Source organism: Nycticebus coucang, chromosome X (assembly GCF_027406575.1).
Source record: "Nycticebus coucang isolate mNycCou1 chromosome X, mNycCou1.pri, whole genome shotgun sequence".
NCBI classification, from domain to species: Eukaryota; Metazoa; Chordata; class Mammalia; order Primates; family Lorisidae; genus Nycticebus; species Nycticebus coucang.
In genome coordinates, this window is record NC_069804.1 from 182,220,190 (window position 1) to 182,292,278 (window position 72,089).

Sequence of the window (72,089 nt, forward strand, 5' to 3'; positions counted from 1 at the left end):
GCCCAACCATACCTCACTGTAACCTTGAACTCCTGGGCTCAAAGAAATCCTCCTGCCTCAACTCCCAAATACTGTTTCAATTACTCTTAACATTGTAGTATAGTTTGTTCTTTCCCAAGATTGATTTGGCTATTCAAGGTCTTTTGTAGTTTCATATGGATTTTAGGATTGTCTTTTCTATTTTTTGGAAAATTTAATTTTAATAGGGATTGCATTGACTCTTCAATGATATGAGCATTTTAACAATATTAATTCTTATAATTCAGGAAGACAGGATAGCTTTCCATTTATTTGTGTCTTCTTCATTTTATTTCATCATTGTCTTATAGTTTTCAGGATACAAATGTTTCTCCTCTTGGTTAAATTTCTCAGATGAGAAAAAGAAAACCCAGAGAGGGGAAGGGCCAAGGCCAAAGCTAGCAGGGAGTTTGTGACAGAGATGGGCCTAGGACCCAGGGAATCTGATTCCTGAGTCACTGATTTGATTCCCTTCCCCTTCCCCTCCCTCCCTTGCTTCCTCATTTCCTTCCTTCCCTTCCTCCCTTCCTTCCTTCTTTTCATTGCCTACTTACCAAGACTACATATTTTTCATCATAAAGTGTATATATACTAATTATGCAAAATTTGGACAGTAACATAAAAACAGAAGGAAGAAAAAGACTCAGAAATTCTCTGAATCTCTAACTCCTGTTATCCACGTTTCAGTCATTTTTCATAGTTTCAGGTCTACTGACATTTTCTCTTCTTGTTTCCAGCATGTAAGCCGTGTGTGTGTGTGTGTGTGTGTGCATGTGTGCGTGCGTGTGTGCATTTGGCCTTCTGTTCTCTTGTATCTGTGGACTGAGAGCAGGCAGTGTACACAGCTCACTATCTTTAAGCCAGAAGTTTGTCTTGTGTCCTTTCCCCGGCAGCCTCTGGGGCCAGATTTCAGCTCAGCTACCACAGACTTTGTTATCAAGGGCTTTGTGGCTCAACTTTAGCCCCAAGTGTAACTTTGAAGCACTGGGCATTTTAGCTTCATCGCTCAAGTCCTACTTAATTCTTAGACTTAATTCTGTGGATTTAAGCTCCAGAAACAAAAAACCTTCCAAGCACAGTTCTAAGTACATCTTTGGTGAAGGGAGAGCTCCCCAGTAGTTGCGCGTACTCAAATTCGATGGGCACCTTAGGTCTGGGAGGTACCCAGAACAGTCCCTGCTCATAGTAAAAACTCTAAGTGGTAAATAAAATATCTAAGTTGCTACATCAACAGATAGTACCACCCAAGGTGCCCAAGTTTTGAAACACCAAGTTTCATAAGAAATGAGCAAGGTTCTATTTATTTTCTTTCCATTAAGTCAAAATCCTGAACAATTGTTTCTCTTTGTGTACTAGGAAGCTGGTTGAAACAGTTGTACAGGATTCCTAGCAGCCCAAAGTGGTGTATTAGGGACAGGCTGTCTTCTCGTGAAGGCCTCACCCAGGAGATGAATAGCCCAGACTCAGTTCACGTCCCCATCTGCAGTTGCCTCTGTTGTGGAGAGGCGCTCACACAGCCCAGGCTGGGCATCTGCTCGGGAAGCGCACAGTGTTGGAAAAGTCACACCCAACAACTCTGTGCCACAGTATATGTCACTCACATGTTCCCTGCGAGTGGGCTGGCTTGTTTTATGAGACCAAAGACACCTTACCTGAATGGGAAAGATGCCAGACATAAATCTCAGCAAAAATAAGAGGCCCTCTTTGGGAAAAGAAGGAGGCTTAGAAGCTGGAACTATTGGCCCCAAGATTTCACAAAAGAAAAATGTCTTCAAAAGAAGTTGTCCACAGTAATTTTTTGAAAGGAGATGGCAGTTGAACTGCAGAGCATAAAGGACAAAACTGAAATGCTGGCTGGAAGACAACTGAGTCAGATTAGAGAGAGTGCACAGAGCCCTGCGCTGTGATTATTTAGCTGCACCGCCTGTCTGGGCCATTTCTTCCATCATTCCTGACTTTCCACGTTGTCCCCAGCACGGCCACATCCATTGCTTCCTCTTATCTTTATGGCAGCTAGGGAGGACAGTGGGCACAGTTCCGTGAACAGAGCCCCAGGTCCAGCGGTGGGGCACAGGGACCCATACCGTAAAACAGAGGAAGGGTCTAATCCGCATCTTCCTGGTGAAACAGAAGACGGGGCAGGAGATGAAGGCTATACTCAGGATGATTTCAAGAACAGGGAGATTCAGGGTAGAAAGAAAGGCTAAATGCAACAAGGCTTAGGTTCTGAAAAACATCTTTAAAATTTTTTTTTCTTTTAAAAACACCCTTTTTTTTTAATTAGGGGGAGAAAGAGAGAGAACCAATTGCAAATCCATGTGACTAGGTATTACACTGCTTCAGAACAAGATAAGCACTTGGGAAGAGAGATGTATAGAAAAAAATACCCTTTGAGTACAAAATTGAGATAGTTTCATGTGAAAATATTCACTGGGCCTTTCAGAGACTAATCACCCCTACTTCACAGAATGATTTGTCTTCCAGTATTGCACTTGATCCTCACAGCGGCCCTGGGAGGGATGGAGGGCAGTGGCGATTATCCTCATTAGGGAGATGAGCAAATTGCAGCTATTAACTGTACTCTAGCAAGGGAAGAGTGTGGCAGTGCTGGCCCCAGAACTCAGGTTTGGGCCTCCAGACTACTGGGCTTTTTACCTCACCCAGGAAATCTGCCTCTCAAGCCCCCAGAGCTTAGATCTGTGATGGCCGTGCTTCCAATAAGCAGCAGTAGCATGAAGGTGCTGGAGACTCACCATGGGTGGTGCTGGGGAAGACGTCACTTTGTCCCAGTACAAGCAGAACCCATTTATTGCACCCCCTACCCAAGGCTGACCCTGCACTAGCACAGGGTGATAAGCAGGAGTCTGTACCACTCTTCTTTATTTTATTGCTTGCAGTTCATTGAAGGTACAAAGAATTAGGCTACACTGTTTGCATTTGTTAGGTAAAGTCCTTCTTATAATTGTGTCCCACCCCGAAGAGGTGTGCCATGGACCATGACTCCCATCCCCCCTCCACCTCCCCTCTCCCCACTCCCTTGTTCCCTTGCCTCCCACCTTGAATTGATTTGAATTTTTCTGTTTTTTTAATTAAATCATAGCTGTGTACATGAATGCATTTATGGGGGGGTACAATGTGCTGATTTTATATACAATTTGAAATACTTTCATCAAACTGGTTAACATAGCCTTCACTGCACTTTCTTAATTATTGTGTTAAGACATTTAGGCTCTACACTTAGTAGATTTGACATGTACCCTTGTAAAATGCACCATAGGTGTGGTCCCACCGTTTACCCTCCCTCCACCCATTCTCCCCCCTCCCCTTCCCTCCCCTCTCCTTCCTCTTCCCCCTTCATCTTGGGCTGTAGTTTGGTTATAGCTTTCATATGGAAGTGTGGGTGATTATATATCTGAATTTTTCTTTTATGAGAGTATGTATTAGGTCGTCTACTGGCTTCACATTTGAATTGAGTACATTGGATTCTTGCTTCACCATTCTTTACTGAGAAGAATGTGTTCCAACTCCATCCTGGTTAATACAAAAGATGTATGTAAAGTCTCCATGTTTTCTAATGGCTGAATCTCCATACTTCTTTTCAAAAAGGTTATATTAGTTTGCAGTCCCACCAGCAGTGTAAAAGTGTTCCCCTCTCTCCACATCCACACCAGCATCTGCAGCTTTGAGACCGTGATGTGAGCTGTTCTCACTGGGGTTAGGTGATAGCTCAGGGTGGTTTTGGTTTGCATTTCTCTGGCGATCAGGGACAATGAGCATTTTTTCAAATGTTTGTTAGCCATTTGTCTGTTTTCATCAGAGAAAGTTCTGTTCATATCTCTTTCCTAGTGGTGGATGGGACTGTTAACTCTTTTATTGATTAATTTAAGTTCTCTATAGATTCCTAGTTACCAGTTCTTTGTCAGATCTATACCCAGCAACGATCTTTTCCCATTCTGAAGGTTGTCTTTTTGCTTTACTTGCTGTGTCCTTAGCTGTGCAGAAGCTTTTCAGCTTAATTAAGTCTCGTTTGTTAATTTTGTTGTTTTTGCGATGGCCACCATTCCCCAATCCAATATCATCAAAAGTTTTTCCCACACTTTCTTCTAAGATTTTTACCATTTCTTGTCTTAGATTTAAATCTTTTATCCATCTTGAGTCATAAGTGGTGAAAGGCGTGGGTCGAGTTTCAGTCTTTTACATGTGGAGATCCAGTTCTTCCAGCACCATTTGTGGAATAGGGGATTCTTATCCCCACTGTATCTTTTGTTTGGTTTATCAAAGATCAGATGGCAAGTAGAGGCTGGTTTCATCTCTTGGTTTTCTATTCTGTTCCATATGTCTATGTCTCTTTTCTTTTGTGCCAATACCATGCTGTTTTTATTACTGTGGACATGAAATATAGCCTGAAGCCTGGTAGGGTGATGCTCCCAGCTTTATTATTATTATTATTATTATTATTTTAGATACAGAGTCTCACTATGTCTCCCTGGGTAGAGTGCTGTGGCGTCTCACAACTCACAGCAATCTCCAACTCCTGGGCTTAGGCGATTCTTTTGCCTCAGCCTCCCAAGTAGCTGGGACTATAGGTGCCCACCACAACTCCCGGCTATTTTTTTGGTTGTAGTTTGGCTGGGGCCGGGTTTGAACCTGCCACCCTTGGTATATGGGGCCCGTGCCCTACCTGCTGAGCCACAAGCGCCACCCTCCAGCTTTGTTTTTATTACTAAGAATAGTCTTCGCTATATGGGTTTTTTTCTGGTTCCATACAAAATGAAGTACTGTTTTTTTCAATTCTTCAAAATATGATGTTAGTATTTTAATGGGGATTGCATTGAATCTGTAGATTGCTTTGGGTAGAATGGACATCTTGACAATGTTGGGTCTTCCCAGCCAAGAGCATGGTATCTTCTTCCATTTGTTAATGTCTTCTGCTATTTATTTTATCAGGGCTTTGTAGTTTTCTCTGTAAAGATCCTTCACCTCTTTTTTTTTTTTTTTTTTTTTAGGTATATTCTTAAGTATTTCATTTTCTTTGAAGCTACTGTGAAGGAAATTGTGTATGTCTTCTGTCAATTCCAGGAAGGTGGGCTCCATGATTCTGCTCATTGCACAGACAAGTATTCAGCAGCACAGACAGGTTTACAAAATATTTCCAAGATATTCTCTACACATTGGCCACCTCTTTGTAAAATATTGTAAATAAAAATATTCATTCCAAATTTTTACAAAATACTTACAAAACATTTTCTACATGTTAGCCACCTCTTTTTAAAGTTTTATAATGAATATTTTGTAAATAAATGTACATTTATCTATAATTTCCATTTCCCTGGGTATGGCAAATTTAGGGGTGACTTTTGGGATACTCTGTAATTACTCCCCGTTATATCTCTCAGGTTAGGCTCATTACTAAATATTTTATAATTTTATGTTATGATTGTGAATGAGTTTTTCTTTTCCATTATGTGTTAAAACTAATTATTGCCAAATTATAATATAATACCAACAAGCTTTGAATTTTTGCATATTTTGGTCTGTGCCCAGTTACATTATTGAACTCTGGCATGGGTGCCAGTAATTTTTTAATGGGATTTTTTGGTAGAATCATGAAAAATTTTAAGTAGATAGGAATAAATTAAACAAGAGATGTGTAAGAGCATTAAGGAAGGCCTAAATAAATTGAAAACTACACTGTGTTCATGGATTGGAAATTTCAGCAATGTTCTGTTCCAAATTGATCTGCAGATTCAATGCATTTCTAATCAAAATTCTAACACATTTTTCATAGTAATTGAATGATAGATTCAAAAGTTTATATGAGAGAACAAATGTCCAAGAAAAGCCAAGGCTTTTGTGAAGGATCGACCTTAACAGATATCAGCATCGTCTCTGTAGATCACTGGGGTGGAAGGGGGAATAGACTATTAGCAGATTGTGTTGATACAACTGATTAATACATTGAAAAAAATAAAACTGGATCCCTACCTCTCATTATGCACAAAACTAAATTCCATGTGAATTAAAGACTTAAATGTGGGTTTCCAGGTCTAGAGTAAATAGAGGAAATGCATGCTACCCCATTCCTCCACTAATTACAAAGGAAACCCCTGGACAAAGTACACAGACTCTGAAAGGTAGAGATAAGAAGGAGGACTGGTCAGGAACCTCAGGACTCAAGGGAAGGCCCAGCAGTGAGTTCTCTGGATGTGTTTTTGTTTTGTGTTGTCTCATAGTGTAAGTGCCTGAACAGCTCAGGATCCAGACACACTCATGGGTGCTGACAAAAGAAGTCCTAAAAAGAAGGTGATTCCCTCTAGCCAGTCCTCTCTAGGATTACCTACTCTGCTTCAGGTAAACAGCACAAAAGATACCATGCCTTTGCCCATCTGGTGTTGCAGGGCCTGGGAGATGGAGCTCTGCCAATTCTCCCCACCCTGCACTAGTGAGCTGGTGCCCCTCTCCCCACCTGGTCCCACTTTATTCAAATTTAACTTAGAGTGAGTCACAGGTCTAAATGCAAAATATAAAACCATAAAACATCTATAAAAAAATAGGAGAAAATATTCCTGCCCTAGGATTCTTAGACATGATACTAAAACCATTAAGAATTTGATAAACTTTATTTCCTCAAAATTAAAAGCATTTACCCTGCAAAAGACACTTTTAGGAAGAAGACAAGCCACAGACGAGGAGAAAATATTTGTAAGTTCTATATCTGACAAAGGACTTGTATCCAGAATAAAGAACTCTCAAAATTCAGTACAAAAGCAGACGATTTAATTGGGTGAAAAGATTTACATTGACATTTTACCAAAGAGGAAATTGGGGTGGCAAATAAGCACACGAAAGGTGCTCACTAGCATTAGTCATTAGGGAAACATAAGTCAGAACACAATGAGACACGGATGTACACTCAATATAATAGCTAAAATGAAAATAATAAATAAAAAGAAAATATTGTGATGATAATAAATGATGAGGATGCAGGAAACTAGATCACTCATACGTGGCTGGTGGGAATATTAAATGGTACTACCATTTTGGAAAACAGTTTGGCAGTTTCTTATAAAGTTGAACATACATTTATGTAGTATCATATGACCCAGCAATCCCACTCCTATATATTATCCTGGAGAGATGAACTGTATGTTCACACATGAAACTACTTATGAATGCTCATAGCAGCTTTATTTGTGATAGTCAAAAGCTTGAAACAACCAAATGTTGCTCAATGGGTACTATGGTTTGAATGTCCTCTTCACAACTCATGGTGAAAGTTAATCCCCCATGGGACAGTATTAAAAGATGAGGCCTTTAATAGGTGATTGCATCATAAGAACTCTGTCCTGATAAAAGGACTAATCCATTCATAGATTAATGGACTAATGTGTTATCATGGGAGATGGACTTGTGGCTTTATGCGGACAGTAAGAGAAGACTGAGCTAGCACATGCAGCCTCCTGTCCATGTGATGTCCTGGGCCACTTTGGAACTCTGTAGAGTCTCCACCCACCAGCAGGAAGGTTCTTACAAGATTCAGCCCCTTGACCTTGAACTTCTCAACCTCCATAACTATAAGAAATAAGTTCTTGTTCTTTACAAATTATCCACTTTCAAGTATTCTGTTAAACAACAGAAAACAGACTAAGACAATGGGTGAATGGTAAAGAAAATGTGGTTGGTCCATACAATGGACTACCACTCAGCACCAAAAGGAACAAACTGTTAATATACATGATAACCTGGGTTGATCTCAGGGACATTACACTGAGTGAAAAAATGCCAGTGTTAAGAGGTTACATACTGTATTATCCCATTTATACAACATTTGTCAAAATAATAGCATTATCAAAAACGTAAATGTCTTAGCACAATAACTAGGAAAATGCCAGGAAGGCTATGTTAACCAGTGTGATGAAAATGTGTCAAACAGTCTATGAAACTAGTGTATGGTGCCCCATGATCACATTAATGTACACAGCTATGATTTAATAATAATAAAAAAATGAAGATCGCTTCAATGGTTGCCAGGGGTTGGGGCAAAAGGAGAGTAGTACAAGGGAGTACACTGTGGTGTAGGTTAAACAAATCTATACATGAGTCATATTTCATAGGACTACACACCAAAATGTAAAAGTGTAAAGATATAGTATCATATCAATGTTACTTTCCCAGTTGTGATCATTATAATATGACTGGGTAAATATTATCATTCAGGAAAGCTGAGTAAAGAGTACAGAACTCTCTGGACTACTTTTTCCCAGTTTTCCTGAGTCTAAAATTACTTCAAAATATAAAGAGTAAACCACAAAGGTGTAAAGCAATGGTACACATTTTTTTATTTAATAATACAAGACCATATTTTTATAACTTGGAGTTAGGGCAAGATTTTGGAACAAGGTTTTAAAAAAAGCACAAAGCATAAGGAAAAAGTTAATAATGTACAGAATACTATTTAGCCATAAAAAGATGGAGACTTTACATCTTTTGTATTAACCAAAAAAAACAGAGTTAGAACACATTCCTCTTAGTAAAGTATCATTAAGACTGGAGAAGCAAGCTTTCAGCATATACTAATATGAAGCCAGTAGATGATCTAATATACACCCACACAAGAGAAAAACTCATTTCAATTCTAGATTGGAGAGGGGGTTGATGTGCTCCCACTTAATGGGCACAACGTGGGGTCATATGACATGCCTTCTGGGGGCAGGACACAACTACAAAAGGGACTCCACTTAACAAATGCAAATATTGTAGCCTAATTCTTTGTACCCTCAAATTAACCTGAAATTAAAAAAAAAATCTGTCATGGTGTATGGCACACCTCTTGGGGTGGGACACAAGTATAAGAGAGACTTTATTTGACAAATGTAATCAGTGTAAACTAATTCTTTGTACCCTCAATGAATCCCAAACAATAAAGAAATAAACAACAGCAAAAAAAGAACTGTTCATCAAAATAACCCCCTGTGTTGTCTTCCGGGACAGTAGATGAAATAGTGCCTTTTAAATAAAGTCAATAAAGCAAGCAAAACTGAAAAGTCTATAATTTAGATGTGCATCAATGTGTAAGAAAAATTTTAAAAGCAATTACATGATAAGCACAAAGCATAACATGGTGGTTAAAAATGGTTAAGAAGCAAACTATCTGAACTCAGCCGAATTCTGTTTTTTTTTACCATATGCTTGCATGGCCTTGGCAAGTAACTTAACCTCTCTGTTCTTCAGTGGTCTTGTGTATATCGCACAGCTAATTCACAGAGTTACAGTAAGGTTTAAATGAGTGAATACATCTACAGTGCAGAAAAGAGTGTTTGGTGCATGGTGATGGCCGTGGAATGTTGTCTACTTTATTATTTGGAGGAAGTGAATGCCAGAGGGATGGAAGCATTGACAAGGTCATAGGTGAATTTAAGTTTTTACTAATGCTTTAGTCTTGGGTTGACACGGGTTCACAAGTACTTACTATGCTATTAAATTTTTTAAATACCCAGGAACTATTTTAGCAGGGACCAGTAAAGAGGGTGTAAACTTAAGAGTGAAAAGACAGGCCACACACTGGGGAAGATATAGGCTGCAGTGCAGCCTTTACCAAACATTTAAAGTCTAGAATATGAAAAGAAAGATGATAGAAAAACTAATGAGGAAAAGGCAAACAATCCCACAATAAGGACAAGTGGGCAGATGGCACGATGAGGCAGTGGAAAGCCAGGGGAAAGCCCAGGTAGTCCATAAACATAAAAAGAGGCTGAAGGTCTAGGGCGGTGTCTGTGGCTCAAAGGAGTAGGGCCCCAGCCCAATATGCCAGAGGTGGCAGGTTCAAACCCAGCCCTGGCCAAAAACTGCAAAAAAAAAAAAAAAATTAAAGAGGCTCAAGGTCTATAGATGCAAATGAAAATTACAGCAAAATACTCACATTTTGTTAGTTTTGTAGGGCTGTCATAACGAAATACCACAGACTATGTGGCTTAAACAACAGAAATTTATTTTCTCACAATTCTTGAGGCAGGAAGTCCAAGATCAAGACGCTGACAGATTTGGGGTTTTTTGTGGCCTTCTTAGCTTGTAGGTGGTCAGACTCAGTCAGTGTGTCATCTGTGTCCTAATGTCCTATTTTTATAAGGATACCAATGACATTGGATTAAAGTTCTACCCTCTGACTCCCTTTTACCTTAATTAACTATTTAAAGGTCCTGTCTCCAAATGTCACATTCTCAGGTACTACAGGTTAAAATGTCAACATATGAATTCTGAAAGGACAGAATTCAGGTCCTAACTCACCAAAATGGCAATGTCTACCTCTAAGAGAAACTTGTGTGCACGGACCCCTGGACGCCTGCAGACACGCATATGTATGAGAACATTCATAACTACATGCCAGTTATAGCAAATGCCAGTCACTGGGAGAAGCATTTGTAAATGATGGTAGATGAGTCCACGGGATCCCATCTAGCAGAGACAGTAACTGAAACACAATTACACGCACAACAGAAATGAATCACGGAAGCATCGCTTGTGGCTCTCCCCCAAAGCAAGTCAATAATACATGTGGTACAATACAAAGTTCAAAGTCAAAGCAGACTAAGCAATATAATGTTTAAAAATACATACATATGTTAAACTTAAGGAAAACCAAGGGAATAAAGACATACACAGTCTAATAGTGATTATTCCTGAGAGACAGAAAAAAGGAGATACTTTTTAAAAGTAAATTCAGTGGTAGCATTGTGTTTGTTGAGTTATCACTCTTTGCATTTTACAATGCTTTATAAATATTTTCTATTCACTCACCATTTAATTGGTTAATTAATTAATTTTTATGGAGAGAGAGTCTCTCTCTGTCATCTGGGCTAAGGTGCTATGGTGTCAGCCTAGCTTGCAGCAATCTCAAACTTCTGGGTTCAAGCTATCCTCCAGCCTCAGTCTCCCCACTAGCTGGGACTACAGGTGCCTGTTGTAATGCCTGGCTAATTTTTTCCTATTTTTGGTAGACACAGGGTTCCGATTTTGCTCAGGCTGGTCCAGAACTCCTGAGTTCAAGAGATCACCCAGTCTCAGCCTCCCAGAATGCTGGGATTATAGGCATGAGCCACCATACCAACCTACTCACTATTTTATTGCAAAAGATCTTTACAAACTGAGAATTTGAGAACAGGAAAAAACGAGTTGGAATTGAACCTATAATAACAGTTCTTTATAAACAATGAAAAGATTTTATGTACTTTCTCAAACAATATATTTCTTCCTAGGCAGCCTCTAAAATACTTTCCAAAGATCCTCAACTCCTCGGATTCATGTTCTTGTTCAGCAACCCTTTCTTCTTGAGTGTGGGCTCAGCCTAGTGATTCATTTCTAATAAATAGAAGACAGCAAACATGATAAGATGCCACTTCTAAGAACAGGTTACAGAAAGAATGCTATTGTGAATTGTGCTATGATAAACATTAGGGCACGGGTATCTTTTATATAAAATGACTTATTTTCCTTTGGGTAGATACCCAATAGAGAGATTGCTGGATCAAATGGTGTTGCCCTGACCTCAGAGAAAGATGGTATAAGAAAAATAATCTTGAGAAACTAAAAAAAAAAAAAAAATCACTCATGAACATAATATAAAAATCCTAAGCAAAATGTTAGCAAATTGATCATGTAACATATAAATATAATATTATGAGGTCCGACAATTAAGTTCACAAAGTAATCCTAAAAAAAATGTTACAGACCTCATTGCTGACTATCACTATGGTCACCTTTGACGGACCCCCCTTTGGAAGCTGTGCACTGATGCCAGCACTTAGTCCACTCTTCAACCGAATTTTGAAACTCTTTTTCTGGAATGGCCAACAGAGCTGTCATCATATTACCCTTGATGTGCTGAATGTCATCAAAATATCTTCCTTTCAATATTTCCTTTATCTCTGAGTAAAGAAAAAGTCACTGAAGGGACAGATAAGGTGAATAGGGAGGTTCTTGAGTCCCCAAAAGGTCTTGGCAAATGTCAGCTCTGCTTTGGTGCATTGGCGAGCTCTGTGGGGACCATTTCACACATACCCTTTCCATGCCAAGATTTTCACTGAAGATTTTCGCTACTGTTTCTCTGTCGACGTTGACTTGGTCTGCTATGGCTCTCACAGCTATCTGAAGATTTTGACGCACAGTTTGATGAATTTCTGTGATGTTTTCGTCGGTTCTGCTTGTTAGTGGTTGCCCCTGTCACTGCATCAGTGACACTTTATCTCCCCTCAGAAAAATATTTAATCCCTTTGTACATGGCTGCTTTCTTCATGGCATTATCCTCAGAAACATGGACTGACCTTCCCTGATTTCACTTCCACTCTTGCCACATTTAAGATCAAATTTAATGTTTGTTTGTTACTCTAACTCAAGCTCTGACATTCTCACGACAGCATCCCAAAACACACAATGACAACAATGAATGCCCCTCAGCAAGACATTGCCATATGTCGACACAAACACAGCTGGGAGACACCGATACACCAAGGTCGTGAAACCTGGAGTTTGTACAGTGCTGCCGAAGAGCAGGGGAGCAAGTTTGTGAACTTAATTGTCAGGCCTTGTACATCATGAGCAAGTGATGCTTATATTATGAGAAGGCAAAGTTGGTCAAATATTCAAAAATAAATCAATGTAATACACCCTACTAACAGTCTAAAGAAGGACACCACATGTTCATAATCAAACTCTCAGCAAACTGGGGATAAAAGGGAAACTTTCTTTTCTTGAAAAAGGCCATCATCAACAACACAACTATCTTCCTAACAACATGTTTATAGTGAAAGACTGAATGCTTCCCCTCTAAGATTAGGAGCGAAACAAGGATGCCCACCCTAGACACTCCTATTCAACATCATGTTGAGGGTCTTAGTCAATGCCATAATCCAAGGGAAAGATGCCTTCAGATTGAAATGGGAAAAATAAAGCTATCTACATCCACAGACAACATGATTTTTTATGCAAAAAAAATCTACAAAGAAGCTACTGCAGGATGGCGCCTGTGGCTCAACAGAGTAGGTGCCAGCCCCATATGCCGGAGGTGGCGGGTTCAAGCCCAGCCCTGGCCAAAAAACTGCAAAAAAAGAAAAAAAACAAACAAACAAAAAAATAAGCTACTGACCAGGATACAAGGCCAATGTACAATATACAAAAAGTCAATTTTATTTCTGTATACCAGCAAAAATATTGCAAATTAAAATTTTTTAGAAGTACCATTTTTTAAAAAAGGAGACCAATGTCAGGGGACTCAGACTATCAAATTTCAAGCCTTACTATAAAGCTATAGTAAGCAAGACAACGTGGCATCGGGGAAAGGACAGGCGCATAAAGCAACTGAATGTGACAAAGTCCAGAAATAAACAAACATAGTCAACTAGTTTTTGACAAGATGCAAAGAGAATGTATAGTTTTTTAAACAGATGGTGCAAACTAATGAACTTGGACCAATAGCTTACACCATTTACAAAAATTACCTCAAAATTGTTCATATGCTTAAAAGTAAAACTTAAAACTAAAATTTCTGCAAGTAAGCAGAGGAGGAAATCTTGGTGACCTTGGCTTATGCAAAGATCATTTAGATAGGACATGTATAGTACAAATCATAGTAGAAAAAACTTGATAAAAATGTGTAAATCAGACTTTATCAAAATAAAAAAAAATAATTGTGCTCTTCAAGAGATACTGTTAAGAAAATGAAGAAGACAAGTCACAGATAAGGAGAAAATATTTGCAAAACACTCGTATGTCTGAAAAAGGACTGGTGACCAAAATCTATAAAGAAATATATTAATAGCTCATGAGGTAGACTGAATAATACCACCCAAAGTTATCTAGGTCCTAACCTCTGGAACCTCTGCATGTTACCTTATGTGCAAAAAATGGGTCTGATTAAATTAAGGGTATTGTGAAGGGGGGTTATCCAGGCAGGCCCTAAATATAATCCCCAGTATCCTAACAAGAGTGAGGCAGAAGGAGATTCGATCAGGGAGGAAGACAATGGGATGACGCAGTCCCCAGCCATGGGATACTAACAACCACCAGAGAGAGGCTGGAAGAGATCAGTAATGGATTCTACCCAGGAACCCCCAGAAGGAACTAGCCTCTGACATCTTGATGCCCCATAAGACTCAGTTCTGACTTCTGGCTTCCAGAAATGTGAGAGATTATGTTTCTGTTGTTTTAAGGCTCTAAACGTGTGATACTTTATTGCAGCATCCCTAGAAAACCAATATAGCTCAACAGTAAGCAAATGGTCTAATTAGAAAACAGGCAAAAAAAACAAAAAAACATGAACTGACCCTTCAAATAGGAGAGGACAATGACAAGCACCTGAGAGGATGCTCATCGTCTCCAGTCAGTAGGGGAAAGGAAGTAAAACTGCAGGGAGATGCCCCTACACACTTAGTAGAATGGCTAAAAGTTTTGAAATACATGACAATGTAGAGCCACTAGAATGTTCACATTTTGCTTATAGAAAAGCAAAACAGTACAGCCACATTGGACATCAGTTTGGCAATTTCTTGTAAAGTTCAACACATGTTTACCGTAGAGACTAGCAACCCTACCCCTGGATGTTTACCCAAGAGCAATAAAGACACGGCTATTTTAAACAACCCAAACCTACGTATGAACGAATGAATGTTTATAATAGCTTTATTCATGATCGCTAAAAACTGGAAGCAATTGTGTGCCTCAAGTGGTGAACGGATAAACAAGCAGGAGTATATCCGTACAATGCCGTACTACTCAGCAATAAAAGGGACTTACTGATACGCATTGATGTGCATCGTCTCAAAAAGCATCCTCCTAAATGAACGAGTGAGACACAAATCTCTACATACCATATGATTCCATCTATGTGACATTCTAGAAAAAGTTAAATTATTGGGACAGGCATACAGACCTTTGGTTGCCAGGGCTCTCTGATCTGGGGGTATGAGAAGACAAGTGCTTATGAAGGGGCACGAGGGAACTATCTGGCCTAATGGAAAAAGTCACTCTCTTGATTATGGTGGTGACTAAATGACTGTGTAAGTTTCTTAACATTCCTAGACCTGCATACCTAAAAAGGATGAATTTTAATGTAAGTACATTATACCTCAATAAATAAAAGAAATTTTAAATTGATACAAACACTACGTTGAAACAAATGACAGCACAGATCAATGTGTATTGACACTGGAAATGTCCTTGAATATGGTTCACTGAAAACAATTGCAAAACAGCAAAAGGAAAAAATGAAATGTGTGTGTGCTGGGGACTGTTTGTGTTCCCCTCAAAATTCACATGTCAAAATCCTGCTCCCCAGTGTGAGAGCGTCAGGAGGTGTGACCTTTAGGAGGTGAGTAGGCAATGAGGGTGGAGGCATCATGAATGGGATTAGTGCCATAAGAAGAGACGTGAGAAAGAGATGATTTTTCTCTCCACCATGTGAATACATAAGGCAGCCGTCTGTGAACCAGGAGAAGGGCCCTTATCAAGAACTTGACCTTTCTGGCACTCCAACGTCAGACTTGCAGCCTCCAGAATTCCGAGAATAAACATTCGTCGTTTAAGGCTCCCGCCCCTCCGCCTTAGTCTATGGTATTCTGTTGGAGCGTTCAGAACAGACTAAGGCAGTGTCTGTCTGTGCACACACATGCACGTATACAGGAAGGAAACCCATAAAAACATCAGCAGTGCTCACCCGTGCATGTCAGTTCTCACATTCATTCATTCCCCCTTGGATGTGTACCCTTGAAAAAGACACTTGTCCTCTTTTGACTTTAATTTCTACATGAGCAAAGTAATACAACTGTATTAACGTATTTGTGTCTTAGGACGTTTGTATTTGCTGTTCCTTTTCTTGTCATCCTTGCTTGGGACATGGCTTGGCCCACAGTAGCATCCAGGTTCGGCTCAAATATCAGCACCTCCAATTAGCCTTCCCTGTTTACCCATTTTTCTAGGTCCCAGTACCCTGCTGTAATTTCTTCATGGCAGTCACCACTGGCTGGCATTATCTTATATCTACATGGAGTTTATTGTCCGTTTGTCCCAATAGAATATAACACCTTCTTTCTATGTGGAAAGAATGTTGGTCTGTTTTGTTCACCACTGCTGTTTCCCAAACACCGAGAACCATGCATGGTGCTTAGTAAGTGCTCAATAAATATCGATTGAATGAATGGTTGAAGAGATCTTCCAGAGTGACCCTTCTAGAATTTGTCACCTCCTCAAAAACTTTCATACTCTTGAGAAATTTACAATCTAATTGAAGGGACAGAATCCTTATATGAAATAGCTACCACCTTATATGTAGTCACTACAGATAACATTGGAATAGAATGGGGGGTGTTGCCTTGATCCTATAATTCTCTCTGGACTCATTCCCCAAGAAACTCAGAAAAGACTCTATCGGGATGTTCCACAGCAGATCCTTCTGTACTTTATGCATCGTTACAAATTCAGGGCACTCCCATTCTGTGCCACGATCCTTCCCAGGTAAGAGGAAGCTGGGCTTACGGAAAAAAAGTGGTGTGGTCTCATCGAGTGGAAAGGTGAGGGCAAGCTTCATACTGCAGGCCCCTCATTAGCTAAGGCTGCTGAAGGGCTTTGGCTCCCCTGGCCACTTCTGTGCTAACTGCAAGTGTTTTTTTGCTCCGCAGAGGCCCCACAGCTGCCAGACGTGGCCACAAGTGTTTACCCTGCTGTGCTGGCATAGGCCCTGGTTCCTTGCCAGCTTCTGCGCCTTCTTTAACTCAACAGCAAATAGTTTTTTCCCCTGCAGGCATCTGTTGTCTAAGATTACTCTCTCAAAGGATCTTCTCTGGTCCCTAAAGGATGCTCCCGAGCACAAGCAACCTTGGGTGCCTTAGCAAAAGTTGGAGAGATGGTGAGCTGGCCAACCTGAGCTTCAGGCGCCAGCTGAGGCAGTCAGCACTCACGTCTGTCTGTGAGACCCATGCTAGCCATTGTGTCTGAAATCGACAACTCCACCTTCCTGCTCCCAGCTCTCCTTACATGCTGTGTGTTTCCCCACGCCATGTCTCACCTCCTAGCATGAAGTCCTCTGTTGTTGCTATAAATTGTCCCTCTCCCTCCACTAGGATTTAAGCTCCGTAAGGGCAAAACTTTTTGTTGGTTTTGGTCACTAACATTCACAAAATGCATATTTTCAGTGCCTATTTAAAATGCTTATATGAACCGGGCATGGTGGCTCACACCTGTACTCCCAGCACTTGGGAGGCTGAGGTGGGAGGATTGCCTGAGCTCATGAGTTCGAGGCCAGCCTCAGCCAAAGCAAGACCCCATCTCTTAAAAAAAAATTGTCGGGCGTTGTGGCAGGCACCTGTAGCCTCAGCTACCTGGGAGGCCAAGGCAAGAGAATTGCTTGAGCCCAAGCGTTAGAGGCTGCTGTGAGCTATGACATCATAGCACTCTACCAAGCGTGACCAAGTGAGACTCTGTCTCAAAAAAAAAAAAAGAAAGAAAGAAAGAAAATAAAATGCTTATGTGGAGTTTGCCATGTGCCAAGCACTGTGTTATGCACCTTGGATCTATTAAATTACTTATTCGTGACAAAAACCTATGAAGAAGGCACTATTAGGACGCCCTTTTATAGGTAAAGAAGCTGAGGTACAGAGAATTAAGTAATTTGTCTGATGTCTCATAGCCAGTGAATGACAGAGTTGAGATTTGAACACAGGCTTACCTTTCCTTAACCACTAGGGTATACCACTAAGAAACAAAGCAAGGCCGGGCGCCGTGGCTCACGCCTATAATCTCAGCACTTGGGAGGCTAGGGCAGGTGGATTGCCTGGGCTCACAGGTTCAAGACCAGCCTGAGCCAGAGTGAGACCTCATCTCTAAAAATAGCTAGTCGTTGTGGCGGGCGCCTGTAGTCCCAGCTACTTGGGATGCTGAGGCAAGAGAATCGCTTAAGTCCAGGAATTTGAGGTTGCTGTGAGCTGTGATGCCACAGCACTCTACCAAGGGTGACAAAGTGAGACTCTGTCTCAAAACAAAAAGAAAAAGAAAGAAAAAAAGAAACAAAACAAGATAGTGCCTTGCGTATAGCGGGCACTCAACAAATGATACAGGACTAAATCCACGAAACGGAGCTGTGAAGTGCCCCCTCTCGGTGTGGGGGATCCGGTCTACTGTTCCGCCACCACCCTCCCCACCTGCTTCTCCCTAAGAGGCCCTGTGTTGTCTCAACAGTCTTTTCCTTTCCTCCTCCCTTCTATCCTCCTCCTCTTTTCCTTCTTTCCCTCCACTAGCCCTCCCTTGCCTCCTTTCCCCTGGGCAATGTTGGAGAGGGATTTCAGCCCCGTCCAGTCACTCTTTCGTCTGGGCTAGAAATGCCCTCTGAGCACCTATATTGCCTGGGACTAGAGGAGCCGCACATATGCATGAAATCAATTCTCAGAGCACAATTAAGGAATAATCTGAAGGGAGGCTGGAGCTAGGGAGCAGATACCCTCCAACAAATCCTACAGAAAGCAGACTGAGAGGAATGCTGACAAGGGGGAACGGCGAAGCTGTGGGATGATGAAGCAGGACTTAGGTGTTAAAACATGCTTCACAGAAGAGGTGACATGTGAGCTGAGGTGCTAGTGTGGGGAGAGTTCCAAAAGCGATCAAGGAGAAGTGCATCCTCAGTGAGGGGGGAAATGAGGAGCCCCCAAAGGCTGCTGAATTGTACATTTGGGGCAGTGTATCCCCAGAAGAGATATTCTCGGTGGAGGGTACAGACTAGGTTTCGTGGGTCGTGTGTGCTGGCCAGCCCGAGGAGGAGTGCCCGGAATGTGGCCCAAGCTGCAGGCCTGTGGGCGTTCTTCAGTGCTCCCCAGCACGCTCCTCTGCAGGAAAGGCGTTTCCTTGAGCTTCCACCATACCTGAGGGAGGTACGGGCCGGGGGACCTCTCGCTGTTCTTCTTGCTCATGTCGTGTCACCGAACCCAGCCAGACCCTCCCTCCTCCTTTCTTTCACCCTCCTTTCTTGTCTTCTCTCTTTCTGTTTACACGGTTTCATTTCCAGCTCCTGTCTGTATGGCTTTCTTACCTCCAGCCACCCCCGGGACTAACTGGAGTCCTACGGCCTCTCCTGAGCGGTGGCTGCTTTCTCATCCTCCACTGGCCTGGCCTGGCTTGGCCCACTGCGAAGCAGGCAGGCACATCCGGGCACATCCTGGTATGTTCCTACTATGTGCCACGCCTCGGGCCAGGGAAGGCACCCCTCTTTTCACCCTCCACAGTTGGTGCCTCGCCATCTGGGAAGTGAAAGGGTTGGATTCTGTGATCTTGAAAGTCCCTTCCAGCTGCAACATTCTAGGGGAATATTTGAATGCCCTCCTTTTGAAGCCCTGAGTTCTGTAGGAAAATGATTACCATAAAAATGTTTCCAGGTTGGTGCACTGGCTTCTGTCAGGGCCTCACTGTTTAACAACTGCTGTGCAGACTTAAGTGATATTTACACACAAAAATGTTTTACTGTGGGACACCATCATTACTCTAGTGTCAGGGGCCAAGGATAACACTCCATTACAGGCCTTCCCTGTTACATGAAGGAAGAAAGATTCATTCACTCATTCATCTAAGCCCAACTGTGTGCCCAAAGCTGTACAAGGTGCTATAAAAAATATGCCTGATCTCACCATGGGGTCAGAGAACACAAAATCATCAGAGTTTGGAAGGAAGGGACTAGTCATATAGTATAACCCATCTCCTCCTCCATGCTAGGTGAGTCCCTCTGCTTCAGCCACTCCCCACGGAGAGGCAAATGCCACTGCACCTCAGCTCAAAAAGTCTAACAGCTGTAGCCCCTGTACTCCCACCCACATTGGACACTTGACATAGTCACACAAGAGCCCTGGCCAGAGTCACACTTGCCTCCAGATCTGTTTGCTCGTAGCCCAGTTGTCTTTCTCTTCTGTCCCAGCTGTCTCTTGGGTCATCAGATCATCATGAGAAAACATTTCCAGAAGAGATAGTGAATGTTCAACCTATCTGTGGTTGCTCTGGCAGCTAGCAAGTGGGAGAGGAACCCAGTTGCAAGGCCAGACCTTTCGCTCCACGTTTAGTTCTTTCCACTGCAACCCAGCTATTTCCCCACTGTGCCTGTGTGCCTGCCTTGTGACCCATAGGTGAGATGTCACAGGGATCAATGTTAGGTCATATATTTTAAATCTAAAAAATCCAAAAGGGCCAGAGAAGACTTGGCAGTACCTGCCTAGAGATTTGGGGGGACTTACAGTCAGTCAGGTCAAGGCAGTAAGATGGAGTCACCAGGTCTTGGGTAAGGTTTAGAGGTGTGCATCCCAAGTGGGGGCAGGGGATACTTAGGCTGACCTCTGTCACCAACAACTCACTTATGGAGGCAGGACAAGCCAGTTGACTGTCTTGGAAAGGCACCAAGCTCCTTGTTCCTGGAGAGGGGGAAATAAGGGCTTGATGATCACGGGGAAGTTTGCAGTTCTAGAAATGTCTTTTTTGGTGTGATGGTATGAGCTTCCATGGTCCCACGCATTCCCAGAAGAAACACCTGCTTTAACATGTCTTGGGGACTCAGAGCCATGTTGAGCGGAGAAGTAGGGGATGCTGACTGTCTGAACCTACTCCTGAGGCATGTGGAAAGCCAGGTACCCATGTTATGTGTCCCAAAGGAATATGAGGCATCAAAGTGAAAGTGACAATCCCCTAGTAAAGTGGGTGGCAGATGGGTAAGTGGGCGGCTTGAGGACAAGGTGCATAACAGATTCTTTCTTTCTGTTTTACAAATTTAAGGTTTGTGACAACCCCGTGTCAGGCAAGTCTATCAGTGCCATTTTTTCCATCAGCTTGTGCTCACTTTGTGTCTCTGTGACACATTTTGGTAATTCTTGCAATGTTTTGAACTTTTTCACTATTACTATATCTGTTACGGTGATCTGTGGTCACAGGTCTCTCACTTTAAATCAAAAGCTAGAAAATGATTAAGCTTAATAAGGAAGGCATGTCAAAAGCTAAGCTAGGCCAAAACCTAGGCTTCTTGTACCAAAGTTGTGAATGCGAAGAAAACATTCCTCAAGGAAATTAAAAGTGCTACTCTAGTGAATGCAGGGATGACAAGAAAGCAAAACAGGTTTATTGCTGATAAGGAGCAAGTTTGAGTGGTCTGGATAGAAGATCAAATCAGCCACAACATTCCCTTCAGCCAAAGCCTAATTCAGAGCAAGGAGTGAACTCTCTTCAATTCCATGAAGGCTGAGGGAGGTAAAGAAGCTACAGAAGAAAAGCTGGGAGCTAGCACAGGTTGGGTCATGAAGTTTAAGGAAACAAGCCATCTCCACAGAATAAAAGTGTAAGGTGAAACAGAATATGCTGATATAGAAGCTATAGCAATTATCCAGGAGATCTAGCTAAGAACATTGAGAAAGGTGGCTACACCAAACAACAGCTTTTCAATGTACGCAAAACAGCTTTATATTCCTCTATATGCTATCTAGTGCTTTCATAGCTAAACGGAAGTCAATGCTCGGCTTCAAAGCTTCAAAGGACAGACTGACTTTCTTGTTAGGTGCTAATGCAGCTTGTGACTTTAAGTTGAAGCCAATTCTCATCTACTATTCTAAAATTCCTAGGGCCCTTAATAATTATGCTAAATCTTCTCTGCCCATGCTCTATAAATGGAACAACAAAGTCTGGATGACAGCATATCATGGTTTAGTGAATATTTTAAGCCCACGGTTGAGATCTACCACTCAGAAAAAAAGAAAAGAAAAGAAAAGAAAAAGATTCTTTTCAAAAGATTACTGCTCACAGACAGTGCACCTAGTCACTGAAGAGCTCTGATGGAGAGATACAAGGAGATTAATGTTGTTTTCTTGCCTGCTAACACAACACCCTTTTGCAGCCCATGGATCCAAGAGTAATTTCAACTTTTGTGTTTTATTATTTAAGAAATACATTTCATAAAGTTATAGCCGCCATAGACAGTGATTCCTCAGTGTAATGAACAAAGTAAATAGAAAACCTTCTGGAAAGAATTCACCATATTAGATGCCACTAAGAACATTCATGATTTACAGGAAGAGGTCAAAATATCAGCATTAACAGATGTGTGGAAGAAGTTTATTTCAACACTCACAGATGACTTTGAGGGGTTCCATTTCAGTGGAGGAAGTAACTGCAGATGTGGTGGAAATAGCAAGAGAACCAGAATTAGAAATGAAGCCTGATTCATTTTTTTTTATTAAATCATAGCTGTGCACATTAATGCAATCATGGGGTACAATGTGCTGGTTTTATATACAATTTGAAATGTTTTCATCAAACTGGTTAACATAACCTTTGTGGCATTTTCTTAGTTATTGTGTTAAGACATTTATATTCGAGAAAAAAAAAAAAAGAATTACCTATTAAATTTTGCTGTGCCCAAAAAAAAAAAAAAAAAAAAAAAGACATTTATATTCTACACCTAGTAAATTTCACATGTACCCTTGTAAGATGCACGGTAGGTGTGGTCCCACCAGTTACTCTCCCTCCACCCATCTTCCCTCTTCCCCTCCCCTCCCTCTCTCCTTTGTAATGGTTTCTTTTAAGTAGATATGTGGAAAATATTATCGTTCTTATATTTGACCAATAAAAGGTATTAATAAGGAAAAAAAAAGAGAAAGAAATGGAGCCTGAAGATGTGACTGGATTGCTGCAATCTTATGATAAAACTTGAGCAGATGAGGCATTGCTTCTTATGGCTGGGCAAAGATAGTGGTTTTCTGAATGAAATCTACTCCTGGTGAAGATGCTGTGAATATTGTCAAAATGACAACAAAGAATTTATAATATTACATAAACATAGTTAATAAGATAGCAGCAGGGTCTAAGAGCATTAACTCCAATTACAAAAGAAGTTCTACTGTGGGTAAAATGCTATCAAACAAAAGCTCATGCTACACAGAAATTTTTTGTGAAAGGTATATTTAATTAATGGGGAAACTTCATTATTGTCTTCTCATAAGAAGTTACCACAGTCACTTCAACCTTCAGCAACCACCACCCTGATCAGTCTGCAGCCATCAGAATTAAGATAAGACACCAACAGCTAAATGATTACCACTTTCTGAAGACTCAGATAATCATGATCATTTTTTGGTTTTTAAATTAAGGCACGTGTCTTTTTAGACATAAAAGGGAATTGGAACCTGTAGCCTGCTAATTTCAAGATTTTCTCACCAAAGGAGGCAAGAAAAGCTTCATCTTTCTCCACTACATCCTTTTAATAAAAAGGATTTGTTCTGTCAAATCTGGATTTAGTCAAAAGGCCACAGTCAATGATTCAGAAGGCCACAGGTTCCCCAGACTGAGTTGCTTTGTTATGAGATTCCCTTTGTTACAGTTGTCTGGAACCCAACCTGAAATATCTCTGAGGCATGAGATGCCTTGTATGAGATTTCATTCCATCTTACGCAATCCCTTTACCTGGTTGTCTGTGGTGGTCATCATATTCTAATTCAGTGATTTTTCTTTTTCTTTTTTTTTTTTTTTGAGAGAGTCTCACTCTGTTGTCCTGGGTAGAGTGCAGTGTCATCACAGCTCACAGTAACATTTTCAATAAAATTGTTTTCTTTCTCTTTTACCTTTATGGAGAGGTTTTCTAGGCTGGGGGAAGATTTTGTTTTTAATTATATTTCTCCCAACAATGTACATAAACTCACATGTGTGCAGACACACACACACACACACACACACACACACACACACACACACACACACACCCATATCTTCATGATACTGGAATTTCGCTCTTAAGTAGGTTCTTGGTCTTGGAGATTGGAAGAATGAATCCGTGGAAGGAGCGCCTGTGGCTCAAAGGAGTAGGGCACTGGCCCCCTATGCCGGAGGTGGTGGGTTCAAACCCAGCCCCGGCCAAAAACTGCAAAAAAGAAGAAAAAAAAAAAAGAATGAATCTGCAGACCACAGATCAGTGGTAAGACAGGATTTATTTACAGAAAAGAATACAGAAGTGCTGGAGAGAGAAAACTCGAGTCAGGAGAGAAAAGTGAGCTCTCTCCCTGTGTGTCTGTCTGTAGGCTCTTTGTCTGGGGATATATATAGTCGCCTGGGGCCCTCGGTAGTTACATTTAGCGGGGCTTGGTAGTTACATTTTAGTGTGCCTGGGACATCGTGTCTGGGACATGTCTGGAACAACGTGTCTGGGTCGCAAATGAATGGCTACAATCCTTTTCATTCCCAGGCCTAGGAAATGGGGACCCCCTGCCCACCTTGTAGCCCGCTGGTTCCACTGTTTGATGCCACTGCACCAAAATCACCAAGGCAGAGGCAGCAGGCCTGCGCCCCCCAGCTCCACCAGCTGGCTGGTATGCCACTTGTTCTGTATCATTCACACACACAATGAAGTGCATGCACACACAAAAAACAGAGAAGAGAAAAACAACCGCCACAACACAAAACAAAATTTATAGCTATTTCTCATTGCGATCTTGCAAGAACTTTTGAGTTTTCCCTTGGATTTTTCCCACTCTCTCACTCATGCATCCATTATGTATTTATTTTGTTCAATGAATGTTGGAAGAGCAGCTGGGGCGGGAGGTACCCGCCTTCACGAGATGGAGAGCTAGAGGCCTGGATTTCCACCCTGGCCCCTGCCTGAGCGGCGGGAAGGCGGGGACTTCAGAGCGCCCCAGGCCTAGACCCTTCCTAGTTGGGAGGTGGGTGGGCGGGGCTGCTTGGCCTGCCAGCCCCCGCCCTCTGCCGACAAGAAAGACGCGCAGCTCCGGACCAATCACTGCACCCTGAGCTGGAGAGGGGCAGCGTCCCGCCCCGCCCCCTTGACGCTAAGGAAGACCGTGTGGAAAGCCATCTCTTAGGGCTGAGGCACCCGAACCCCGGGCTCTGAGTCTTGGTGAGCCTCGGCCCGCTTTCTCGGCTTTGATACTCGCGCTTTCTTTCAGCCAGCTGGTTGCAGGCGCCCTCTTAAAGCCTGGCCCTTTTGGAGCACAACGTGTAAATATCTGGGAGGGGATGGGGTGGGGTGGCCCTGTCACCATGTCAATCCTCAGGGTGGCCTTGCCTAGTTCCTCTTCTTGTACAGTAGTCTGTGGTTGCTGGCCCATCTAGAAAGCACTTGGGCCAGGATCCTTCACCTTGGGGTTGGTAACGGGAGCCCTGCCACCCCACACGAACCGGTTTCCTCTTTTTGTGTCAAACCACTGGTGTGCCAGGGCACTCAGGACCCTAGATTTACCCCACACCATGATGGGCAGGTATTGGGGACCATTTCACAATCTCCCCGGTGCCTATTTTTCCTTTGCCAGAAGTCCATGGCGATAACAGTGGTGAGCCGTGGACTCTGAGCGTTCTCTGGCTCTATTTTAGCAAGGCCCCTCACTGGCTCTAAAATCACAGCTTAGTTGTTTGGTAGATAGATCAGGAAGTGTTTGCCTGAGTAAACATGGCAACTGATTGAGCATCAGGAGATAAGGGGCATTATGAAGTCTTCACCATATTTTTTTCTCAGCCTCAGTTTTCCCTCCTGTGAAATGGGAGTAGTATAAATTGTAGGGACTGTGAACATGATTAGTATAATGAAGCACGAGACATGTACTTTAGGGCAACAGTGGTGGCCAGAGGCCAATGTGAGGTGAGGAAGACCCTTGAGTAAAATTCAGTTCATTGTCCAGGGGGTCTTGACAGTGGTGGTTTTTACTATTGCTATAATAACCTCTAACTCAGACCCATTTTTCTTCCTCTAGGAGTGGAACTATGTTTTTTAATCAGAGCATATATTACCAATTTCCATTTTTTTAAAAAAAGACATCACACTGTGTGTTACAGAGAAGCCAGAGTTACTGTCTCTCTTGCTTTTTTTTTTTTTTTGAGTTTTGTATTGTATAGTGGAGTTTATTTCTATTTTTCTTATGTCTTAGTTTTAAAAATACCAAGCTGTACCCAACTAGGGTTTGTAAAGTATCAGTTGGTGTTTCAAGCATGGTTGTCCCATCCAGCCCCACAACCAGCCACACAAAAGAGAACTGTTGGAGACTATGGTTTTGTGGGTCAGTAAAGCAAACTGGGGGAGGATATTTGCAAAACTTAACTTTGTGGGTATATTTTTCATGTCACTGGGTTAGTACGAGTTTACAACCATGTGGTGGAGAAAACACTAGGCTGAGAGTTAAGAACTGTAAATTCTCTCATCATCTCGCTGACCCGGGAAATTAGGGGCAAGTCACTTCCCATCTTTAGCTCTCAGTTTCCTCAACTAAGGAAGTCTGGGGCTCGTTCAGTTTGAGAATCAGTTTCTATTCTCAGGAGAATAACTGAGGCACTACTATGGATTTCTCGGTAATGGTCACATGCGCTGCCATGCTATTTCATTCCCATGGCAACTGCTCTGTTTGGATTCCACTTGCCTCTAATTCTTTAGCAGCTGCTGCAGATAGGTGGTTTCAGGGCTTTGTTTAAGAGGAAGAGTGGTGGCTAAATTCTTTCCTTCTCTTACAAGCTGAAAGTTCCCCCTCTAGCTCAGTACACACACAGGGAATGTTGGTAGGGTGTGTAAGTCAGCAAGAAAAAGAGGTACAAGAGCTTCAATTTATAAAAAAACAAACAATATGTAAATTAGGTTAGATGTATGGCATTTTGCTGCACATCAAATCTCATTTATGAATAGCTACACATGACGGTGTAAAAGTGCTGGCCTGGGAGTCAGGAGTCCAGCTAGGCCCCAGGAAATATATGTGTGACTTCAGGCAAGTCATGGCCCCTCTCTGGGCCATGGTTTCCTTATGTATGCAATAGGGAGTTTAGACTACTGCTATGGGTTTGAATTGTGGGTGCTCACCCATCCCCCAAATTCATATGCTTAAGTCCTAACTCCCTAGTCCCTCAGAGTGTGACTTTATTTGGAAGTAGTGTTATTGCAGATGTAACTAGTTAAGGTCATACAGGAGTAAGGAGGGCCCCTAATGCAATGGCTGGTGTCCTTATATAAAGAGGAAATTTGAATGCAGATACAGATGTGGGGAGGTCATCTAAGGAGAAATGCAGGCAGAGATCAGAGGGATGCTTCTATAAACCAGGGAATGTCAAAGATCGTCAGCAAACCACCAGAAGCTAGGGGAAAGGCCTGGCAGATCCTTTTGTCACAGCCTTCAGAAGGAACCGACCCTGCGGATACCTTAATCTCAGACTTCCAGCCCCCAGAATTGAGAGATAACTAACTTCTGTTGTTTAAGCCCCTTAGTTTGTGCTACTTTGTTATGGCAGCTCCAGCCAACTAACACAATTCTGTACGTTGTTCCTGATTTTACCACTAAGAACTCTTGCTTTTTGTCCTCCTGTGGACCCAATTCATTTATTTAACAAATATTTATTGAGCGTCTACCATATACCAGGCCCGATTCCAGGCACCGGGGATATATAAAGTCACAGAGCAAAGATCCCTCCGCTCATGTTCATTCTGTTTTAAAAGAGTTCATATGCTTAGTATGTTATTGCTTATTTTATTTTAGTAATAATTTGTACATACTATTTTCTTCTGAGATAACCAGGATAAACTCATTGTGATGGAATTAATGCCCCAAATAAAAAAGGTGATATTTTAAGTAGCTTTCAATGCCTTAAAACAAGTAAATACGTTCATTAGGTTTTTAAAAATTGTCCTCAGAACCACCATTATTCCATTTATGGGTCCCAAGGGGGTCCAAGGACCTAACTATGGGTTGTTAGCTGCAGCTGATGCCCACAAACTTTCTCTGTAAAAGAGCCAGAGAGTAAGCATTTTGGACTTTACAGACCATTCCCTCTTTCACAACTACTCAACGCTGCCTTGTGGGCAATACTAATAGGCATGGCTAGGTTCCAAAATTTTATTATTTTATTTTTTATTTTATTATTTTTTGAGACAGGGTCTTACTCTGTCACCCTGGATAGAGTGCCGTGGTGTCATCATAGCTTACAGCAACCTCAAACTCTTGGGATCAAGTGATCTTCTTGCCTCAGTTTTTCTGTTTCTTTTCTTTTTTTTTTTTTTTTTTGCAGTTTTTAGCCGGGGCTGGGTTTGAACCTGCCACACACCACCTCTGGCATATGGGGCCGATGCCCTACTCCTTTGAGCCACCTTTTTTTTTTTTTTTTTTTAATAGAGACGGGGTCTTGCTCTTGCTCAGGCTGGTCTTAAACTCCTAACCCAAGCAATCCGTCTGGCTCAGCTTCCCAGCATGCTAGGATTAGAGGCGTAAGCCACCACGCCTGCCCCCCAAATTTTATTTATGGACATTGAGATTTGAATTTCATATAATTTTCCTGTGTTGCCACATATTACTTTGACTTTTTAGCTATTTAAAATGGGAAAAAACATTCTTAGGTCGGGGGCTGTAGATAAACAGGCGGGAGGCTGTATCTATTTGGTTGGCTGGCCAGTTTGCCTACCCCAGAGCTAGGTTCTCTCTAGTTCTGTCTCTAGTTCTTACATTAGGTTGTTCTTATTCAATGAGGTGAATCCCAGAGAGGGATTACTAAGTTTGAACTAAAACCCCCGGTCTTCCTCCTGCCCAGTCCATTGCCTTTTCCACCCCTCTAAACTGCTGGTTAAGTCATTTCAGAAGTGGTCTTTGTATCCTTGTGGTGCAGAAAATAGATGTGTGGTCAGCGGCCCTTTCCAGGCGTTAGCCATTTAAGGGCTGTCCTCTTCTTAGCCGCCAGTGGCAACCTAAGTTTGTCAAGCCTGACCCTAGGCTTACGCACCCTTTTCGTTTATACTTCTCTCAGATCGCGCAGGCCCCGGAGGCCCATCTGTCCTTACTATTTGAGTCCCTATTGTCTCATTGGCAGCTGAACAGCTGCAAAATATGTTTTTAACTTTTAAGTGGAAGTTGGGGTCACTGGCAACAGGCCTGAAACAGTCACTCTCAGCAAGGGCTCTTTCAACTCTGACATTCTGTAGTTTTACGAACTTGGGTGAGTGTTCAACTAACTCCTCCCAGCTTCCAACGACTGGACTTCCTTCCATGCGGGCAGTAATTAATGAGTTATACAGTGCACTACTTTTTGGTGTTGTTGTTGTTGTCATCATTGGAATCCGCTCCGTTGCCTAGCACCATAGCCGCATGCCTGATAGTCTTTCCTCTCGGCTCATCTGCTTGGTTATCCCCGCAGACGCAGCTCGGCGACAGCGATCAAGACGAGGACAATAGGTGTGCACGCGAACTCGGGGTGGTGGCTACACCCACCCACCAGTAAGACCATGTTGCGCGGCAAGTCCCGGCTCAACGTGGAGTGGCTGGGCAACTCGCCCGGCCTGCTCCTTGAGCGTAGACAACTCCCGGCAGGGCGCACTCCTCGGAGCCCCCACCGGTAAGTCACGTGAGTGCCCCTCCCCCCCCGGCTGCGCCTGCGCCTGCGCCGGCCGCAGCTGCACGTCACTGCTCTGCGCCGCGCCTGCGTACAGCGGCCCAATTCCGGCGTGGCCCGCCAAGCCCGGTCCCGCGCCGGTGTAGCTGAGCGCGGACGCCGAGTCCAGCCCGCTACTGAGAGCCTGCTACCCGCACGGCGACGCCATGGAGCGCCTGGATAAAGCGGCGCTGAACGCGCTGCAGCAGCCGGAGTTCAGGTAGCCCCGAGCAGGGTCCAGACCGCGAAGCGGTCCGGCCCCAGCCTGGAGCAGGGCATGCGGAAGGCCGTAGCAGAACGGGGTGGGCGTGGAGTCCAGCTGAAGGGTTGGGGAGATGGAAAGCAGGTTAGGGCTTGCGGCGTTTGCACACCCGGCCTCGACCTTTTAGGATCATGGGGGATAGATCAGTGGGCCTTCAGTTCGTGCTGCTCCTGACCTAGCACTTTCTCCCGTTGTTTGTGTTGCTACCTTGCTGTCATTAGTTTCCCCATTTCAGGGTGAGCTTTCTGAGGACAGAAATCTGGCCAAGTTCATCTCCTGTTCTCTACAGGGCCTGCATCGTTGGGGCATAATGAATGTTTGCTGTATGAATGAATGATGGAAGAAAATAGTCTCTCGGTGTGGGATTGCTTCACTGGGGGAATCAGAATGAGGCCTGGTGGCTGAGCAGGAGTCCAAGAGAGGGCAGGGGATTCTCACCCACCCCAGTAGGCAGGGCAGTAGTGAGGGAGTTAGCTACCATTGATTGAGATCTGCGTGCCAAGCTTAGTGTAGGTGGTTAACATACATTATCTGCATTTTTAATTTGTCTGATTAGTTTCCTGTTTTTATTGACTCAGGGTAAGTAACTTGCCCGAGATAACAGAATTAGAACACAAAATTAGTAAGTGTTGAAGCTGCCATCTGAGCAAGCTTGCTGACTCCAAAAACAGTGAGTTTTTGCGCCCTGTGATCTTTTATATGCCCCACAATGTCAGTGTATTAGTTTAGGTTACTATTCACTTATGAGGATAGCCACCGATATTTTTATTAGATATGCTTAGAATACACTGTAGCCCTCCTAGAGGGGTTCTAATTTCCTAAAGGAATTTGCAGTGAAATCTTCGCAGTGCGAGAAAGAATTCTGTTGTAAGTCTTGCTTGGCACAAAGGGGAATGTGGATGGCTCTGTCTGCTCAGTGTTTGCTGCAGAAGTTTGTATGGAGTGGGAAAACTCTAGGTCAGGCGTCCTCAAACTGCGCCCGTGGACCACATGAAGCGGTGTGATTGTATTCCCGTTTTGTGTTTTTTTTTTTTACTTCAAAATAAGATATGTGCAGTGTGCATAGGAATTTGTTCATAGATTTTTTTTTTTTTAACTATAGTCCGGCCCTCCAACGGTCTGAGGGACAGTGAATTGGCCCCCTGTTTGTAAAGTTTGAGGATGCCTGCTCTAGGTGGTGTTATGAGTGGGGGCACAGTAAGGTTCATCCAGAACTTTTTCCTTTGATTGAGGACAACTTTAATTCTGGCCCTTTCCATTCCTCGTTCCTAATAACTCTCCACTTGGTAGCACCCAAACAGAGAAAGGTGGGAAAAAATCAATTAACACCAGTTACTTCATTTTAGAATTAACCACTGATTCCACCCAAGCTGGCTTGTGCCAGAAGAACCAACAGCTGCTGTGCCTGGAAGCCAAGGAGACTATGTCCAATGAACACTAGACAAAATTTTCTAGTTTTTAAAAGTTTGTACACTTAACTTTGACTTTATTATACTTAGTCCTTTTTTAATGAGATCACAACCCAGAAAAGTAGTCATATTTTTGAAATTTAAGGTAAAGAGAGAAGTGAGGTGGAATTGAATATCAGCTATGTGTAGATTCCACTGGGACTCGAAATTAACATGTAGAAAAGAAAAAGTAATTTGGGGGTAGTAGGATTATAAGTGGTTTTATTTACTTAAATCATTTTGTGGTGTTACATCATCTTTTCAGTAATAAACTTTTTAAAAGCCAGTCCAGGTCTTATATATTCAAGAGATAAAGAACAAAATAATAAGTTAACCTTCCTTTTCTTTGGAGTCTCAAAGATTTGTTCATTTATCAAGTTATATAGTCTGAAAGTTGCATATCTAAAACATACTTTTATTCACCACAGAAACACAATAGGTCAAGTGCTAAAGAAGTGGCCAAACAGCGACTGTTCTTGTATTTTCTGTAGGTCCTGTAGTCCAGGCTCACATTCTTTATGGAGATTACATAATAAATTTCTGTAAAAATTTACTACTGGGAAACAGTTTAAGGGAGCTTATCTATTTTAGATAATAGTTTTATAGCTCAGTAATAACCAAACTGAAGTATGCAGAAAGATTCATGCCAAGTGAAAATAGTAAAGTTTTTTTTTCTTTTACAGCAATAAGCATTTATTAATAATTTCTCACATGTGTAGGGCATGTAATCAAGAGATAGACATGTGGCAATAATATTGAATATATTACATGTTTTGGCCATTGTTTGAGGGTTTTTTGTGTAAGTCTTTTTAAAGATAAATTTTATTGTGTATTTTTGAGGTTTATAGCATGATGTCATAGAATATACATAGATAGATAAAAAAATTATATATAGATAGTAAAATGATTGCTGTAATTAGGCAGATTAATACATCTATCATCTCACTTTTGTGTGTGTGTGTGTGTGTGACTATAGCAGTTAAATCTACTTACGTAACCAAAATCCCCAATGCAATATAATTTTATCACCTGTATTCCTCTTTTTGTAGAGTTAGAACTCTAGCCTGTATGCTTTGATCCTAACTCTCCCCACTTTCTCCTCTCCTTCCTTCTCTATTCCTGTATATTTGATCTTTTTTATTTAGATTCCACATATAAGACCATGCAGTATTCATCTTTATGTATCTGGCTTGTTTCATTTAACATAATGTCCTTAAGGTCCATCCACGTTATAGCAAATGGCAGGTGTCCTTTGTTAAGGCCAAATAATATTTCACTACATACTCAGTTTGTCAAAGACACTTAGGTTTTCACATCTTAGCTATTGTGAATAATGGTACAGTGAACACAGAACTATAGATAACTATAGATATCTTTACAAGGTGGTAGTTTCATCTCCTTTGGGTATAGGAAGAGGGATTGTTGGGTTGTATGGCAGTTCCGTTTTTAACATCTTATGGAACCTCCATACTGTTTTCTGTAATGGCTGCCCCAGTCTAAAAATACATGCCATACCCTCACCAAAACTTGTTAGCTTTTGTCTTCTTGATAATAGCCATCCTAACAAGTGTGGGGTTAGTAGCTCATAGTGGTATTACTTTGCATTTCCGATGCTGAGTAACGTTGAGCACCTTTTCAGATACCTTTTGGCCATTTTTATATCTTTGGAGAAATGTCTGCTCAGGTGCTTTACTCATTTTTTAATACGGCTGTTTTTCTGCTGTTGAGTTAATTCCTGGATCAGATGCATGTTTTGGGAATACTTTTTCCCAGTCTGTGGATTGTCTTTTCACGTTTTTAACTGTTTCCTTTGTTGTGCAGAAGCTTTTTACTTTAATGCAGTCCCATTTACTTATTTGCTTTTGTAGCCTGAGCTTTTGTTCTGACAACTAAAAAATATTGCCAAGGCCAATGTAAAGGAACTTTCCCCATATGTTCTTTTCTAGAAGTTTTATGTCTTAAAACTTTTAGTTATTTTATCCATTTTGAATTGACTTTTGTGAGTGGTGTAAGAGTCCAATTTCATTCTTTTGCATGTAGAAATCCAATTTTCCCAGGACTGTTTATTGAAGAGACTATCGTTTCTCCATTTTGTCTTCTTGGTACTCTTGTCAAAAAGTAGTTGACCATGTTTGGATTTATTTCTGGGTTCTCTGTTACTTTCATTGGTATATGTTTTTAAGCTAGTACCAGACTGTTGATTAATATAACTTTGTAATGTAATTTTAAATCAGGAAGTGCAATGCTTTTATCTTTTTTATTTTTGAGTATTGAATTGGCTATTTCAAGTTGTTTATGGTTCTGTGTTAATTTTAGGATTTTTCCCCTATTTTTATGAAAATGCCACTGTCCTTTTGATTGAGATTGTGTTAAATCTGTGTATTGCTTTGGGTAGTATGGACAGTTTTTTTTTTTTTGTTGTTGTTGTTTGTTTGTTTTGTGTTTTTTTTGCAGTTTTTGGCCAGGGCTGGGATTGAACCCGCCACTTCCGGCATATGGGGCCGGCACCCTACTCCTTTGAGCCACAAGTGCTGCCCGGTAGTATGGACAGTTTAACAGTATTAATTCTTCTAATCCCTGAACAGAAGGAATATTTACATTTATTTATGTCATCTTCAGTTTCTTTCATCAGTGTTTTATACTTTTGTACCGTATACTGTATACTTCATACTGTGTACTGATCATTCACCACCTTGGTTAAATTTATTCCTAAGTATTTACTTTAACTTCTATTATAAATGAGATTGTTTTCTCGATTTCTTTTTCAGCCTGGTAATTGTACATAGAAATGCTTCCTGATTTTTGTATGGTGATTTTGTACTTTGCAACTTTGCTTAATTTATTTGTTCTTTCTAGCAGTTTTTTTTTCTTTTGTGGAATCTTTGCAGTTTTCTACATATGGTGTGTCCATAAAGTTCATGTGCAATTTACTATGTTGAACTCTTTTGAATTGCACACAAACTTTATGTCTACTCTGTATAGGAACATATTGCCTGCAAATAGAGATAATTTCACTTTTTCTGTCCCAATTTGGATGCCTTTTATTTTTTTTTTATCTGATTTCTCTTGTTGGTGCTTCAGTACTATGCTGAATAGAAATGATGAGGGTGGGTATCTTTGCCTTATACCAGATCTTGGTGGAAAAGCTTTGCATTGTTTCCCATGGGATATGTTAGCTGTGGGTTTTTCATAAATGCCTTGATTATGTTGACACACTTTTTATGTGTAAACAGTTAAGAGTTTTTATCAGGAAAGGATAATGAACTTTGTGAAATGCTTTTTTTTTGCATTAATTGAGAACGTTATGTGGTTTTTATCTTCCTTTCTGTTAATTTGATGTATCACATTGATTAATTTGCATAGGTTAAACTAGCCTTGCATGGCAGAGATAAATCCCACTTGGTCATAATATGTAATCTTTTTGACGCGTTGTTGAATTCAATTTGAAAATGTTTTATTGAGGATTCTCGTCCCAAATATGCATCTGCATATAGTTTTCTTGCTGAGTCTTTGTCTAGCTTAGGTATGAAGGTGATGCTGGCATTATAAAATGTGTTTGGAAGTATTCCCTCTAGCTTTAATTTTTCCTGGTGACAGAAGCTCCTATTCCAGTGGGGGTGGGTGTATTGGTCACTGGCTGGGCTAATTGGTCTCCTCCAGGCCAGGTGAACAGAGCAGCGGCTTTTAGTGTCAGCAGCTCTGTGGACTGGGTATTCCTTGACAGAAGCTCCTATTTCAGAGGGGAAGGGCACAGCGGTTCGCCTGCTGGGCTATTCTTCTCTGGTGGTCCAGTGTCTGGTGTCTCATCAGCTCTGGGACCAGCGTAGCGTGGATGCTGCTTCCTTGGGCCAACAGTCCAATTTCAGCATCTGGCACACGACATTTGTTGGCCTGGTTTGTTCTCCCAGCTCCTCTGCTGATTGGAGCGCTGAAATATTTTCTCTCACACTGGGTTTGAATGACAGTCCCTCGAAGGTGATGATGTAACCCCATATTCCAGCTGAAGAAATTCCATCTGCCCACAGCTGAGTCTCTAGGATCTTTGGATTATGACTCCCTGCCACTGCTTCCAAGGGACAGATTTTCCAGCATCTCATGGATGTTTATACTGTTAGGGATGTGACAGTGTTTGGCTATGGCTATGCAGGTTCTGATTTTTCTCTTTGTTAACTTTATTCCAGAAATGAAAGTTCATTAGCATCCACCCTGAAGACGCTCCTGTTCTTCACAGCTTTAATGATCACTGTTCCTATTGGGCTGTATTTCGCGACTAAATCTTACATATTTGAAGGTAATCCTAGACCCATAAACAAGACATTTTCCCCTTGTCAATTTAAGATTGTGTGCTTTTATGACCTCTGTATATCTGTAAAGTGGGTTTTCTTATTTGTTTCTTCTGTTTTGCTTTTCAAAAACCACATTGCTCATAATGAGTCTTTATGTAATGAGCTTTTTCGGCACTTTTTTCAACTTGGCATCCTTTTTTATGGTATTCTGTGAAATAGCTTTCAGATCTTTTAGTATCTCTTTGAGAGTAGGGGTTGGATTATGGAAATGGACTTTTAGTGTCAGGTAATGGAAGAAAAATAAAATGAAGTCCCCTTTTCATTGTTAAAGTCCTTGGATGAAGTTATAATTGTGAGTTTGTTTAAAATAATGTTCTTAGTTTATAAAAGACACTCAAGTCTTATTTGATTCATTACCAGAGTTTTATTTTTTCACTGCCTGACCAGTAGATGGAAACTACACGCCCACAGGAGAGAAAAAAATAAATTAAAATCAAGTGCCGAGGGGATTGGGAAGCTCTCACTTATTGGGCACAATATAGGGGTATATGGCACACCATCTGTGTGAAGGACTCAGTTACAACTTGGACTTTTACCTAACATGTAAATGATGTAACCTATGATGTACCCTCATATTAATATGAAATCTAAAAGAGAAATATAGTTAATAGGAATTATTATGCTTTGTTTTTTGTACTTTGGTAAGTTTTGGAGTAAAATGGAAACTTTCTTCTCTTGATAGGTGCCCTTGGGATGTCCAATAGGGACAGCTATTTTTATGCTGCTATTGTTGCAGTGGTCGCTGTCCATGTGGTGCTGGCTCTCTTTGTGTATGTGGCCTGGAATGAAGGTTCACGACAGTGGCGTGAAGGAAAACAAGATTAAAGTGAATGTCACCTTTTGATAGCATTAAATTGATCTTTTAAAAATGGCAAATGCTGGGGGAAGGGGACATTGCTGATTTGAATAAAGTTGAAAGAACATGTTAAAATCAGTCTAAAGGAGTCACATTTGAATAGTATAAATTTTACTCGTTCTAATACAATAATTTGTGTAATTGGTTTTAACTATATGAGTCGCATTTGCAAATGAGAATTTGGAAAAGTTAAATTAGTTACAAATGAATATGTTAACTTGGTTGCACATTATTCTGGAAATAATTTGATTATCTTACAACAGACATTTTTAGAGCATTTTGACTTACAGTTGCTTTTGATTTTACTCTGGATGCATTAAGATGTGCACAGTGTAGCAAATCTCAACTTTATTTTGTGCTGGAACGCTTCCCTCACTGTCATGAAAATACCAGGCCCTTGGATTTGGGGTTTAATTTCCTATGGAAAGGTGCTTAACTTGTGGACACTGGAGTTAATCTGAATATCACTAAGGAATTTCACATAAAGGGTAATCCCTAGTCAGTAGAAATCTTTCATTACATTATTTTATGGGAAAACTAGGTTAAATCATGCCTATTCACATAAAAAGACTTTGATGTCCTGAAGAATCTAGAGCAAAGCAAAGAGCTTGCTGCTCTGGCGCTCAGCCTGCTTCTTAAAGAACGCTTGCAGGCCCACTTTGTGCTTTTCAGACCAACTTTTCATTGCTATGCTTTGCTCCCTCATTCAGCATTGAAGTTACGCTTCAATTACAATGTTTGCGGGGAGCTCCATTTAAAATAGTTTTTCCTGCTGTGTTTTTATTGTAGTGGATATGACAGTGTATACATTTAAATGTGATTATTTTGCATACACTGGGAATATAAACGATTTTGAAAACGTGTTATATTTTTATCACTCAAGAAATACTCTCATCTGGATTTCTGGTCTAGTGGTCTTTTTAAACAGAGATAAGTTGTATAACCTGCACACAAACAGTAGAACCTCCATAGTTAATACCCCACACACACATTGACCGCCTCCTTAAGTTGACCTAATTTTCATAGACCAGGCATGTACCCCATGTAGGTATCAGTAAAGTAGGCCTGGTTGCTTACGTTGGTAATCTCTTGTCTGTTGATCATTTTGTTACAGTCCCCTGAGTGGTCAACTATAGAAGTTCTACTGTATTTGGTTAAATAATTCTTGAGGCCCTTTCTTATGGACAAAACCCGAAAAACCCTGATTTTATGTGGGTATCCTCAGTCTGTTCTTTCTAGCCATTTGGTACTAGTTGTGTGCAATCTAAAAGTACTGTTCCCCATAAGTGTTTTTTTTAACTACAAAACCATAATACATGTTTTCTTTAGAAAACTAGAAGATTACATAATCAGGAAGAAAATGAAAACTCCCCATAAGGTTGCCACCTGAAGATAACTACTGTTTTGGTTTATATTGTGTATGCATCTTCGAGAGCCATTTCCGAATGTTGGTTTGATACACACTCAAAGTTGATTCTATAAAACTCAAATTCCCTGTTAACAATAATGCTAAGACAGTGGCTCTTTCTGAAGTGTTTGCCATTACTGGTTTGTTTTTGTTCACTTTTATTATTATGTTGTGGAACTGAAGTAAAGAGAATAGTTGATTAGACCTAAAAGTCAAGTAGGCATTTGTGTTTATTTAATTGTTGAGAAAATAAAAGATCAGTATGATTATTATAGCACTCTTTCTAATTCTTGCTTACAGTTAAATGTTGTGTACAGTTTAAATGTCTTTCTGCAGTTCTTTTAAATGTAAAGAGTCTTTGTTCGGTAAAGACTACGATTTTAGTATAATGTTTGAGTTCGATAGTATTGTGTGGTAGATTTCTAAATGGTCCACTCTTAAGAGGCCCTGTCAAGATTTAGAATTGTACACCTAATTCCTAATTTCTTTTTGTATTATGTACACTCGAAGTTCTTTCTTTACTTTTGGGATCATACACTATTTGTAAAATATTAATATCCAATGTTGAATTATTTTGTTTCGTTTCCAACATATTGCTGAGTAAGTAATGATAGTGGTATTTTCCAACAATATTTAAACCAGGGATACATGTAGAAGCAGTTATAATTTCCTCTTGGAAAAAGTACCAAGTGTTTGCAAGTTAAAATTGAGTGCTAGGGTCGATATTTAGGGTTATTTCCAAATAGGCGTGTTTTCAAAGCAGTTTTTCCCTGGCTGGTTAACTGTTAGCTCACTAGTTTGCTGTTGTTCTTAACTGTGGTAAATAACATTCAGTATTCAACAGATAGATATATTTTTCAAGATGTGTCACTTGTTCTTGCACAGTGTATATACTTCAAGATGTATAGAAAGGAAAGCGACAGATGAACTCTTACAAATGTTTTAAGGTAGCGATATGTTCACTATTGTTTGAAAACCAATTGTAAGAATAACCTCAGTTAGGAAGTATAACTTGAAGTATCAGTCCAAGCTACTGATTTAACCCTATTTACTGTAAAATGTTGTCTTCCTTACCCCCAGAATTTAATCCTTTTTTTCTCCGTTGTGCTGAAAAATGAAAAGTGTGCTGTACAATGCATCTGATGTCATTAGCTCTTCAAATGGAAACCGTTCTACATGTAACAGTGGAATTTGGTTTTGAGTTGTTGTTGAAGAAATTTAACCTGCCATTAAAAAGTCCCTGTGTTTCATAGGAATCTAACAGAAATCCCTTACAGCGATTTGAATGTTTTCATCATACAGATTTCATCAGTTTTGCCAAAAGAAGCAACTAACTGACTTGATTGGTGTTTACTTTCCATTTTCATATAAATTTTATGTATATAGTTAGAATACCCGAGGAATAAGTTATACCCAAAGAAAGAGTAAACCTGAGGTACATGAAACAAAGAATTTAAATCCTGTTTTAAAGCTATCCTGTTTCAAACCCCTCTGGTGTGTATTTCTTGTCTCTGGACAAGTTCATGTTCATTATTTATACTCACAAGAAGTTGTAAGCTACTGTTAAGCTCATTTGATAAATGGTCCGACCGTGGCACAGAATCTGTCAGTTGTCTTAGGTTAGTGGCAGGTTTCCCTGCTATAAAGCGTGTTGTAATGTCCACCAGGGTCATACAGCTGTAAACTCGGACTCCCATGTTTATGATAATTTTACAAGAGCTGGGCTGAAATAGCATACTAATAACTTGACAAGATTTCTTTTTTCCTTTTTCAGGGGTAAAGAGTCACCTTAAAAAATAATTTTCAGGGGCAGTGCCTGTGGCTCAAAGGAATAGGGCACCAGCCCCATGTACCAGAGATGGCGGTTTCAAACCCAGCCCCAGCCAAAAACTGCAAAAAAATATATAATAATTTTCAGAGACCTTGGGAACCTAACAAGAAATAAATACTACACATAATCTTTGAATAGCTGAATCCTTCGTATATTCCACAAAATAGGTGGGAATTCCTTGATGTCACCCTGGCCACACTTTCCTTGCCTGTGTTGTTGCTACTTGCCCTTCAGAGTAATATCTGCATTCCTTTGAAGATGTTCTGTAAGTCATATTTGTCAGTTATACAGAGTAGTCTTCCTTTGCCCCACATTCAGTGAAATTTCATTGAACAGTAATAATAGCAATATCTAACAACATCTGCACAGCACCTTACGGTTTGCAAAGAACGTTCACACATTCTCATGTGAGTTTTGCATAGTGAACTTGTTTTGAGATGTCTCTTGATGTCGGTGCTAAATGTGTTAGAACCTTGAAATCACTAGAGTCATTGAATGTGCCATAGTATTGACTAGTGCACTGACTAGGGGAGGATTTAGATGTGCTGCATTTCAAGCCACCTGTAATTATCCAAATAGGGGGCTTGAGTTCTTCAGCCACTTGAATCAGATTTACTTTTGTAAATGATGTTTTTTTAACCGTTATCTGGGTGGATTTTGTATTTGTTATATCCTAGTCTGTAATTTGTATAAATTTACCATTCTGTTGTAATTAAAAAAAAGTGTTCGTAATGCCACTTTGATGTGTCTTGATTCAATTAATAACTTTTATTAACCTCTCTGTTCTTTAAGAAAATGTTTATTTGCCTATCTGTTTATAACATGTAGGATACAATACAGAGCTTTAAAAAAATATTTGTTTTTTTGCCTCTCTCTACTATGTAGCATGTAGGTTATATATGGAGCTGTCAAGGATAAGCTTTATGCAGACAATGTAGACCAGAGATGCTCTGACTGGTTGTGGGTGTAGAGGGATGGGGCCAGGATCAGAAGGGTTGATTATACTCCATCTGGGTTGGGCCTGTCAGAATTTGGTGATAAATAGGCTTGAGAAAGCTCCTTGCCTTGTAGCTCTTTTAAAATCATTTAGGAGCAAATCGATTTAAATACTACTAAAGGAGAGGTGAGAAATACTTGTGGCTAACTAGAGATGGAGATAGGGAATTCCTAGTGTTATCCCGCATGCTGCCGTCTCATGACCCTGCACCCTCTTTCTTCTAGGTGCCTGTTGATTGCACTTACTCCAGCTCCTTTTTGTATGAGACTCCAGGTAGGTCTTATTAATAAATACTATCCCATTCCACAAAAAAACATTTGAGACATCTTAGCATCAAAAAATACGGATTATGAGATGTTCCAGAAACTCCCAGCATCACAGAAACCACAGAACAGTAGCTCTAAATGTTGACTGGGATCTTCTTGTAGGACTTATTAAAAACTACAGATTGCCCACACCTAACCCAAACCTTTTGAATCATAATGTCTAGCAGGGGTGGCCGGGAAGTCTGTAGAACAGGTAGTGATCTGACATGCAGCTGGAATGAGAACCACTGCTAGAGATTTAGAATTGTGCCTCATCATGTATGTTTTTTTTTTTTTTTTTTCTTACACGTATATTTTGAATGCTGGACTTGAAGACATTTGTACATAGCCTGAAATAAGCACACACTTTTTTTTTTTTTTTGCAGTTTTTAGCCGTGGCCATGTTTGAACCCACCACCTCCGGTATATGGGGCCAGTGCCCTACTCTTTGAGCCACAGGTGCTGCCCCATAAGCACACACTTTTTTTTTTTATTATTAAATCATAGCTGTGTATGTTAATATGATCATGGGGCATCATACACTGGTTTTATATACCATTTGACATACTTCAATCACACTGGTTAACATAGCCTTCCTGGCATTTTCTTAGTTATTGTGTTAAGACATTTATATTCTACATTTACTAAGTTTCACATGCACTGTAGGTGTAATCTCACCAACCACCCTCCCTCTGCCCATCCTCCCCTCCCTCTCCCCTTCCCCATATTCTTAGGTTATAACTGGGTTATAGCTTTCATGTGAAAGCCATAAATTAGTTTCATAGTAGGGCTGAGTACATTGGATACTTTTTCTTCCATTCTTGAGATACTTTACTAAGAAGAATATGTTCCAGCTCCATCCATGTAAACAGGAAAGAGGTAAAGTCTCCATCTTTCTTTAAGGCTGCATAATATTCCCTGGTGTACATATACCACAATTTATTAATCCATTCGTGGATCGATGGGCACTTGGGCTTTTTCCATGATTTAGCGATTATGAATTGGGCTGCAATGAACATTCTGGTACAAATATCTTTGTTATAATGTGATTTTTGGTCTTCTGGGTATATACCTAGTAGAGGAATTATAGGATTGAATGGCAGGTCTATTTTGAGATATCTAAGTGTTCTCCAAACATCTTTCCAAAAGGAATGTATTAATTTGCATTCCCACCAGCAGTGTAGAAGTGTTCCCTTTTCTCCACATCCACACCAACATCTCTGGTCTTGGTATTTTGTGATATGGGCTAATCTTACTGGAGTTAGATGATATCTCAAAGTAGTTTTGATTTGCATTTCTTTGATTAAGGATGGTGAGCATTTTTTCATAGTCTGAAGGCCGCATGCCTGTCTTCTTCAGAGAAGTTTCTCTTCAAATCCCTTGCCCAGCCTGCGATGGGATCCCTTGTTCTATTCTTGCTAATGCGTTTGAGTTCTCTGTGGATTCTGGTTATTAAACCTTTGTCGGAGACATAACCTGCAAATATCTTCTCCCGTTCTGAGGGCTGTCTGCTTGCTTTACTTACTGTGTTCTGGGCTGTGCAGAAGTTTTTTAGTTTGATCAGGTCCCAGTAGTGTATTTTTGAAGCTGCTTCAATTGCCCCGGGGGTCCTCCTCATAAAATACTCACCCAGACCGATTTCTTCAAGAGTTTTCCCTGCACTCTCTTCTAGTATTTTTATAGTGTCATGTCTTAAGTTTAAATCTTTAATCCAATGAGAGTCTATCTTAGTTAATGGTGAAAGGTGTGGGTCCAGTTTCAGTCTTCTACAGGTTGCCAGCCAGTTCACCCAGCACCATTTGTTAAATAGGGAATCTTTCCCCCCCTGAATGTTTTTAATTGGCTTGTCAAAGATTAAATAACGGTAAGTAGCTGGGTTCATCTCTTGGTTCTCTATTCTATTCCATACATCTACCTCTCTGTTTTTGTGCCAGTACCATGCTGTTTTGATCACTATCGATTTATAGTATAGTTTGAGGACTGATAACGTGATTCCTCCTGCTTTGTTTTTATTTCTGAGTAATGTCTTGGCTATTCGAGGTTTTATCTGATTCCATATAAAATGAAGTATTATTTTTTCAACATCTTTAAAGTATGACAGTGGAGCTTTAATAGGGATTGCATTAAAATTATATATTACTTTGGGTAGTATGGACATTTTAACAATGTTGATTCTTCCCAGCCATGGGCATGGTATGTTTTTCCATTTGTTAATATTTTCAGCTATTTCTTTTCTTAGAGTTTAATAGTTCTCTTTATACAGATCTTTCACATCCTTTGTTAGATAAACTCCCAAATATTTCATCTTCTTTGGCACTACTGTGAATGGAATAGAGTCCTTAACTGTTTTTTTCAGTTTGACTATTGCTGGTGTATATAAAAGGCTACCGACTTATGAATGTTGATTTTGTAACCTGAGATGCTGCTGTATTCCTTGATCACTTCTAAGAGTTTTGTAGTAGAATCCCTGGTGTTTTCCAGATATACTATCATCTGTGAAGAGTGAAAGTTTGATCTCTTCTGACCCTATATGGATACCCTTGATCACCTTTTCTTCCCTAATTGTGATGGCTAAGCACACACTTTTTAAGGCAAAGGTAGAATCCTGTATAATGTTATATTGACGGTAAAGTGAGACTTTTACCAGATCCCTGATAATCCACATTGACTTTGCTGCAGTGTTAATGAATTATGTTGAATGAAAAGTTTGAAGTACAAGGAACAACCAACAGACCAACTTAGAAACAACCGATGTATGCCTATAAATGGCCACTGCTGCTCCTGCCATGCCTCTCCCTGATTTGGAATCCTTACTGCTGTGAAGAGAAGGAAAATCTAGCAGGAGTTTATGTGAGTCTGTGGTTTCACAAGTAGAGGAAGTGTTCAAAGTACTCTTAGTCCCCAGTTCCATAAATATTTGAAGAAAAACGTCATTCTAGGTACCTGAGAATTCAAATCCTGTAACTATATTAAAATTTACAGATCATCTATTGACATGCTATTACTTATCCTCTCAATTGCCAGTTCTCTTCGGTGATGTGTAACCATCATTCTTTTCTACCCTCCTCAGGCAGTACTATTATTTTCTAAAGTGCTATAGATCTACTTAGAATTTCTTTGAATATTGTTCTGTAATTTATACACTATCTGTTAAAATTGATCCTTCATAACCCCCAAAAGAAAGACATGACCTATGTAAAAATTTTTGACAATTATATTTCCTTTCTTTTGAAAATTAAAGATATATTATAAATATACTTTCAGAATGAACATGCTCATTTTATAAGGGGACAGAAGGGTTTCTTCTTCTGGGACCTTATGCGTAATCACTGTTTCTACTTTTTCCTCCCTCTGATGGTAACAAATATGAGTGTGGAGAAAAAAAGTTTCCATACCTGGCAATTGCTGACTGTGTTTTTCATTATCTGGCATAATGTTCTCTCTTTTTTTTTTTTTTTTGGAGTGGTTTACAGTATGTTACTGCTTTGTAATATCAAAAGTCATTGAGTCTTACCAACTGAGGCAGTAACAAAGTTGAAGAACTATGATCTAAAACAAACAAAGATAAGGTTTGGGATAGAGAAACGCTCTATAGTAAAAGACGTGATGTTGGGGCGGTGCCTGTGGCTCAAAGGAGTAGGGTGCTAGCCTCATATGCTGGAGGTGGCGAGTTCAAACCCAGCCCCGGCCAAAATCTGAAGAAAAAAAAAGATGTGATGTTGAAGCCAGGATTGAGACAGTAAGAGGAAGGAAATGGGAACCACTTCTTGTGTCAATTGCCCTAAACTGGATCCCAGGCCAGATGCCAAACATCGCTTGCTACTGTTGGGACTCCAAGAGATGTTGGTATTAAAGCCTGGTTGTAGAACTTGAGTCATGACCTGGTTTACCTGTAGCTCTGGCTTTCCTATGTTATTGATGGGTTCCACTCATATCCTTATAGAGTTCAATTCAATGGTGTTTTTTTTTGTTTGTTTGTTTTTTTTTTTGAGACAGAGCCTCAAGCTGTTGCCCTGGGTAGAGTGCTGTGGCATCACAGCTCACAGCAACCTCCAACTCCTGGGCTCAAGCAATTCTCCTGCCTCTGCCTCTCAAGTAGCTGGAAGTACAGGCGCCCGCCACAATGCCAAGCTAGTTTTTTGTTGCAGCTATCGTTGTTTGGCAGGCGCCGGCTGGATTTGAACCCACCAGCTCAGGTGTATGTGGCTGGTGCCTTAGCCACTTGAGCCACATGTGCCAAGCCCAATTCAGTGTTTTAACAACAGCATTACTGGTAGGAACACATGCCACAAATTTGCCTACCATTTTCCAAAATCCCTTAGAAATTAATATTTCTAACACTTGCAGTAGAGAGGCTTATTCATTTGGAACTTCCTAGTTTAATAGCCTAAAAAGGGAATAGTGTTTCTTATAGGCAAAACTGCTATAGTGTTGTAAGCCTTATGATGGAAGAACCAGATCTTAGATGGCTAGTATATCTCTCCAGACAAATAACATGTGCTCAAACATTGTTTCATTCTCCAATACATGTCAGCCACTTTCTCCACTGGCTTTTATGAGAATCCTTACTAACCCCTTACTTTAAAATTATCTTTGAGCTGGGCACTGGCTCACACCTATAATCCTAGCACTCTGAGAGGCTGAGGCGGGTGGATTGCTTGAGTTCAGAAATTCGAGACCAGCCTGAGCAAAAGTGAGACCCCGTATCTAGTAAAAATAGAAAAACTGAGGCAAGAGGATCACTTGAGCCCAAAAGTTGGAGGTTGCTGTGAGCTACGATGCTATGGCACTCTACCCAGGGGGACAGCTTGAGACTCTGTCTCAAAGAAAATAAATAAATAAATAAATAAATAAAATTATCTTTGTGCTTTATTGATGTTGAATATATTTTCTTGACCTTTTCCGTGTTTATTCACCAAAGGCCTTTGGCCCAACCCCCCTAGTTAATTCATTGAGTTCGTTAGAACACATTGGTTTTTCTTTTATGCATTTACCAAATGTGGGACCATAAATACTCCATTTGTAGGAAAATGATTTGCAAAACTACTTCCCTAAAAAAGGCTTTTCTATGACTCTGTTGATTTAATAACATAAATCTTTAATACAGAAAGGATGAATATCTGGAAAAGATCTCTATTTTTAAGTAAAGATTACCTTCACTTTTAAAAGGTAATCTTTTTTTCCTTATTAGAGTTCTCATTTTAAAAAAAAGAAAAAGAAGGCTTGGCGCCTGTGGCTCAAGCGGCTAAGGTGCCAGCCACATACACCTGAGCTGACAGGTTCGAATCCAGCCTGGGCCCACCAAACAACAATGATGGCTGCAACCAAAAAATGGCCAGGCGTTGTGCCTGTAGTCCCAGTTACTTGAGAGGCGGAGGCAGGAGACTCGCTTGAGACTAGGAGTTGGAGGTTGCTGTGAGCTGTGATGCCACGGCACTCTACCCAGGGCGACAGCTTGAGGCTCTGTCTCAAAAAAAAAAAAAAAACTGGCCACATGTGATCTTTGAAGTTAAGACAGAAGCTTGTGAGTATATTAAAACTACTTTATTTTCAAGTACAAAATTGTCTGTGTCTATAACAAACACTGTGAAAGGTACATACAAGCACAAAAACAGCCTGTATTTCCGGCATTAAAATATATACAATACTGTAACATTTTGTTATTATACACCATACATTCTTGTTAAAATCCTGGACTCATTTCTAGACCACACTCAACTGTAGGTCTGTTATTTCCTAAACTGAGCAATTTACTTAAGCTCTCTATGCCTCAATTCCCTTATTTGTAAAATAAGGATAAAATTGGTATTGACCTTTTGGTTTGGTTTGTTGTATTAAATCTGTTACTACAAGGACAGCTTTTCAAATCCTGACCAGTTATACCAACATAGCTTTTTTATGCTGTTGTTATCAATGATGATGTTACCATATAATTAATACATTTGAAAATTCTATACAGTTTTTCTTCTAGTAACCTAAAAAACTACTTTTTTACACCTGAAGGATCCATTTTTATAACTGAAGTAGTTCTATTGGCAGAAACTTACAAAGCAGACTGAGTTTTTCTCAGTAATCAAGTAAGCAATTTCTTAATTGACTTTTGAGCCTGTACAATTTTTAAACAAGTATATTATTTAGTGAGTATTTCTGAGGAATTCCTTTCTATTTAGCCTGTTTGTTTGATTGTTTCAAAATGAGACGTATAAGGTCTCTAATAATTCAAATATTTTAAGTGTTTCTTTTGACTATTCAGCATTTCTTTCCCTATCAACCTCGGTGTCTGTTTACCTTACAAACCTAACCTAACTGTTGAAAAATAAACTTTAATAATAAAGAAAAAAAAGTAGAGGAAGTGATGGAGAAAACAAGAGATGGTTTCCTGGGGCTCGGCTGGCCCCAAGCTCCTGTCTTTTCAGCTGTTACATCTCTGTACTTTAAAATATGCCACACTATTGCATGCATTAAAGAGGCTTTGAAGTTAACCTGGAAAGTGTAGGATGCAGGCGGAGAGTAGTTGACACCCTGGCAACTCAGTTGATGTCCTTCCAAGGCAGCACCTAGCTGCCCCAAAGCCACAGATATTGTAAATGACACACCATGTTATCTGTGTACTTTTTACCACCTTCACTGCTCCCATCTGGGGCCAAGCCAGCTTCCTCGTCTAGAGCCTCTAAGTGGCTTTTGATACTCTTGCTCCTGGAGTCATTTGGCCACAAAGTCGTTCATTTGAAAATATTACTAGTAGATCAAACATGCCATGCCTGTGCTCAAAATCTCCGGTAGCTCCCCATCTCACTCAGAGGAAGATTCAAACTCCATACATGGCCTACAAGCCAGGTCACTTAGCTTTCATTTCATTCCCATCCCCCTTTGCTCAACATTTGCCATTCTGCTGGACTAATCCATGTTCCCCAAACCTCCCACACTCACTCCCATTAGCTGTTCCTCTGCCTCAGACCTTCTCATACCTGCCTGTTTCTCCTCCTTCAGGTCTCAATTCTCCTGTTCCCTCCTCAGGGAGGCCACCTCCGATGCCCTGAAGTAGTGAGTTCCCCATCACTGTTACAACACTTAAGGCTGGGTGAAATTTTTTTTTTATCCACTTCCACCAAAACATAAGCATAGGAGAGTAGGTACTTTCTTATTCACCACTGAATCCTTGGTGCCTAGCCCTTGTCTTAGTAAGGATACTCTTGATCAACTGCAAATAATAGAAAATGCAGTTAAACTGACTTAAGCACTAGAAAAGGCCAAGGATGGGGCTAATGCATAGGTTTAATTAGGGTTTCTGCTTTACTGTTACTCTCTGTACCTTCTCAATGTGTTAGCAATATCTTCAGACTTCCCTTCCTCATGATGACAAAATGGCTGCAGCCATTCTGGGGCTCCAGTCGGCATTCCACCTACTGAACATACCTTTACTCTGGACTAATTCAGGCCACATGCCTAGTCACTTATGCCAGGCAGTGCCAACCATTGGTGGAAAAGTGACCAGTCCTAAACCAGTCACTAGAGGATCATACTGGTTATCATAGGCCAATCAATACCCATACCTGAGGGATGGGCTTGATGCTGGCAAGGCTGCTGGAAATGTCGCTGTGGGGCTCAGCAGATTTGCTAAATGAGTAAGTCCATGTATATATGTATGACTGTATGTTGATAGATGTGGATATCGATGTAAATACGGATACAGACCAAGATGTAAATATGAATAGAGGAATGGGAGTCATGCCCTTTGGAGCACTGAAGAAATGGCAGCATTGGGACAGGGCAGGGTCTGGGGGTGGGGACACCCTCCAAAGGCTCAGCCAGCCCTTAGTAAGTGGGAAGATACTGATATAGGTCCCCTGCACAAAATTTTGTCAGTTCTACCTTAGGAAGACCACCACAATGGTTAGAGTAGTGTCATTATCTTTTTCTGCTATCTGTATCTGTCGCCTTGTGTTCCCAGAGCTCTGCACTTCGCTTTGTAGCGCTAAACACCCCTTCCTCACGCATCCCCACCCGCCTCAGTGTTGTATATACAGTTTTTTGCACACAAGCAAAGCAGCAGGCATCTAAATGTGCCCTTCGTGGGTGAGGTGGTGTCAGGATTTTTCCAGTTAGCAAGTTTCATAGAATTCTCATGACATGTCCTGCGGACCTGGGCCTGGGAAGACCCAGCAGTTGTTTTTCTCTTGCTGTGCTGCTGCGATTCTGCAGTTATCAGCAATGTTATCGCATTCAGCTCTGGCCTGTTAATATGCACGTAAACAAGAAGAATTCGAGGAGAAACAGAATCTGATTTTCCCAGCTATGTATAAACAATAAAAATATGCGTTTTAAAGAAAGACGTATATTGCATAGCCAGATATTGCTGCCTTAAAAATATTCACAATAGCAAACGAAACTTCGGGGCTGTGAAAAATGAAGTCTCTTCACATTTCTATATTCCATTTCTTTCATAACGATTGTATGTAGGACGGGCTAAGAGCATCATTCATTTTTTCTCAGTATGTCTGCTGCTTCTAGCTAGAGACAGTCCTCATCCTCCACTCTACTCACCCTCCCTCCAGCCCACTTGGACCAACTAGAATTAAGATAAAAAGTTGAGTGGGAAATAAATGGAAAGTTCAGTAAAATAGAACAAGCAAGAAGGGTTAAACCAGTTCTTTCAAATGATTTGGGCAAAGGGTCAGAAGGGGACTGCCACCTCTGGTTAGAAGTATTCTAAGGTAACCCCCACGATTCCCACTCCCAATCTGCTCTCTTCCCCTTGAATATTAGCAGAACCTATGAACTGGATGGGACGGTAGCTTTCTTGTTTAGGTGACTATATGAGTTTCCCATGGCTGTTGTAACAAAATACCACAGACTAGGGGGCTTAAACAGTACAAATGTGTTGTCTTCCAGTTCTGGAGGCTAGAAGTCCAAGATCAAGGTGTTAGTAGGATTGGTTCTTTCTGAGGCCTCTCTCTTGGCCTTGTAGATGTACTCTCTGTGTCTTCACATGGCCTTCCCTCTGTGCATGTTGTGACCTCGTCTCTTCCAGGGCTCATCCTAATGGCTTCATTTTACTTTAATTACCTCTTAAAGGCCCTACCTCTAAATATAGTCACGTTCTGAGGTAGTGGCAGTTAGGACTTCAATGTATGAATTTGGCGGAGGCAGCAGAGAGAGGACGACAAAATTCAGTCCATACCAGTTATGTTATATGGTGTGGTAGGCAGAATGATGACCTTCCAAAAATGTCCACCTCAGTCCTTGGAACCTGAAAATACCTCGCCTGGCAAGCAGGTGTGACTTGAAGCCAGGGAGAGTATCCTGAATGTTTCGAGTGGGCCCAGTGTCCCTGATCACAAGCATATCTTAGTAGGCTGAAGAACTGGTACCTCAAAGGTATGTTGACTTTTAATTCCTAAAACTTTTCAATATTACTTTATAGGGCAGAAGAGTGGATATTATCTTATATGACACCAACATGAACATGAACATACATTGACAAATCTTCTTCACCCAAATTCCATAGTATACATTAGAGTTCACTCTTGGTGGTGTACATCCTGTGGGTTTAGACAAATGTATAATGACATGTATTCACCATTGCAGTATCACACAGAGTACTTTTATGCTCTAAAAATCTCCTGTCCTCCACCTATATATTCCTAACTCCCTCCATGTTCCTGGAAACTACCAATATTTCTGCTATCCCCCAGAAAAGGCAAAAAGTTTTCCTTTTTCCAGGATGTTATATAGCAGCAATCATAGTTTGCAGTATTTTCAGACTGGCTTCTTTCACTTAGCATTATGCATTTAAGCTGCCTCCATGCCTTTTCATGGATTGATAGCTCATTTCTTTTTACTGCAGAATAATATTCCATTGTACCACCATCTATCTATTCACCTATGAAGGACATCTGGGTTGCTTTCAAATTTGGGTGATTATGAATGAAGCTAGTGTAAACATTTATGTGCAGGTTCTTGTGTGGACATAAGTTTTCAACTCATTAGAATAAATACCAAGGAGCAAGATTGCTGGATCTCATGGTAAGAGTGTGCCAAATTTTGTAAGAAAGCACCAAACTGTCTTCCAAAGTGGTGTCTTTGGAACTGTCTTCCATTTTGCATTCATACTAGAAATGAATGAGAGTTCCTGTTGCTCCCCATCCCTACCAGCATGTGCTGGTGTTGTCAGTGTTTTGGATTTTGGCCATTTGAATGGGTTTTTAGTGCTATGTCGTTGTTTAATTTATAATTCCCTGATGATATATGATGTTGAGCATGTTGTCATCTGCTCATTTCCATCTATGTATCTTTGGTGAGGTGTTGTGGCACATTTAAATAACAATACTTTAAGAAAGACCAAAAACCTGCAGGGCATGGAGGCTCATGCCTGTAATCCCAGTGCTTTGGGAGGCTGAGGCTGGAGGATCACATGAAGTCAGGAGTTGGGGACCAGTCTGAACAAGAGTGACATCCCATCTGTACTAAAAATAGAAAAAATAAAGTTAGCAAGGAATTGTGGTAAGCACCACTTGATGCCAATGCACTCCACTTGCGGCCATAGAATGAGATTCGGTCTCAAAAAAATAAAAATAAAAATAAAAACCTAACACAATTTTTTTCAGATATTTTTGAAAAAGTTATCTTGTTTTTGGCTGCTACTTTCCATTACCAGTAATAAGAACAATTTTGTAAAATCTAGAATTAAAACTAATTATATAAATCAAGAATGTCTCCTGTTTGTTAAGGAGCTGAAGGACCTACGTTCTGGTCTCACCTTGCCTCTAACTGTGGGATCTTTTAAGAAAGTCACTTTCCTTCCTGTTTCTCAGTGTCTTCTGCAGTAAAGGGAAGGCCTAAGCTGATTTCTAAAGTTCTTGCAACTCTGGCTTTCTTTCACTTTTGTATTTTATGTCACTACAATGCTCACTGTCAACATACATCTGAACTCTTTGATTGCGTCATGATACATTTAATATTATTATCTTGAAAATTTTCCATATTTCTTGTCTGTGATGAAATGAAGAGCTTTGAATGACGCTGATACCTAGCAACCAGCGGTCCTGAAATATCTCATTGAATGTGTTGTTTGTAGAGAATATTAGGCAGGAGTATAGACGGCAAAAATGGTAACCATGCTTCAGCGTTAATTTCATTTGGTGACTCATCCACTATGTCATCCAAAGGTGGCATTGATCTCAATTGTGACCTTTTCTTCTATCTCATATCATTAAAATAATGCCAGTAAAAGGGCAGTGACTCACCACTGGAGCAGATTCTTCTTGAGAAAATTAGCAGTGCATTGTCATGGGAAGCTTAGGCCAAGGGTCTTTATTACATTCACCTGGTGAGCAAGCAGCAGCTTTTACTCAGCTCATTAAGTGCCTCTTCTATAATATGTCCTGTGGATTCAATCTAGCCTATGTCGTTTTGTTGATTCTCTCGCATTCTGGCAGCACTTCAGGCTTTGAATGCACAAAGGAATTTTCCACTGAATCAGTTGTTAATCGTCATTGCCTGCATAATCTTAAAGGGTCTTAGGGGGCTTGTTTTGCACTTTGGAACAGTTTTCACATGCAGTTTGTGGATACGAGTCACTCTATGGACACATCTTAATTGTATTTGTAGAAATAGATACTCCGAGTGACAGGGATGGTGAAATTATTGTTTTCCAGTTACCAAAGGAACGCATCACAGGGAAGAAAAATCTAGGAATTTGGGTCTTAAAAATAATGCCTAGTAATTAAACGTGCTTTGTTTATTATTTCAACATGCCCTGGTCTTATTAAATTGTATGTCATGGCAATATTTATTAAGAATAGTTTCACTTGTGTTTAGTTTCATGTACACTTCTCTAGCCTACCAAATTCTAGAAGGTACTAGATATAAATGCTTATCTTTTCTTTGTAAAATGCTAACATAACATTACATGTACTTGAAAACTCGATAAATCCCTCACACAGCTGGAAGTAACCATCTCAAGAGCATCTAGTCTCACTCTTCATAGTACAGATGAGGCCCAGAGGGCAGAAGTACTCTGCTGAACATCACACGGCAAGTCAGGAAAAATGCAGGATGACAACGCACTTCTCCATGTCCCAGATCGGCTCTCTTGATATCTCCAGAGCCCTTTGGCATCAGAGTTCCTGGAGATAATGTTGACCTTTCAAGAGAATGTTATATGATATTGTCTGTCATCCGCTTACGAAGTGTGTAGCTTATTAAAAGCAGTGCTATCATGAATGGTTCCAGTGTATAAGCTCTTGGATTTAAAGGGGATAAATGAAAATATTTGAAAAATGTCCTTATATGGCTCCTCCTGGTCCCCAGTACACACCATGCCTTTTGGTTTGTGCTTGCAAGTCAGTAAGATTGATTTACTTGGAGACATGAGAAATGTCATGTCATAACATCATGGAACACCACACGTGGACTTCTTTTATGGCATAAAGTACTAAGAAAGTCTCTCCCCCCAAGTTGGCAGAAAAAAAAATATCACTAATGTATAATCATTGCCACGGATTCTTCTGGTAAATAAGGAACCAGTTATAACCTTTTGGAGGTGACGTTAATTTTTGGGTTCCTGGGCGAGGCTACCAGTTAGTGTCTAGTCGTCCTTTTTATAAATTCATTTTTGAACAGATATAGGTTCTTTTTTTATCTAACACAAGAAGCCTGCCTGTGAGCTAAGAGTAAGTAACTAAGTTGACTGTTTATGTTTCAGAATGGTTTTAAATGGATTTTAAGAAACCTTAGGGCACTGTACTAATTGGCTGAATCACCAACTAATGCAAAGCTTCAGCAGCTATCTATATAAATAGCAGCACTTACTGGTTCCAAATACCCACTGGGAGTAGTCAATTAGGTTGGATTCCGGCAGTCTCATCCCAGGCTGCGTAATTCTTGAGTTCATTTTTCTGGGGCTGCTGCTGTATAGATCAGACTTTTTCATTCATTAATCCAGATATTAATTATCGAATAGTTAGTGAGTATGTGACATGTGCCAAATGCTGGGTGACAGAGAGGAATGAATGACATGGTGTTGAATACAAATACGTCACGGACTAGAGAGGGGAAATGGCAAGGAAGTGGGGACACTCCTTGTGGGAGTTGGCAAGTGGGGGCCACACAGGAGTCAATTACTCTGGGGTTGTGAAAGTTTTCTACAGGTTTTAGGAGTGACATGGCCACTGCCATGGAAGAAAGCAAAGGGGTTGGCCGTGGCAGTTGGGAGGAAGTCTGGAACTGGTATACAGAGCAGGGGGGTGACACTGAGGTGGGAAAGGGCTGGGGCAGTGGCAGGGTGAGGTCACAGACGACCTTGTGAGCACTGTGCTTGGCTAGAAGTGAAGAAGGGTTCAATGTGGCTGGAGCAAAGCTGCAGGGCTATAAAGGTGGACACTGGGGACAGAAGCACAGGGCTGCGGGGTAAGAGACTGGACAACAGGGAGCCAGGGAAAGGGCAGGACAGGCACAGGGTCAAACCTGTGCGATCAGAAAGCTTCCTAACCAACTGTGGGAAGAAGTGACAGGATACTGTGGTTCTTTCCACTCTTTTGCCAGTACTGGGAGGCAGTGAATATTCTCCTTGGGCATGTGGGAAACCATAGGAAAACAAGCAGCCTCCCCCAACCCCATCCAGTTAGGGATGGGAGGGATGATTTGTGGCTTATTCATGTGGCTTTTTTCATTCACAGAAGGAAATGAACCAGTCCTACGTGTATCAACAAGAATAATATCTAGGGGGTGAAAGCGAGTTGAAAAACAAGCTACATGTAGTGTGATGCCATTTACGTAAAGTTTAAAAAACAAAGTAATAGAGTGTCTTGTTGACAGATGCTTGAGTGCTGCATAGAAAGGTACACATCCACATCAAGGGCCCATGTACTTCTGTGGGGAAGGAGCAGGGGCCCAGGCATGGCCTGTAGGTGCTCGGTAAGGCTTTCTTTATACAAAGAAGAGACACCAGGAGCAAGTACAGTGCAATACTTACAGCTGTTAAATCTGGATAGCAGGAACACAGGGGCCTGTTGTCTTTTTGTCCTTTTCAGTGAGCTTAAAATATTTTAAAATAAAAATTTAAAGTAGAAAAAAAGGAAAAGTATACTCTGATCTGCAAGTAAGAGAATATCTCCTCCATGAAAAAGAGGCCTAAAGGTAGGGTTTTTAATCATCCCATTAGGGGATGATTAAAGCTATGGCCTCTTGTAGGCCCAAATCCAGCCAAATCTGTCCTTCTGTTGCCTATTCTTGTTCAAAAAAAATCAAAATGGGGAGAATAATCTGTGATATGTAAAAATTATATCAAATTCCAAGTTCAGTGTCCATAAAGTTTTATTGGCACACAGCCATGCGATGTGTTCAAGTGTTGTGTCTCTGTCTGCTATTGCCCTGCAAGGACAGAGTGGAGACAGAAATGGACTGGAGAGCCTAAACTGTCTACCAGCTGGTCCCTTTTCTGACTCCTGATCCCTTCTATTTAACAAAAGCGTTCAAAGGTGGGAGGCATGATAAAACTGGGCCCCAGGTGGCTTCTCTATATGCCATAGCTCTAAGCACCGTGTGCCACACGGCAGTGTACAAAGGTAAAGAGGGGCTTGCCTCACTTAACTGTTACTGGTTAACAGGGAGGATATTTTTTTTTCCCAGAAACTTTCTAGCAGATTCCTTCTTAAGTCCCACTGGTTAGAAGAGGGTCACAAGGCCACCCTGGGGCTGGGGGAAGAGCTGATCTGATTTCCTGAGTCTGGGGGAGGCTTCAATTGGGAGGGAAAAAGGGCTAGAGGAGCAAATCCATGGGCATTGGCACCTGCCCCAATTATAAACTCAAAAAATGAAAGATTGTATTGGAAGGCGCAAAAGAGGATGTGGGGAGACCACTTAGCAGGCAAGTAGCCAGTGCCACCATCTGGGACAGGAGCGATGAAATGATGGGGGTGTGGGCCCAGGGCACTGTCTAAAGCAGACGTTGTTACAATCAATATTTTGAAGGACTGGACAGTGGAATGGGTGTTGGACAAAAGAGTTCACTCGAGCAGTGCCCCGAGGTTTCTGGCTTGGATAACTAGGTGTCATTTAGCAAGACGGGGCAGACGCAGTTTTGGTGGGGAGGTAAGAAGTCTCAATGTCCCCGCTATTCTGCTGTATTTTCAAGCAATAGAAAGATGAGAAAATAAAGCAGTGACAGTGTTTTTGTTTACAAGAGCAGTAACTCTGTTATTTTCCTACTCTGAAGAAATGGAGTTATTCATGGGTAAGTGGTGCGATGTCATGTACGGGTCCCACGCTTTGCAGTTTACAAAGCGCTTTCATATCCACTATTTTATTTGCCTCTCCACTCTGGGAAATAGATGCGGCAGGATTCATCTGCTTTTTACAGATGAGAGAACTCGAAAACAGAGAGGAAGGTCAAAGGCTAGACCAGAACATGTGCCCTCTTGTAGGTCAGAACAGGGCTGTCTCTGAATAAAGAACATTGTCTTTAAAGCATAATATGTTTACTTATGCTTGTCTTTGACGTATACCCAGCTAAGAACTCACTTTGCTTTCTTCTTCTTTAATATTGCATTCAAACCTTACGTTAGTTTACATTTTAAAATGTCTTTCTATTTTTTTATATTTAATACTCCCAAACCAGAGAGTAATTTGCATTGTTCACTTATTTTTAAACAATTGTGCGCCACTGTTTTGATTCATTTTTAAAGCTTATTTCCACAGCACATAACAAAATTAATTAAATTGCTTTTTCAAGAAAGGCTGCTTTGTTTCCCACTGAAACGATGAGTCATGAGGTCCTATGGAGTCTCATTTATATTCTTCCCCAGCAGGTAATTTAAATGTGATTTATACAGAAAGGAAAAGAAAAAAAGAAAAGGAAAATAAATGAAGAAAACGAAACTTTGCTTACCTGTTTGACAAGTTATCTTGGATGTGGGGTTAGACGGTGTCAGACATTCTTGTTGACAGCAGTGTTGATAACTGACATCTCCGGGTCCTGGGTGGTGTCAGTGGTACAGGGAAGCTAGATTTTGGCCCTACCTGAAGGAATACTTTCTGATCTGCCAGGATGCCCACTGGTGGTGCCAGTTGGCTTAGGTGGCATCGAGTTCCCTGGTGCATGGGTGTGATCACATGACAGAGAAGGTTGCTTGGTGGTGATTTGGGGGAGGGTCCTGAAGGAAGTTTTATTTAACAACACATGGATCCTGGCATAACATAGAAATAAAGAGGAGCTCAGCCAGCCCGAATGGCAGAAGACTGGGGGAAAGTTGGGTGGTAAGGCTTGGCGAGGTGATGGAGTATCCTGAGTAGAAACAATGTCCTGAATTAGATTGTCATTTTGACAGTCACTTAATTTTATAATTAGAAAGATTTTGGCAGTTGGGAACATAGCATCCAGGACACAGCCAACACATGATGAATGTTTGCTGAATGCACAGATTAGGGAAAGGAAGAATGAATGAACGGACATGTGTATGACAGAGGGAGGTGGAAGGAAAAGCAATGGGAGGGATTTGCGAGGCCTTTCTGAGGATGCGGCAAAGTGGGCTTTGGACCCAGGAGGACTCTAAGTCTGTGGCCGTGGACTGAACATTGTGGCTTTGTATCAACCTGTGTTATGTATGAGCATTTCACACCTGGGCTTCTGGGAGCAGTGGGCTTCAGCTGATGGTCCGAGTAGCCTTTGTGTTTTGTTCTGTTTGTTTCAAGGGAGGCATATGTCATGGAAAAGCAGTAGCATTGCAGGGAGCATACAGTATCACAGGTTCTGAGAGATGCTTTTGGCTAACACCCATGATCACTTTGTGCCTTATTGTCCTCACGGGCGAGTGGAGACAATATCCACTGTTGCACCTGGATTTGGAGAAATGTCAGCCAGATGACACTTGCGAGTTGCTTTGTATGCTGCAGGGGGGAATTCAAGGTGTTCTGATTCAGATTATTACTCCTATTTGCTGACGAATGGTGTTTATTTTAAAATTGATTCTGGAAAAGTACCCAAACAAAATGAAAATCCATTGCTGTTGCTAGCAGGTCCGCTTTGTGAGATCACAGATTTCACTCAAAGGCCACATGTCACAGAAACGAACTGCAGTTTAAAAATATGAAACTCTGATGGAGCCACCTTCGCGTCGGCACCCATTTCATTACCCTTCTAGCCACAGCCCAATTACCTCCTGAGCTGCTTACGACGTTTATTAACTGCAGGCCTGGGAACAGCCAGACAGCCAAGTCAGATCACTTTACTAACCAGCACTCTGATGGGAGAGCAGAAACCTTTCTCTTATAATTTCCATTGGTCACTCTTGAAGCAACCCCCTTCCACAACAAACCTGAGTTCCAGCAGGCCTGAAGCTGGTCATCACCTAGTGAATCTGAGAAGTCAACCTCAGTGCCACCCCAAGTCGAGTTGGGATACACACCTGCTAACGCATAGCAGGGGTTAACTACAAAAGTCTCTGCAAGACCTTCTCATCTTTGTAAGTCTAATATTCTTTCCTACCAAGTACCTGCAAAGAGTAAATAAAAGAATGAGTCATAATATAATAACTACTATTCCTTCATTATTCCTTAATCTTTTATTCATCTCCTTTATGAATTAGGGGCATATGCTAAAAAAGACAATATTATTATTCTTTCTGCCTTCAGAATAAACAACAGTAATTATGTGCTGGAATGCATCCCCCTTCTCTACAGGGAATGACTATTTGCTTCAGGACTGAACAAAATGAAAAATTATGACATCACCAAATTCACTTTTGAATTTAATATGAAGCACTTGTCATGAAAATATGGATCTTCCCAATGGGGAAAAATGTGACTAACAGCAAATGAATCAGAAATATGAAAGTGTCATACTGTCATTTACCTGAGCAGTTTGTTTTGGTTCTGTCAAGGGAGCCTTGGAGGCAATTGGCAATTGGGAAAACAAACAAGAACAACACTCAAGGTCAAAACCAAACGAAAACCAGTTGCCTAGTTCTTATTAGATGGCCATATGTGCACCGACTTCTGGAGCATGAAACCAGTGAAGCTGCAGAAGAGATCATAGAATCTTGAGCTTGATGATCTAGAAGTTTCTTAACTGTTTTCTTTTTCCTTTTAAACAGAACCTATTTTCCTAACAAAACTTAATGTGGAGGATCGTTATAGGAAAGTGTTGTGAGCATAATTACCCTGGCTGAGGGGCATGCTCACGTGCCTGTCTGTGTGTGTGGGCACACACGTGAGCTAGAGGTGGAGGTATACTCTCTCACACCCACCAAGCCCACCCGCAACCCCCAAGCACCTTCCTGGGATGCTCATGGCCTTGAAGAACTTGGAAGAAAGACCAGTCCATTTCAAACTCCTCTGGTGAAGGAGAGTGTGCAGTCTCCGAGCTGAGCTGGACTGGGACAGGCCTGAGGTCACTGGCCAAACCAGAACTACAGCAGAGCTGGGCCTTCCAGGCCAGGACCACACACCCTAAGCGGGGCTCCTGAGTTGAACTGTGGCTACCTTCTCACGCTCACCTTTTCTCTTGGCCCTTTCACCAGAGGAAAATTTTCCTGGACATTGAAGAGTATTGCTGTCATCAGCCAGCTTCACATTTTAGTTGGTAAAAACCTCCCTGCTCTGCCGTTAACGCAGACCCAGTCAGATTGAGTCTTAGGCATGAATAATCTATGGTCTTTTTGTCTTTGATTAATTTAGTGACATTTATTCCAGAAAGGAAGCTTAGAAGCTTGAAACATCCCTCCTCATTAATAATAAATTTTCCATTTTTATAATATAAACATAATTCAAGACCTGATTAAAACGTCCTAGATTTTTTCAATAAGGAAAAAGCATTCATAACTCCATTTTGCCATATGTTCTTGTCCCAAAGGCTTGTCATGATTAAATTGCTCACAACTGTTTGGAATTTAGAAGTTTCGGAGAGCTAGGCAGTCCTATTTCAGGGCCTGTACACAGGGTGCTATCTGCCCTGTTTGTGTGGGTGGTGCCAAAGGAGCCGACTTAGATGCTGGGTCATGTGCTATTTTTAGGATGTTTCTGAGACATTATTAATTGAATTTGGTTGATCCGTGCTTCAACTCAAGTGCTTGGCCTGCCATCATTTAATTGATGAAATCTGAGACAGAACTAAAGTCTATCAAAAATAGCCGGGCGTTGTGGCGGGTGCCTGTAGTCCCAGCTACTCGGGAGGCTGAGGCAAGAGAATCGCCTTAAGCCCAGGAGTTGGAGGTTGCTGTGAGCTGTGTGATGCCATGGCACTCTACCGAGGACCATAAAGTGAGACTCTGTCTCTACAAAAAAAAATAAAAAATAAAATAAAAAATAAAGCTCAGGTTAAATTTGTGGGTCAGTCTACCATCTTGAAAGCAAACCACAGGATTAATAGCAGACCACCCATTTGGTTCTCATGCTAAGAGAGCCGCTATATATTTTCTGTGCAACGGTCCCTCCGTAGTTCTGGAGCCATTGTAAAGGATGGTGCCAGGGCCCGGCCAGGAGTGTAACTGATGGCCCCACACCGTCCACCATGCCCTGCTCCTCCCAGGCTGGCCTTGCAGGGTCGTAATGGGACATGACCCATGCATATCAGCTGGCTTGGCTCTAGGCAGCAGTGCTCTTCACTTCAGTTCCCCAAATCACGCTGAGTATCACTGGTTTACCAGGCTCTCTGTGTGGCAACAGTGACCTAATGGTGACAAGCTAGGGCACTGTATGAGTCTCATGAGGTGTGGAAGGACAGAGACATCAGTCATCAGGCCACTAGCACTTGGAAAGTATACCAAAGGAGAGATAGACATGGCACTCTGGGGGCATGAGAAGCGAGAAGCAAGAAGCTAACCCAGGCCTGGAGGTCAAGACCAGCAAAATCACGGCTTAGGGGAAGTTTCAGGGAGGCAGTCATGCCTAGGTTGAATCTTATATAAAAATTAAGGTACAATTTTTTTTCTTACTGTCAGAGGATATGTATTCATTGTAGAAAACGTATTACTACATCCCAAAAGGAAAACAAAAAAGCATTGTAATACCACTGCCAGAAATAAACACTGCTTACCTTTGACGTACTTCCTTGCAGTCTGTCTATCTGTTTACACAAAGGCTTTGAAAATGTCGATAAGTCACTCACATAGTAAGCAACTGACTTGTTGCTTCCTTAAAACAACAACAACAACAACTAACAGTGAATATTCATTCTATTTTAATTTATTTTCTAATTTACAAATAAAATGTGTATATATTTATGGTGTACTACATGATGTGTTGATACATACATACACACACACACACACACACACACACACCGTGGGATGGCTGAATTAAGAAAATTAACATAAAAATTACCTTTCATACTTTTTTTGTAGTAAGAACACTCAATCTACTGACTTGTCTGGGTGCGGTAGCTCACACCTATAATCCTAAAACTTGAGGCCTAGGTGGGAGGATTGCCTGAGCTCATGAGTTTGAGACCAGCCTGAGCAAGAGCGAGACCCCCCCCCCTCTAAATTAGCTGGGTGTTGTGGCAGGCACCTGTAGTCCCAGCTACTCGGGAAGCTGAGGCAAGAGAATCACTTGACCCCAAGAGTTGGAGGTTGCTGTGAGCTGTGATGCCACGGCACTCTACTGAGGGCGTCATAGTGAGACTCTGTGTCAAAAAAAAAAAAATTCTCTTAGCAACTTTTGAGAATGTAATGCATTGTTATTAATGATAGTCACCATGGTGTACAAAAATCTCTTGAATTTATTGCTCCTGTTTAACTGAAATTTTGGTTTCTTTGACCAATAACTTCCCATGCCCGCCTCCATCCCCAAATGCCCAGCCTCTGGTAACCACATTCTACTTTCTGCTTCCATGATGCTGACTTTTTAGATTTCACATATAAGTGAGATCCTGCGGTATTTGCAATATTTGTCTTTCTGGGCCTGGCTTATTTCACTTAGCATAATGTCCCACAGAAACTGAAATAATCAGTATTTACTGTCTCTGTAAGCCCATCAGTTGTGGGCTGATTTGCTATGCAACAATAGATAACTGATGCAATAGATCACTCACTTTTGCTGTATTTTGTATTGCTTTGATTTTTTTTTTCATTTAGAAATAGATCTTTTTTATTGTATCTATTTGAGGTATACAGCATGATGTTTTGATATACACATTGAAGTGATTACTACAGTCAAGGCTATTTACATATCCATCATCTCATATACTTATGTTTCCTTTCTTTTTTTGTAGCAAGAGTAGCTAAACTCTGCCCTCTGGGTCCATTTCCTGCATACAATATGCTATGCTGTTATTTACCGTAGCCCCCATGTTGGGCGTCAGCTCTCTAGACTTGTGCAACTTTTTACCCTTTCACCTATGTCTTGTCATTTCCTCTGCACCCCTCCTTTCCCAGGTAACAACCATTGTCCTTTCTGTTTCTAGACATTCAGTTTTTTCTTTGCTTTTTAGTAAGGTTTAAGTTCTTTTCAAATGTCTATTGACCGTTTTAGTTTCCTTCTCTAGTCTATCCCCTTTGATCACATTTTTAGGGCATTGGCCTTTTTTTGTGTTGATTTTAAGACCTTTAGATACTAAGAATATTACCATTTTGCCTATCATAAACCTAATGTCCCCCAGTGTTCATTTTCCTGAGGTAACTCTTAAAGGCACAAGACAGGAGTGGTGGGCAGAGGCCATGACATTGCAGGTAGAAAGGACGGCATGGGCAAAGACATAGGGGAGAGGAGACAGGATCTGGGGGTATGTGGGGAAGTCCCTTTGGGTACCAGGGATTTAGAGAAAGAATTAGAAGGTAGTTTGGGGAAGATATTCAACTGTATGCTACTCCAAAAACCAGGCCCTCTATCCTGTAGGGGACAGAGTGACATGGGTATCTTCATATGTATTTTTTGAAGGTGGCGTTTAATAAGGATAGTTGCCAGATGGACTGCATTTTGGCTGTGAGCAAAAGGAGGGACACGAGGTGTGGTTTGTAGTGAGGGTGACTGACTCTGATGACTGAGGCAGAGTGGGTGTTTTGGAGGATGGAGAAGAGAAGGGATTGTGCTTTAGGCCATCACTAAACTTGCCAGGACATTGAGAGAGTGAGAAGAGGTTATATGGGTTTGGTGTTCTGGAGACAGGACAGAAAAAGCTGTCACCCTGGTGGAGAGGTGGGGCATGGATGAGTGTTTGTGGGCTCCCTGGGTCACTATGTGGACAGTGAAAGGAGAAAAAGGATTCAGGACACAACCCCAGGAGTCCAGGATTTAGGGGGCAGGTTAAGGGAAGGTCTCATTCAAGAAGGATGAGAATCAGAGTGTGTGGCATCAAGGAGGAGAGTATGAGCAATAGTGTGACAGATGGTGTTTCAAGAGTCTGGATGATCGGGCCTGGTGTTCCAGTTATGAGGTGCAGAGCAGCAGGGCTGGCTGATGGAATTGGAAACCCAACAGATCTCAGAGTTCCTGGATGTAGCTTAGATGGATTTCGTGCTGAGCTTTTGTGATAGAAAGGCAGCACAACTGACTTCTCAGATAATAGATTGACTTGTATTATTTCCTGAGAAAGAGAGAGGAGCTGCCGATATTTAACATTCCAAATCTTTTATTCTGTGCCAAGTAATGCAGTGCGTGTATGCTTGTTTTTACTCTTCGATACCCCGGGAGACCTCACCCATTTTTAAAATAAAGAAATTAAGGGTCAGAGAAGAACTGAAGCAGCTTGTCCAAGGTCACACAGCCAGTATGTGGCAGAGCTGAGGTTTGGACCAAGGCTGGCTGAATTTCTCATAGTCCCCCTGCTCAGCTTTCCTGCCACGCTGCCAGCCCGGGGCAGCAGCAGCCCTGGCTTGCGTGGCAGCAGGCGGTGCTGTGGTGAAGGGGAACGGTTGTTTCCCTTGGAATGTGTGGGTCAGTGGTAGTGCCACCAAAGATTTTTATTGCATAAAACTCTTTTTATCTACAGTTGAGTCATATTTTCTGGTATGGTGGTATATCAGAGAAATCTTCAAAAGAAGCGAGTTCTGGTTTTCTTCCCTTGCTTCCGGGGTTCTCACAGTCTTCTCGTTAAGGCTGCTCCTTTCCCCTCACCTCTGGTACTTCCTCCTCATCTAAGCTTAAGTTTATCCGACCATAAGCCTCATGCCCTGGGTCTCCTACTTCTCTCCCTACACTTGTGGCCTTTCTCATCCCATTCAGACTCATGGCTTTCGAAACCACATATGTACTACCCACAAATATGCATTTCTAGCCAAGGCCTCTGCCCTGACCTCCAGACTTGGACAGCCAACTGTGAGCTTCGCCTAGCCACTGGGGTGCGCACAGACACCTCAAATCCAACCCCTTATCTTCTTCTCTGAAACTGCCCCACCTACAGACTCCCACATTTCAGTAAAGGGCAGTTGTTCAGGAAAAAACCTCGAAGCTTAACTGGACCTCTCTTTCTCATACTCCAAACCCAATCTATCAACAGATTCTACCCATGTTCCCTTCTTAATGTTGAGATCCACTTCTCTCTATTGCCACCACTTCCACTCCAGTCCTGGTAATCCTCGCCTTTCTCACCTGAGTCATGTCGGAAGTCATAAATCATCTTCCTCTCACCATCTCCTCCCCACCGCCCCACCTCCTCTCTGCTTGTCACTCCTCCTCTCTCCCTGTTGCATTTGAATGAACAAGGTTGGAAGAGGCAATGCAGTTTGCTTCAAAGCAAAGGTAAAGAATGTGGGAGTAACATCAGACATAAGCCAAAGAAAAACACGGTAGTTCTAGGTAGACACAAGAACTTTGCTTCTTAAGTATAGCCAACCCTTCATATCCATGGGTTCCACATCTGGGAATTTAACCAACTGTGGATAGAAAATGTTCAAAAAATAAAAAAAGAATGGTTGAATTTGTGCTGAACATGTACAGACTTATTTTTCTTCTCATAGAATAACTATTCACATAGCACTTAAATTATCTGAGTAATCTCAAATGATTTAAAGTATAACAGGAGGATATATGTAAATGATATGCAAAAACTATACCATTTCATATTACGGACTTGAGCGTCTCTGGGTTCACTATTTGCTGGGGCCCTGGAACCAATCCCTATGTATACTGAGGAACAACTGTATATGGTACCCCAAAGTTCTCCTTATAGTGACTCAGGGCTAAAGGGCAACCAGGTGCCTAGAGTGATAACTAGAAATTAATTCTTTTACACACAGAGGGAGGCTTTGTCGTGCTGAAGTTTGGTGTGTTATAATTTTTGCTTGCTTGTTTGGTATTTTTAGTCTTTTAGCCCCATAGGCATGCCACAAATAACTACAATAATCAAAAGTAAGCTATGAACACAAAAATTTGAGGACCACTTGTCTTGATTACAATATTCTTGAACCTAACAAAAAAATCCCAAACAATAGCAATTTTAGAGCCTGATAGTGTCTGAAATTGACAAATCCACTGCCATTCATTTTGTAGATTTTTGAGAAGTGGGCTAAGAGAAGTGACCTTCTGTAGTGGCACCAGGAGTCCTCCTGCCTCCTCATAAGCAGTGTTGATTAGGCTGTTGTGCAGACTGCTTCTAGCACTAGTTTGTTTGGGAATCGGTGAATTACTCTACAATACTTAAAGATTTTAATGAATATCAATGATCTTGAAAATGGGTTCAACTTTGTTTTAATTTCATGTGAAGCTGAAGCATTTATTTTGAGGGTAAGTGCTCTAATCATCTACAGTATGATTCATGAGAGGTTTTGATTTAAGTCTTGTCAGTCGATTTCAGCCAAGGTGGTATTTTGAAATCAATACATTATTTCTAGTGCCAGTAGAACATAGGGCTGTACCCATGTGCTCTGCAGGGTCTAAAAGCACTTAATTGATCAACAGATTTTGAGTGAAACAGAAATCATTAAAAGGTTGATGCAAAATGATCAAAAAATAAATGCATGATAGTAACTCGAAAGTGATTATAGATCCACCAGACTAAATGGACTAAAACTGCTTATACACATCTCTAATCACAGCATGCTAACTTTTCAAATAGAACATTCATTTGTTTTTTTTTTTAAATTTTCTGCTTACATTTTTGGAGCTATCAAAACCAACTAGAAAACTGCAGACTTGGTCAAACTAGATCACGTAAGTCAATGGGTGTTAGGGAGAAGCCTGGCCTGCCACAAAACAAGCCTGGCCTGCCATGGCAGATCCAAGGAAGGAAAAGACGCATTCAGAAAGTGCCTATTATGTGCCTAGACTGTGTTACACAATGTGGGCAGTTCCAAGCGGAGGTTCTTCAGTCCCTTAGAAAGAAATGAAACCGGAAGACATGGTTGTGTCTGCAGTCAAGTACAAGATGAAGAATACCGGCTTTGAAACAAGATTGCCCTGAGTTCAAAGCCTGCCTCTACATTGCGGTAGCTCTGAACCCAGTTAAGGTATTACAACTGCTCTGAGCCTCATTTGTCAATTGGGGTTAATAACGGTGGCCTCTGTGGTGAGGATGACACGAGATTATATATGCAAAGTCTCTGCACTTGTCATGTACTGATTAAGTGTTAGCTATTTCCCTTCTCCTGTGCAGCTCCTGTACGTGGGATCATAATGAGGCAATTAATCAGTATCTTTTCATCTGAACTCTTGAGAAGAGGGAGATCAGTGTGCACTGAGTGCTGAGCTGGGATTGACAGAGGAGACTACACAGAGGAGGTGGGAACTGGTAAGGCTGAGATGGTCAGAGGAAGCAAGGATGACACCTAGTCCGGGGGCTCCCAATTATTTCTCACACAAGGTTCTATGTAGAAAATGATAATATCATGCCACGCACTGGGGTTTAGACAAATGGGGCTGTTTACAGCTCAAAGTGTCCTTCCCACAGGCTGAATGGCCGAGACACTGCCTCAGCAATAGTAGGGCTGTGGGGTAATTATCTACACAAGCTTGTAATTTATAACCCACTGCTTGGAAAGCTGTGGTACAGGCAGTCCCCAAGTTACAAACGTCCAACCGACATAGAACTCACACTTATGAATGGAAACTATTATAGTAAGTCCCCAAGTTACAAACATCCAACTCACACCCATGAATGGAGGCTATTACAGGTAATAGGTTCCAACTTGCATACAAAGTCAACTTAAGAACAAACCTATCGAACCTATCTTGCTCATAACCTGGGGACTGCCTCCATAGAGCAGTTAAAAGTTCAATGACTCGCACCCACCAGCTCTCTCAAATCTTTTTTGGAATGAGGCAAAAGGTAAATGAATAAAACCTTGATTAGCTAATTCCCTGTGCCCCCGGGCTTTACAATGGCCAAAGATGGCTCGTGGCACTGTTTGCCAATACCAGGGATTGGGGAGAGGAGACCACCTGTATATAAGGAGTAAAGAGCAAATATTCCTGTCTTTGGTGCCCTAACTCTCTGTCTTACCTTCCGTAGGTGAGCTCATCACACAGGCTTGCCCTAAGCCCCCGAAGATCTCTCTGGATGGCACATAATGCTTTGTGTATCAGCACTCCTCATAAATGTATCACAAATACATGTTGAGTTGAGTTGAATAGATAAGGAACCAACATAAGGCCCTGTTCTGCATATTTGGGCTGGTGATTTTCCCAGAAGCAAGTGTGCAGAGGGTAGGGGTCCCTGAGCTCACTACTTCTCTGTTCTCCTTTGCCCTTTTCTCCAGGCGTTGCTCGCTGGGTCCAGGATTCATTTCAAACATAATGACTTCCTAATTACAGTTACACCTGGCCCTCCTGGCCTCCTCCAACTGAAAACACTCCATCAGCTAAGTTTCAAAAGTTAGACCTTTCATAAAGGAGATACAGGAAGGAAATTCTGACATACGCTATCATGGGGGTGAGCTCTATGTCCTTGAAAACATTATGCTCTGCAAAATAAACCAGGAGCATAATAGTGTATGATTATACACACACAGGGACAAATAGCGTGCAATTCCATTCATATTTGGTAGCTGGAGGAGTCACACTCATAGAGACAGAAAGTATCAATACAATGGTGGGTTTCAGCAGCTAAGGGAGGAGGAACGAGGAGTTCATGATTAATGGGGACAGTTTCAATTTGGGAAGATGAAAAACGTTCTGGGGATGGATGGTGGTGATGGTGGCACAACAGTGTGAATATACTTTATACCACTGAATTGTACTCTTAAAAATGGTTAAGGTGGTAAATATTATGTTATTATCACATTTTTTTAAAAGAAAAGAGGAAGAAAAAAAGGAACCAGACTGGTTTGTAGATCTCAGAGAGAGAGAGAGAGAAACAAAAAAGAACTGCATGAAGGCTGAGCAATAAATTTGATCCCACATTTTATTACTGAAAGAGAAAGGCCAGCATATGTCCAAGTTAATGCAGTTCTCAATCACAGTTAGTAATGAGCTGAGTCACCTCTCTTTATTTCCTTCTTCTGGCTTTTTCCCTTTAGTTCCAAAGTGGATTCAAAATATAGTTGGATAGGTGAAAGAACTTGTTTGAGCTGTCCTCACTGTCGGTCCTAATGGACACCTAGAAATGGGATGAGGGCAGGGGAGAAGACATAGGGGAAAGAGCAGCCACTGAGAAATGGAGCTACAAGTGTTACCCACTATGCCATCAGAGTGGGACCCTGGGAGGCTCCATCCTGTGGGTTAGCTCTTGGGAAAGGATACGTATCTTGCTGTCTTTCCCATGGCCTCTGCCTAAGGCTTCTGGCACTTCCTAAGTAAGAACTGGGTTGTAGTCTCAACTGAGCCACTGCCTGATGAATTTAGATGAGTCCCTTGTGGGACTGGATGGTTCCTAGGGGCCCTGAAGCCCTGAAAATCTATGGCTCCAAGCCCAAAAGTTTCTTGATCACTAATAAGCCCCACAAAGTGAGAATGGTGTTTTTCCCAGGGACCTGGCTGTGTGCTGGGAGGGTGTTATCAACTGAATTGTATCCCTTAGAAAAAAGATATATTGAAGTCCAAATCTGGAGTATCTCAGAATGTGACCTTATTTGGAGAAAGTGTCCTTATTGCAGTAATCAAGTTAAAATGAGGTCACGAGGCTGAGCCCTAATCCTATATGACTGGTATCCTTATCTAAGGGGAAATTTGCACATAGAGACTGACACTCACAGGGACAGTGCAAGAAAACAGGGCTGAAATTGATCCTTCCCTCACAGCCCTCAGAAGGAACAAAATCTATGGACACCTTGTTTTCTGATTTCTGGCCTCCAGAACTGTGAGACAAAACATTTCTGTTGTTTAAATCACCCAGCTCATGTTCTTTGTTACAGCAGTCCTAGAAAATGAATACAGCAGGGAAAGCAGGCCTCCATCGCAGTGGTTCATTCCTGTCTTTTCTTATGAGATCAGTTCTAGAAATGAAAGGAAGGACTGAAGGAGGGTGATGAAGTGTTTCTTTTTGAAAGGCCTTGAAGTACCTTTCTTGGAACAGTGATTCATCGCTACAGTACCAGAGCCTCCCTGAGAAAGGGTAACTCTTTTCAGTTACACAAACCTCTTCTTAATGCATTCTTGTCACTTACAAAGGGAAAGAAAATTAGGTCCTGAGATGGAGGGGCTGATCTAAGGAACTTAGGATGCTGAAGACTTAGTCATGTGGACTCTCAATGCTCCCTCATCAGAATCACTTGGCTATTGCTAAGGTTTAGTCAGTCCATCAACAGCCTCTCACCTCCTCTCAGTTCATTATAGCGTGCAGCTAAAGTGCCTATTATGGGAGAAATGCAGTGTCATCATCAGCTTAGACAGGAAATTATGCTTTGTATATAGCTGGTCAAAGCACCTCTACTCAGCTCATCACGATTTTTTCAACTAGGACCAAGGAAATTGCTCTCTGATTATTCCCTTCAGGTTTCCAATCCAGTGTCTAAAAACTTGACCAAACTAGGTTTTTGTCTAAAAAGATAGATCCTGAAAAAATAAGATGAAGAGCTGTTCAAAGTGGTTTAGGGAACAAACTCCATTTTAACTCATCAAAGTACAGTGTCTTCCTTATGGATTCTTTTGGTTTAATTTTTGTCCAGTAAGTTCCACTGCCTGAACATGTGCAAAATATATAGCAGTTGTGGTAGCAAAGATGTCGTATTAGAAAGCAAATCAAATGTGTTGATTTTTTACTGGAATACTAGTCTTTTCTTCAAAGGTTTTTGTTGTTGTTGTTCAAAGAACTGTTACAGAGAACAGTGAGGTGAGCACTGAGCAAGAAGGTACCCACGTCTGTGTTGACAAAGTTAGTTCTGTCCTTCTCTCTATATACCCTGTTGAGGCCATCTTGCCCAGTCCACAGTTACCATCTCCATGCTGCAATGCCCAAACACATCTCTCAGCCCTGACATCTGTGAATGGCTCTTGAACACCTCCACTCACCTGTCATCCACACTCCTCAAACACAATCTGTTTGAACCACCATCATCCTGTCCCATCCAACCTGTTTCCCTTCCACTACCTACCATTTCAGGGAATGGCACCCACCCACTTGCCAAGCTCTTGGCAAATCCTTCTTTAATTTTCTTCCTCAACAACTTCCCTTTCATTTGCATATCAATAGCCAAACCTCCCAAATCTTCTAAATCCTTTGCCACTCCTTCCTCTCCTCTCAATCTTCACACCTACTGTAGTTAATTGGTATTGTGCCCTGAGTAAAGAGATACCCATCTTAAATTCACATTTGCTGTGAAGGATTCACACAATGGCTCCATTCATGAGTGGATCTCCCCAAGTTTTCAGAGGTAGGCATTCCCTTGGAGGCTTTCCCAGCTGCAGGTGTGAGGAATGGGTTTTTCCTTCTCAAGGGGGAGTCTGAGACAAGGAGAAAGACAGAAGCTCTGCCACATGGCATGGGAGCAGATGAACAGTGCTGATGTGCTGTACCCTTCCACCCTCAGACCTCAGAACTCCACCAGAGGAAGATGGAAGAAGCCGACATATCCTCTTCCTGCTTGGGCGGCATCTTCCATCTGTATCTGGGAGAATGTGTGGGAGGCAAGACTGGCCCTGAGCCCAAATCAGGAAGTAAGTGGCATTTGTCTTTGGTGCCTCCCACTTTCCTTTCTTATTCTCTTCTGCAGTAGCCTAGGTACTTAGTACACTCATGCTGCCCTTAGGTGCCCACAGCCCTTGGTCGCTGCCTGACCCACCTTCTCAAGGTGGTCCTGGGTCATAAACGAACTTCTCCATAGTTTATTCCCTCTGTGGGATGGTTAATGGCTTGAGGTAGGCAGTGCAAGATCAAGAGTGTGATCACCGGGGAGAATGGTTGTGGCAAAGGTCTGATTGCCCACCAGCAGGGCATGATACTTATTCAGAGGAAAAGGGGTATCTCTAGCCCAGCTCCCAACCCCTTCCTTCCTCCTGCTCCTGTTCCAGCCTTAGCCTCCTGAATTTGTGGTTGATGATGATCATAATCACATAGATTAACCTTGTTCCCAGGGCTTGATTTTCTCTTCTCAGCCCTACCCCAAGAGAATACCAATGTGAAGGAGTTTACTTAAAGGAGGGATCAGAGGAGCTAGACTGTCATCTGAGCTTACTCCTGTCAAGTTACTAATGACACTAGCCGTAAGGGCTTGACATTTGTGTCCCATAGTCTGCTTCTGTGCACATCGGTAGGTGCCCCAGTTGACTAGAGAACAGGGATGGTGTGCTCCCACTTACTTCCTCCCAAACTCAGCTTCTGTGCAGCCCTTCTCTTTTCTGTGACACCTGATGATTTACCAGGCCTTTGGCTTAAGTTTCTCTTTCTTTTTTTAGAGAAGTTTCAGGTTTACAGGAAAAATTGAGAGGAAGGTAGAGGGATTTTTGATATATCTCTGGGCCCTTGCACATGCACAGTCAACATCCTGACCAGGGTAGGACATTTGTTACAATTGTATTAATTTTTAAATTATAAAATATGTCAGGAAGAGAAATGATAAAAATATTAGTGTGTCCAATGCTTGCCATACCCACCACTCAGCTTAAGTAATAAACAATAAAAATGCAATTGAAGGCCCCCATGCACCCCACCTTGATTTCATTCCTTCGCTTCCTCCCGTAGGTAATCACTGCTCTGAATGAGGTGGTTTTCATTCCCATGACTTTCTCTTCTTTTACTCAATATTTATGTATCTATAAAATTATGTCATACAGTTTTGCAGGTTTTTAAGCCTCACAAAATAGTATCAGCTATAAATTACTCTTCTGCAACTTGTTTTTCTGTTCTTGGTTTATGTATTTTAACTCCTGTATAATGGTATAATATTGTAGCAATGTACCAGAATGTATTTATTCATTCTCCTG

The 72,089-nt window shown here is 41.3% G+C and overlaps 1 protein-coding gene across 3 annotated transcripts; it reads left to right on the forward strand.

Moving 5' to 3' along the window:
* The first annotated feature begins 24,844 nt into the window (after window positions 1–24,844).
* Window positions 24,845–40,295, forward strand: VMA21 (vacuolar ATPase assembly factor VMA21). 3 transcript variants are annotated; one of them, XM_053580430.1, is made up of 4 exons: window positions 24,845–24,919; window positions 29,176–29,373; window positions 35,301–35,410; window positions 36,148–40,295. In XM_053580430.1, exons 2-4 carry the CDS (start codon window positions 29,264–29,266, stop codon window positions 36,288–36,290), a joined length of 363 nt encoding a protein of 120 aa, XP_053436405.1. In that variant the 5' UTR covers window positions 24,845–24,919; window positions 29,176–29,263; the 3' UTR covers window positions 36,291–40,295. The 3 variants fall into 3 exon arrangements, with proteins under 3 accessions (XP_053436405.1, XP_053436406.1, XP_053436407.1); XM_053580431.1 differs by having other exon boundaries at window positions 24,899–25,020; XM_053580432.1 differs by lacking the exons at window positions 24,845–24,919; window positions 29,176–29,373 and adding an exon at window positions 29,460–29,629.
* The last annotated feature ends 31,794 nt before the right edge of the window (window positions 40,296–72,089 follow it).

Excerpts from the sequence above, each read along its gene's own strand:
- VMA21 (XM_053580430.1), top strand. The coding sequence starts at position 29,264 with ATGTTGCGCGGCAAGTCCCGGCTCAACGTGGAGTGGCTGGGCAACTCG. Across the intron at positions 29,374-35,300 it reads ACTCCTCGGAGCCCCCACCG|AAATGAAAGTTCATTAGCAT; the intron begins GTAAGTCACGTG and ends ACTTTATTCCAG. Across the intron at positions 35,411-36,147 it reads TAAATCTTACATATTTGAAG|GTGCCCTTGGGATGTCCAAT; the intron begins GTAATCCTAGAC and ends TTCTCTTGATAG.